Here is a 72,089-nt window from a genome sequence, read left to right as displayed (position 1 = left end):
TCCCTGTGGCCTCGTCCGCGCGCGCACACGTCCGCTGAGCGTGGCCGACCGGCCCCGCGGTCGTCGCCGCGATCAGCGCCGATGCGAATCTCTCCCTCTCTCTCTTGCCGACGCGAATCTCTCCCTCTCTCTCTTCTCTCTCTCTTCCCCTTTTTCTTTTCATTTTTCATTTTCCCTTTTCTTTTTCTATTTTCTTTTTCCTATCCCTCTCCTTCCTCCCTCCCCTCTGCCGCTCTCCCCCGCGCGCTGCTCAGCTCGCCGCCACGCCCTGCTCCCCGCGCGCACGCCCGAGCTCGCCACGCCCGCACAACACCTGCCTCGGCGCCGCCCGCGCATGCGCGCCCCCCCGCTCCCGGCCTCCCCTCTGGCCCGCGCACCCGCCGCGCCAAGCACCGCCGCTGCGCGAGCGCTGCAGCGCGCGCACGCGCACGCGCGTTCTCCACGGGGCCGCGCCGCCCGCCGCGTCGCCTGCCGCCACTCCCCCGCCTAGGAACGCGCGCACGCGAACCGCGTGCCCACGCTGCACGCCGCGCTGCCCGCCGCTGGCGCCCTGCCCTGCCCACATGCGCCAGGCCACTGCTCCCACGTGCGGCGCCCCGCCTTCGCCGCCGCCCGCCCCTGTGCTTGCACAGCGCCACCTGCTGCCGCTCACAACTGCCCGAAGCGTCCCGTCACCTCTGCGCCGCCTTGCCACCCGTGCGCCACTCCACGACGGCCGCAAGCAGCCGGAGCGCCATTAAAGGCACCCTGCGCCGCTCGCCGGCCGCCACCGCCGTGTTCCTCCGCCCCGCCGCCTTGCTCATCCTATAAAAGGGCCCCCGCGCCGCCTCTCCACCACCACGGCCACCCCAGCCTCCGCACGCCCCCTCCTCTCTAACTCCGCAGCGCCGCCACGCCGAGCTCCAGAGCCGCCGCCGCCAGCCACCGCGGAGCCGCCTTCCGCTCCACCTCCGCCCAAGGTGAGGGGCGCAATAGATTCCCCTCGCTCTCCTCCATATTTCCCCCTTTTCCTTGGCTGCCATCAAGCTCCGCAGCGGCGCCACCACGGCTGCCGCCGCTCACCGCCGTCCGCTCTCGTGGCCGGGCCGCCTCGGACCACCCCGGCCCAAGCCACGGCCGGGGATCGGGTCCTCTCTCCTCCCTCTCTCTTTTCCCTCACTCCGGAGCCGCCCTCGCGCCCCGAGCCGCCGGCCCAGGCCGCCGCCGGCATGCGCCACCCCCTCCCCTATTTCTCAGCGGGGGGAAGGAAGAAGACAGGACAAATATGCCCATACCCCCTGCCTTTGTTCCCATTCAAATAAGAACCCTTCCACTCTATGGCTTATTGCAAAATAAACCTTTCCTTTATTATATTTCAAAATAATTCCTTCCCTCATGTAAGTATACTTCTAAACAAACCCCTGACCTCTTTCAAAATAACCCGGGTAATTTCTAAAATACCAACCAAGCCCTGCCTTCCCAAAAATATTTGTAAACAGGTCCCTGACTCCATATTTAACCACTAGACCTTTACTCAACCTATCATTTCATGCGCCAAACAATCTCTGATCGACCCGAAACTTTACCACGCCTTTCATAACATAACTCTGGCCATGCCATTAGAAAACCGCTCAAAAATATTACATCTATCTACATATATTAATTGTTTCCGATTCGATCTCAACAATAAAACTTCTATTTCTTTTTCTTGAGTGTGGGCTTGTTTGTATGCGTTGTAGATCACATTGTGAACGAGGGAGAATCCGTCGACGAGCAGTACTGCGAGCAAGCGAACGAGGACCAGTTCCGCGACCCCAAGCCCGAAGGACAGTACTTCGACCAGGACCTCCCGGAAGGCTTTGAAGATGACAAGTTCAACCCCGCCCTTAGATGCATGTTTTGTCCTAGTTTTTATAAACACAACCTATTGGACTGTTTTATAAAATTACATATGTTTTGCCTACTGAAAACACGGTTGGATAGCCTCCCCTTGTTTTTTTATAACCAATCCTTGACCACCTAGGTTAATGTCTGAATGCGTTTGGACGTTAATCGCTACTAGAACGCTTAGGACCTTAAACTCAATACAATTTGTTTTATAAAAGGCAAATGTGTGAGTGTGTGGGAAGGGAAAATTGTGAAATTTCGAAATATGAGTTTAGACGGGATGGATGGCATTTCTGTGTGATTTGCCGATTGGTGTGCTCGTGCCTGTGTGGCAGAGCAGGGAAGGGAGATATTCATCTTGTCACCACTAAGGACCAAGTTGGTGTGTCGTCTCACCTAACTCACTGTCGTGCAAACCACTCGACCGTTGAATGGGAAACGGCTTAGCATAAGCCCCACTAGTTAGTCTGATAGCCATCAGGAGAGCTGAGAGCAACGGGTGATCAAGGAGAAGGGATCAGCTCGGTGTGACTTAAGCCATGGTTAAAACCTCTGTGATAGGTCAATGACCCCTTGGTGGATCCCATGATGGCTAGTCAGGTCTAGCTAAGGTGGGTAATGGCTTTGTTGGGATCTGCACCGACACTAAGGTGATCGAGTTGCGGTACTGGGCGAGTTAAAATCTATTCGAATAGTCATGCCCACGGTACTGGGCGAGTTACGGTGTGGTCACGCAACTAGTGTTTATTCTAGGAAGGGATGGGTTGGCGTGAGTTGTTTTGGAAAAGTGTCCGGCAGTTGTGCCGTGTGCTACGGCGGATGAGGAGTCCGGTAGCAACTTAAAACTTGGATCCTGTGTGAATCAACACTACGTGTTACTTGGTACAAGAAAACTTGCTTTGAATATCCTTTCTTTTAAATGAACCCCTGCATCGCAAATAAAACCCTAGCCTCATCGTTTATTTACCCTGTGCATTATATTTTGTTTATACCCCCCTCCGTGGGTGTGGTTGGACTTGCTGAGTACGTTTGTACTCACCCCATTCTTAATTTTTACAGAGGAAGATCCAGACTACGTTCCCGAAGATGTCGAGTAGGGTACCGTCCTGCACCCAGCCTTGCATGTGGATAGGGTCACCCGCAGGAAGTTCCGTATGGCGCAAGACTCTGATGACCCCCTCTTCGTAGTTAATATCGTTGTGTGGGTGTTAGTTGTTATCCTCGCGATAGTGGCACTTCACTGCCCACTTTCGCGTAGAGTTGTACGGTGATGTACCATCTGATGTAATAAAAGTGTTATCAGCCTCCTGGAACTGATATTATATCACTTTTAAGTCTTTTCTGATGAGGCGACGCTTCAGACGCGGGGCGCGGGGTCCGCACTACATGGATAGTGGAAAATAGCATTGATTTTATCCCATTGACTAAGGGAAGAATTTCATGAACCTCAATTAGGGGTTGTTCGTTATACATCAAAGATATTGTAATACTCATTGTCAACGCATAAGTATTGTAGGTATCATATTATGAATTCGATACCTGATAATATTTATGTATTTCTATATATTAGATGAGAATTTCATTGAATTCTTGTTATATATAAATATAGATAGTCCGGGAATCATTCCAATGTGGGAATGGTATGTGCCTCGTGGACATTCTTTTTACCACAAACTCTATAATTGGGGAAGCAAAATGTTTCTGGTTCTTATGACAAGAAGACAAAATATTTTTGGCCATCGCTGATGCGATGCAATGATAGTTTAGTTTATTCTACCACTATCATTCTTCCTATGGATATGAGTTAACAATTGCGGATATTTAATTATGTTCTAATTTCACTCATATCTTACCAAATTATAGAGATATCCAAATGTGTTTTCGTTTGCAAACACAAAAAGACAATATTGGATATGGCATATAAGTAATGAGATAAGTCTCATTTTGATTGTATTATGCATACAATCATTCCAGTACAAAATGTTGCGTATAAGATAATTTTTCACACTATTGATGCATTCCAAATTTGGAATGATCAACTTGCCCATTCTATGGGATTAGTTGAAAAATTATTAGCAATTCTATTGGTCATATTTTTCCAAAAGTGTGGTTACGATAAGTGCCACAGTGAAACAGATTTTAAGACCCTCTTATCTTAAAATTATATTTCAATGTCTTAGATTCCTTGATCATATTCAAGAGAATATGTTTTGGGTCCGATACAAACATTGTATGGACAGATCAGGCATTTCATGGTTGTAAAGATTCATCTATAAGATAATCTAGAGTGTGTGAAGTATCCACACTCAACCATGCATTTGGTAAATAATGGCTCAAGTTGTGAGCTCATTATCCTGAACACTACTGAATTTATATACCTTAAAACAATTGTTTTGGCTTTAGAATTCAGTTAGATATCCAAAGGGATAAATGGAATCTATACGAAGGACATCAAAATAATAGAGAACCAGTGTTAGAGAATTGCTATTTGCCAACTTCGTGTTGGGGTCAGGTAGATTTATACACTCCTGACTTATGATTAACTGCATATCCCCTATATGCATTTAGTACATGGGAATCCATGAAGATTTCCTATTTGCGTAAGATTGGATTACGTTGTATACGTACCAGTCTCACCACCACAGTGTACATTGATGGGTATACACATAAAATTTGGGATCAACATAAGATTTCAATCTCCGTCAACCATTAAGTATCTAGAACCTCTCAAGGAGGATCTATTTACGGCCCGTACGCTGGATTTATTTTAATAACGAGCATCTCCAGACATTACGGGGAGATTTGACATACCATATATAATGCCAGGAAAATATTTGGAATGCTTAAGGCATTTCAAGCTTAGGATCACGTACTAAATGAACTGAGTTTGATTTCAAAGAACTGTTGATTTGCAAAATATTGCAAATAAACTGCCAAATGCATTTACAGATTACTAAAATATCTTTTAAACTTGTTAATCCTTTGCGAGTATGTGCCAGAAAGAGTGGATGTACCAAATAAATTCACTCAACTCCCAATTATAAATAAGAGGGGGAGAAGTATGCCCATAAAGCAGAATTATTCATTGCTAGCAATAGAAGGCTTTCCTTCTAAGATAGTAAATGCAGGTCAACCTATGGTTGACAACACATTGTGGGTAAATATTGGTTATTACCCGGTGGAAGAATGTCATCCACAAACCTAGCTCAGAGGTGTACCTAAATACTGATGCTAGGATATCTGAAAGCCATGACTCTCATTTTAGGAAGTCACGATGAGTCGTTAATGGTATTTTTGAATCTTGATAGACTGGAGAATTTTATGAAACAAAGGCTACACGTGTCGACACATATTTCTCTGAATAAATTGTATACAACATTCCAAGTCATCCAATTGATAAGACCATGTCAGAGTGTTTTGAACACTCTTATTGGAACTTGTTGAATGAAGTAGTACATACAGAGATAGTCTTGCTCCCCAAGAAAGAGATGGTTTAACCTATGGAGCTAACATCTCAAGGTATCTTTTCTGTGGGATACATAAGTGTTTTCATCCTAGAATGGATTGAGAACAATATGGTGGTGAGATACAAAGCAAGACTAGTAGCATAAGAGGTTTACACAGAGCCCAGGCACTTAGTTTTAGTGCAAATTATTCTCCTAAATAATTGTTAAAAATTTCCGATACTATCTTTTGATTAGCAGTATAAAAGCATCTATCTTTGCAGTTGATAGTTGATAGATATAGTGATTGCATATATTTATATGATCACTTGGTTTGGTATATTTGTGAAGCTTCCGGGAAGGAATTCACATACCCAACTCTCATTGTCGGTACCCCAGGACTGGGGTACCCCCCTCTTGCTGTGTCTAGGCAAGGATCTTGTAGTTATCCTTAACTACATCCAAACAGCCGGACCCCTGCGGTCCGGAGTCCTGTTCTCCCAGCAACGGCCCGGACCGTTCCACAGTTGGGAAGGGTCCGGAGACACCACGTGTCCCGGAAGAGGCAGGAACTCGTGCGCGAGCAGCCGGGGCTCCGGACCTCCGAAGGAGACCGGACCCCCGCAGGGTCCCGGACCCCTCATGGGGTTCCGGACCCCCTGTATAGTAACCAGACCCCTCACTAAGGGAAGAAATCGGCACCCCGCGTCGGGGTGGTCTGGAGACGCCACGTGTCTGCAAGATATGGCCGTTTGGGTTTCCATACTAACGTTCACCCACCATTGCATTCATTGCGGTAGGTGGACGTCTGCATTGATATGGCAGAAGCTGAGGCGTTTCATTGACCAGGGGACACTATTGATCGCGTATTACCAAGGCAGTGGAGCCACTGGCGCCGCTCATACCGCGTCTGCCAGCCTGCCGCAACAGATGGATACGACGGCTCGGCTCCGCCCATTATGACGCTACATAATAGCCTCAGCAGGCCACGCCGCAAGCTACGCTACTCCAACGGGCACCTCGCTGATGGGACAAGAGAAGACCCCCCTGAGTCAGAGGAGCAGCAGTACGCATATCGGAGGAAAGATTCGCTACCACTGTAGCTACAGTCACGTTGGGCCCACCTGTCGGGGCATCAACGTTCTATGTATCCGCTCCCCCTTGATCTATAAAAGGAGGGGGCGCCGCTAGAAAACCTCAGGCTGGGCAAGAGCCAAGGCCAGCAGAGGATAGGTTCATACACACCACCAAGAACAATACATCTCCCAGTGGACGTAGGGTATTACGCTCCGGCGGCCGGAACCACTCTAAATCGTGTGTTCTTGAGTCCTTGTCTCAGCGTAGATCCAGCCCCATCGCCTAGTACTTCCCCGAGTACTCCCTCACTGGGAATAGTCGGGTGCGTTCCGCCACCCGGCTGTGGGTACCCCTAGAACCCCCACCACACTCATACATAAAACGCAACATATATTGTGTATTGCTTAAGTCGATATATGGTTTAAAGCTGTTAAGTCGAATTTGGTACAATCGACTTTGTGTGTATTCCTTAAACTTAAGGGATACAAGGTTGATTACACGTGGGTGTTCATTTTTTATGTTCTTGATTGGACTTCATAGTCTTATATGGTGGTCAATAAATTTGACACCATTAGTAATGAACACAAATTGATAGTGCGTGATAATCAAAGACGGAGTTTAAAATGGAAGATACAGACTAAACCAATATTTTATTTTGTGTTTATGATCTAATCATCTTCTCTCAAGGTTTTGTATAAAGCTTCTATATCCAGATCATATTGAGCGATTCAATATGAATGTATCCTATGGTTGTTCTATCTCTAGAAGAGAGAAAGGTTATTGTATGCCATAGTGATTGAGATGAGATAATAGGACATATGGTTCATTATCTCTGTGCTATTAATGCGCTAATATATCTTGCAAAAGTTCCCGGCCGGATATTATTTTGCAAAGATTTGCTATCTAGTAGCAGCGCTAGTCACTACTACAGAATTCTATTTTGCGAGGCACTTAAAATAGGCCTCCGAGGCGGGCACATTAAAAAACCGCCTCGGTTAATGCTTGCGATTAACCGAGGTGGTCATATTTTATTAACCGAGGCGGTCAAGAAAACCGCCTCACAAAATAGATTAACTGAGGCGGTCACCATTAGAAAAACCGCGTAGGTTAATAGTTCCATTTTCGGAGGCGGACTTTTTTTAGATGTCCGCCTCGGTTAATAGACAAAGTCCAAACGAGGCCCATATGAGCCCAGTTACTGAAAATGAGTATATAAAAAACAAACCCTAGCTCTCCACTCATTCAACCCCTCCCTTCCGCCGTACTCAACCCTCCCTCTCTCTCACCTCTCTCTCTCTCTCTCTCACACACACACACACACACACACACACACAAATACGACGCCTAGAGCCCCGATGCCCGCCGCCGGCGCCCTCCTCCTCCTTCTCCCTCAGGCCCCCTCCCGGCAGTGGCGGCGGCGCGCCCCCTTCTCTCCCGGTGGCGGCGCACAGGGCTGGACCTCTTCATCCCGGCGGTGGTGCGCGGGGCCTCCCTCCCGGCGGCGGCCTGGCGCGCGGGGTCCAAGCCCCCCTTCCGGTGGCGGAGGTGCGCGGGGCCCAGGCCCCTCCTCCCAGTGGCGGCGCGGGGTCCAAGCCCCCCTCCCGGCGGCGGCGGCGCGCAGGGTCCGAGACCCCCTCCCAACGGCGGATCCGGCGGCGTGGGGCCCGGGCTCCTCCTCTCGGCGGCGACGGCGCAGGGCCCGGGCCACTCCTCCCTGCGGCGACGGCGCTCGTCCCCTCCGGTGCAGCGGATCCAGGCGACATCCGGCGGCAGAGAGGCCGGATCTGGGCGGGGCCTGGTGATGGCGGTGGCGGCGGCGGCAGCGGCGCAGGGCCCAGATCTGGCTACTGGGCTGGATCTGGGCCCTGGATCCTCTTTTTTTATTTTTTTATTTTTTTAACCGAGGCGGGCACGAAACTGCCTCGGTTAATGCCACATTAACCGTGACATCTAATCCGATGCGTTTTCGAAAACCGCCTCGGATAATATGTTTTGCCCGCCTCGATTAAGTGCTTTTGTAGTGGTGAGTCCAACCAAATATTGGTAGATTGGAATTAAGAGTATCTTTTGATATCTCAAATAGCACATGTGATCTTGGTATAATCCATGATCCCATTATATGGATATAATGATTCTGGTTATCTCTAAGATCCCAAAATCCAGACATTGGAAGGCTTAATGTATATATAGAAAGACCATTTTGTTATAGTCTATAATTAGACATTTAATGGTCTATTCCACTAATCATTTTGATATTGTATTACACAAGGCTTCACATGAATGTGTATAGATTGATAGAATGATATATCACATACTGAGGTTATGTGTTGTTGATTCTATTAAATCAATAGTCATTATCTATAAAAGGTAATGCAACTTGTGTTGTGTAGATGAAGACAAGTAACACTTAGTGTAATATTTTTGCACTAAGATGGTTCTGCTCCATAAGTAATATGGACATACGAACACTTGCAAACTAAGTAATGTGATAATCTCGCTGAGATATTCACAGAGTCTACCATACTCCACATTTCTTATGTGTTGAGTGCATTGGTATGAAATTAAGATTTGCAAGTATTAGGGGGAGAGTCACTCTAAATACTAACTTGTTGCAAACATCATCATATTGCACTCTTTTCTTTCTATGAGTTTTATCCTTGGGATTTCTCATATAAAGTTTTTAATGAGGCAATATCAACACAAGGTCATGTCATATCATCTATTTTTCCCCATGGGATTTTTGGTGGATGATACTCGGACATGCATTGCACTCTTTTCTTTATGTGAGTTTTCCGTTTGAGGTTTCTCATATAAAATTTTTGATGAGGCAATGCCAGCACAAAGGTATATGCTACATCATCTATTTTCCTCGTAGGGGTTTTTGGAAGATGATATTTGAAGCATATTGACCATAAGGTCAAGGTGTTATTAGACTAAGACTTTGGGTTTATCTCAAGGGTCTACTAACATTTGATAATTGTATATTATGGTGTTTCTCCTTATTTTTCCGACTGGATTTTAAGGAGTTTAGCCTAGTATACCGGAATTACTTTGGATTTTCCCACAGGATTTTCCAAAGATTCTCCTCACATTTTTTCATAAAGATTTTTGGGGGAGCTGTATATTATATCGCATCTCTTGATTTTTCCCAAAGGGTTTTCAAGGAGTTATTCGATTGATTACAAGACCACAAGAAGATCAAATTGATTACAAGACCACAAGAAGAAGAAAATTGATCAAGGGGGAGTGTTATGAAGAAATAGATTAGTGATCAATTTCTGTAATAGTTTATTAGATTAATTAGGGGTTACCTTTCTGGAAAGGGCCATCTCGAAAGGACCAACTCACGAAAGGGCCAATCCCAAGGGACACCATGCACTTTGGACTTGTATAAATATGTAATCAATCATATCAATGAGAATCCAATCATTCCATTCACTTTTACTCTTAACAAATACAATTACTAATTAGTTAAATTTGGAATTTAAAAAATAAGGTAATTAATAGTTGGCCAACGAGTCCACATCAATTATAAGTAATAAATAGTTAATTTCTGAATTTAAAGATAACAAAATTATAACATGACTGAAGAGTCCATGCTCAATACAATTACTAAATAGTTAAATTTGGAAATAAAAAAATAAGTAAATTAATAGTTGACCAGTATGTCCATATCAAATACAACTAAACAAATAACGGTTTAAAAAACTCAAGAGTCCATATCAAATATAATTAATAAATAGCTTATTTCAAATTTTAAAAATAAAGAAATTAGAATATGATCAAAGAGTTCATGCTAAATATGATTACTAAATAGTTCAATTTAGAATTATAAAAATAAGAAAATTAATAGTTGACAAAAGTCTATATCAAATACAACTAACTAAATAGAAAAAATAAAAAAATAGTAAATTTGTATAGCAAAGAAGCAAATTAGAAAGAAAAATAGCTAAAAATACTATATTCTATGTGTTATATTAGTAAGTGGTTGTTAAAAGAAGCCACCACATTTGTTGAGTAGGTCTAGATATTCTCACGTTAATATAAAAAAAATTATACCATTGGATTTTATGAAGATCTAACGGTCTAGACTTATTCAAAGAATCCAAATCAAGCACGACAAAAAATATATATAAAAAACTTTGTCCAAATAATCATTTAAATTACGAATAAAATACATATATAAGTTTAAAATTTTAAAAATAGAAAAAAATCTAACGAAATAAAAAGCTAAATTTTGAATTAAAATTGAGCTCCATGCAAGCATACAAGAGTCAGTGAAGACATTGGCCGTGGTACTTCAGATGCAAAATCGAGCCAAAACCAATCACCACCACCCATGGTTTGGTGACCATACGAGGAGGTGATAAAATATTAAGCGGTGGTCAACCTTGCATGGTATCTTGCGCTGCATGAGGTCAAGACATCCTTTGCTAGCAACCGAGACAAGATATGTAGGGGAAAGATACGGGATAAGATGCGAGGAGAGGGAGCGAGATTGAGTTGGTGGAGTTCAACGCATTCAAGCTGGTCATATGTGCCGGTCGATGTTCTGTGATAAATGTACTATGCCAATACAAACTGACATGCTAGAACAAGAGATGCACATGACTGCTGCAGCATGTATGGTGCCTGATTGATGGTGATAGCACTCACACTCAGATATTAGTGACATACTTGATCATCGTCAAGCTTGCAACCGCAAACTCAGATGGTTACTTGCTCGGTGCTTTGGGAAGTTAGGACATGAAATTCGGCATCCTAGACATAGGAATGTCCACAAGTAGTTCAAGGATCTGTTTTGGGGCCAGAGCGAGAGCAAGCAACACGAACGATTCATTTGGCATTCCGAGTAGATCAAAGCAGACTTTAAAAGGTCAAGAGCAGATAGATGAATCAGCGTTGTTGGCGTGACAAACTTTTGGTCAAAGGAGTAAGGACAAGAAGAAGAAAAAAGGCTTCTTTGTAACTTTGATTTATTTTCATCTCCCCTTTATGAAGATCTCACAGCAGACCCTGGCAGGTGGCTTGGTGGGTTCATACGAAGTGACAAGGCTCACATACATGCTGCCTACACGCCTATTGGAACATCAGCCGACCAGTAACAACAAAAAAAATAGTGTAGTTGGACAACCGGGGTAGTTACCATGGAAACGGAGTTTATGTAGACTCAGACGCCATATCAATTCATACCACCAGCCACCTAGGAGAATATATGGTGCAAAGATATGCATGAAGGAGTGGCAACAGGGACACAATTGCTGTCCTTCACGCTTCAAAAAGAAACGGCGCATTGGAGGAGAGAGAACACTTTGCTGATCATTATATATGGAGATTGGATGTAGTTCGGCCATAGGGTAAATTAAAGAGGTCATAAGTATAGGATTCGAAAGAAGCAAGACTTTAGACATGGGGTGGTCATTACAATGGAAGCCAACGGCTTATGGACTTGGAATTTCGTTGGCCAGGTTCATCTTTCCTCAATAAGACTGTAAAATTTCAGTTAGTAATTCAAATTGCAACTATTGTATCTTCTATTTATAAATAATTTAATTATTTTCACTAAATACTTTGATATGCCAACCCTCTCAGCAATAAAACATGTAATATAAAAACTGTTAACTCAGTCATATCTTCTTCTTAAGATTAAGACTCTTTAACTAAAACTAAAATTACAAGATGTTTTTTTGTATTCTCTTTTAGCGTAAATTCATATTGCACAACATATGATGTGTTGATAAGAAAAAAAAGACCACACCTCAATCTAGGCAATTTAGACAAAACAACAGCAATAAATCAACAAAATCAAACTATATAATAATAATAATAATATTTTAAAAAATATAAATAATAAAACTAGCTGCCGCGCTATTTGCGCGGGGCACCATGCCAGTATTGTATAATATTAAAGTTGAATAAAGATGCTCAGTTTCTTTTTGTCTTAAAGTAGCTGTAACAAAGGACGGCCTGTGTAATTTGAATAGTAATTAATAGAGGTGGAGACTTAACCGTAGACGATAAGACAGAAATGTCAATCTAATTACCTTCGGTTGTGTTTTCTCGTTCACCACTTTAAATGAAAGGTCAATTTAACTTTTGGTCGTGTTTCTCGGTTCTGCTTGACTCAACCATAAAACTTTGTAACAGACAGGGAGAGCCACGTCACACTTGTCATGTCAGGACGATGGATGCAAAGATCGACAAAGAAGTTCTGCAAGTGGGTACAGGATATATACCTTCGGTTGTGTTTTCTCGTTCACCATTTAAATCAAGGGAACATATCTGGTGCTACCCACAGTCTTCGTAAAAATTCATACAAACTATGACAAAAATGTCATCTAAATATACGGAAAAAAATCATACATGTAGATGATATGATGATACATAATTTTGTAAAATATCATGTCCAAACTCGACTTCGTTTGTGAGATATAAAAATAACAAATTTCAAACTAACAAGCTGTCCAGATGATTTGTTAGAAATTGGTTATTTTTATATCTCACTAACGAAGTCGAGTTTGGACAAAATATTTTATAAGATTATGTATCATTATATTATCTACATGTGTGATTTTTTTGTAAATTTAGATGATTTTTTTGTTGTAATTTGCACGAGTTTTTACGAAGATTTAGTTTCCACAAGAAGATATGTTCCTATTAAATGAAACGTCAATTAACTTTTTGGTTGGTTTTCTCGCTTCTGCTTGACTTAAAGCTTTGTAACAGACAGGGCGAGCCAAGTCACACTTGTCATGTAGGACGATGGATCCAAAGATGAACAAAGAAGTTGTGCAAGTGGGTACAGGATATATACCACACGGAGTTGGTCTGGACGGAAACGCGCCCGTCCTCTTCGGTCTTTTACGCCAGATATCGACTTGGATGAGGACTCCTCACCGCATCCGCATGGAAAATATGTGGGGTGCGGACGGAAAACATGAGAATCTCTCCCTACGAATCCTGACTAATTTTGAGGCCAGGAAAGCAGGTCACGTCGCCGGCTATTCCAGGCCGTCGGATCGGCCAGGTGGACGGCCCATATTGTGCTTTTCCCGATCAATTTACAAAAAAAAAAACCTTCGAACTTAAGAGAAATGAGCCTGCGGTTCAAATTCCTCTCTCAGAAAATTTTGTAAAAAAGCCCTCAACTTTTCTCGAAATCAACCCGCAGTCCAACCGTGCTGGTTGAAGGAAATTTGCAAATAAAATCTTAAGTTTTCATAAAATCAACCCGCCGTCCTTATCCTATCTCAGGTTTTTTTCCAAAAAAACCCTAAGATTTTAATTGAGTCAAACCACAACCCGTTTCATCCATTACTTCCACACGAACAACATTATACGTACAATTTAAACACCAAAATGTGTTGGAATCAAAAGTTACTCAACATAAAATTTAATCAAGAATTCAAAAACTACAACTTCATTATAGAGCAAATTTTAAAATTCAAAATGCTTTCGTAATTCATTTAAACAAACATTTACATGCGACCCGTTGCACCTATAATTTTGACACCAAAATATCTTTAAATAAAAAGTGATCAATACAAAAGTTGTCTAAAAATTCAAAATCTACAACTTCATTGTATAGCAAAGTTTTTTAAATTCAAAGCATTCTCATAATTCATTTAACATAGCATTTTAATTTACTGCAAATATAATATTGTATCACCATTCTTCAATAGCTTCTCATGCTACCTCCATAATAGCATGTCATATTTAGTACAACCACCCCTCCCTTATAAAAAAATGCACTACTAATTGTAATATAATTTCGCAAATACATTAAGTACACAACTAATTGTGCTCCAACCTCCTTAATAAATTATCTAACCCTTCTTTCACCACAATTATTTCCATAATCCATTCAAGATAGCATATTATTTTGTTAAAAAAAATATTGTACTACCGTTTTTTACGGTTCCTCATGCGATCTCCACAATAACGTGATATATTTTAATATATCTACAACTTTCTTAAAAACATCACATCTATTAATTATCACATGATTTCACAAACTATATTAAGTATCTGACTAATTATGCTCCGCGTCACCACCCTCCGTAATAAATTATTTTACCATTTCTTTCACCATAATAAATACAGTAACAAATGTCATATCTCCATTTCGATACCCAAAATATTATAGTACTTAAATATTAACATCGCGACAATTGAATGCTCAAATCATACCAATTGCAACAGGGGGCTGCAGACCATGACATCTATGCAAAAATAATGGAACAGTGGATTCAACTTAACTACATTGCTTTAAAAAATTATATATTTGCCTGTACACAACAACTACATGCATGAACTAAAATCCACATCAAACTACCATACTACAACGCAGGATACAGGTCCACGCGGCAAGGCCGCGTCATTACTACTACAATAGCAACACTATACGTACAATTCTATCACCATTCTTCTATGGCTTCTCATGCTACCTCCACAATAACGCATCATTTTTAAATGTAACCACTACTTCCTAAAAAATGACACCTCTACTAATCGCAATATGTTTTCGCAAATACATTAAGTATCGGACTAATTGTGCTCCGCCCTCCCTAATAAACTATCTTATCCCTTCTTTCACCACAAAAAAAAGCATTTCGATACCCAAAATAATATTCAAAGTTTCATACAATACAAAAAAAGTTAAAAATCATGTCGTTCTCAGATAGTTCCCAATAGTTACATAGCCTTTTAAATTTACAAAACATAGCTTGCACTAATACTATCACACGGCATCCACTAGACCAACTCAAACTGGCGCACCAACGGTGCACCCCAGTTTCTAGTATACTACGGTAGCCGTTAAGTTGTTTTCAGTGTGTAAATACGATTACAGACATGACACTTGCAGCAGCATCCTTAGTTACAGAAAACTCTTATCATCATCTACAAAGACTTAATGCAAACTGTATCACCATCGATCCTGATGACTGTGTCTTAGCCAAGCTGCCCAACTAACTGCTACTATTATACTACTACGTACTAGTACTTGGACTTGATTCACAGTTGGGTCAGAGTCACCGTCGTCGTCAATAATTCTACGGTTTTCCGTAGCATCAAACATCAGCAGCTGACAACAGCGAAAGAGAATCGAAGAACAGACCGATCGAGAGACCGGCGCGCGATGGCGACGATTCCTCCAAAGTCCAACTCGATCCATCGTGGAAGAAATTCTGCCACGGCACCTTGATTTTACCTGCTGCTCGCCGTGGAAGTGACCTTTGCTGCCGGGGGCAGCTGGCCGGCGGCCGTTCGAAGCCGCCGGGGGTTGCAGCATTGACCTGACGGCCGGCCGGCCGGCCTAGCTAAAGCTACCGCACGCAGCAAGCGCCGACGAAGCTACGGTCGCCGTACGTGCGGCGGTGGTGCCGCGTGCCTCGGCGCCCCACCACGCACGGCAACGGCCATCAAGGCGCGCGCGCGCGCGGCACCACCCGGCAGTGGCGTTTTCTGCACGTCCCGGTCGTCGTGGGCTGCAACAGCTACCACTGTTGGCTGTTGCTGTGCAACTTGCGAGTGGTCACGCTCCGCCCGTCGTCCACCCCCCCCCCCCCCCCCACCCCCACCCCACGATCGATACGCAACAAACAGCAGCTGTGCGTGCGGGGCGGAGCGGACCACGGGGTTTTATGGAGTCGTCGTCATCGTTTGACACCCACTAGCTGCTGCCCATGTATCAGGCACTGCAGCACTACTGCGGGATGGAGACCAGAGAGGCAGCCGCACGCACAGCTGCAAAAATAACAACTCGTTAGCATTGAATCTCAATAAATCGAAAGAAAAACAAACACCTACGGTAATAATAAATAGAGATTTCTAAATTTCGTTTTTTTGAAATATTGCAAGATTTCTAAATTTCTCCTTGGCGGAGGGGAAGAGATGTGGATGGAATAAGTGGGGCCGGGCAGTACGATACACGGTCAGTGGGAGTGAAACGATCGGAGGGGTGGACCTGGTGGAGCGTCCGAGCGTCCGGACGGCCGGGACCAAGCATTACAAAAAAAAAAAAGGTACACATGCGTCAAGCGAATAATAGCAAGCATGCATGACCCATCCTGACTAGCTTGGCATGACCGGGTGTAGAAGTGTGGCCGCCGGCTCGCCTTGTGGCTACCGACGGATACGGACGGCGTGCGGCCCAGCCCAAGGAGACGTGTACGGGCTGCGAACAGTGGCGGACTACAGCTCGGATGTCGACAGCAGATCATATTCCATTGCTGGAAAAACAAAAACAGATCAATAATACTAGGACGTGACGCTTAGGTATCAACCGGATCTGCGTGTACTCCCTCCATTCCAAATTCAAATTGTAGGTGGTGGTCTTGATAAATTTAGATATATATAAGTTTTGTTATATATTTAGATAGAAAAAAGTCTAAATTACTCCCCTCAACTATAACCGAAGTCTAGATAACCTCTAAACTATCGTTTGATTCATTTTACCCCCCTCCCTCAAACTATACCATTTGGTTTAGATTACCTCTAAGGCTCTAACATAATTCATTTTTTTCATTTCTCCATGCATAGGTGGAGTTTTAATTTGAAATTTTACAACATAATAGTGCACACCATAACGCATGTTAGAAAAATAAATCATAATTTTTATCATTATTTTGATAGGTTAGAATATTTAATAATAAATTAATCATTGGTGTTCAAAATTATATGAAAACTAATGAGAAAACTTATAATTTTTTTTCTAAATATGCATTGTGATGTTCACTAATACCTTGCAAAAATTGAAATTAAAATTCAACTTATGTATGAAAAAACAAAAAGATAAATTGTAGTATGGGGTAAAATAAACTAAATGGCATATATAGTTTAGGGGTAAATTGAACCAAGTTATAGTTTAGAAGGTTATCCAGACTTTAGCTATAGTTGAGAGGAGTAAATTGAATTTTTTTTCTATTTAGGTATTATAGCGTAGTATATGTAGGTACAACATAGCAAAAGTTATGTATCTATGTACAATCAATAATAGATAGGTATATAATAATTATTATGAATTTCACGCTGCAAACAAAAGGCACTTCTGTCGGGCTCATAGCAGGAAGTACTTGGTGAAATCTGAAACAACATAAGCTAACCCTGTTTAGTTCCCAAAAAATTTTCTACAGTACTTGTCAAATCGAATATTCGGACGTATGCATGGAGCATTAAATATAGTTAAAAAATAACTAATTATATAGTCTAACTGATTAGTACGAAATAAATTTTTTAAGCCTAATTAGTCTATAATTGAATATTATTTATCAAGTAACAATGAAATATGCTATGGTACAAAAATCCAAACTTTTTTGCCAACTAAACGCACCCTATTTGATCTCATAGGGAACTGTACGCTGTATTTTGTTTGGAGCACCTTGTCTCTCCATGCATGCACCACTCTGTGTCACCTGCTGTATGCACAGGCAGGCTCCTGCTTCCCACTGCTGCCGTTGATACTAGTACTGGTGACGACTCCTCTAGTGTGTCATCTGCAGACAACATCCATAGTGAGCACAGCACAACACGAAGCTGCAGCGACTGTTTTATCTGTGGCGCGGCCTGGTCGATCTGACCGCTCCCACGATCCTGGTCCTGCTCTGCCTCTGCTGCCCGGCCGGCGCTTGCACAGAAAAGTGAAAGGCATCCGCCGATCCACGAGCAGCCAGCCAGCACCCAGCACTACCCACTCCTGCACTGCACGTAGCGTTACTGCGTCCACCAAACGACAGGTGCGGCAGGCAGAGGCGCGCATGCAACCGTGCGCGTGGAAATGATGACACAATACGACGATGGGTCCGCCGACTGCCGACTCAGAAGCCAACAAGCCAACAAGGATGGTTCACCACTGCTGCGTGGATCGGATGGAGCTGGCAAAGGTCGATGAATGGATGGCACCGGACTTGTGGAAAAGCTGTAGCAGGGATCTGCAGCGGAGCGGACGGCATGCAGCTTGCAGTTTACTGTGTGGTGCTGCATCCTGTGGACGCTGGGGGAGGTACGGATGCTACCAAAAAGGCCGGGCAGAGAGAGCGAGAGAGAGGTTAGGATATTCGTTCAAAAAAAGAGAGAGAGGTTAGGATAATAGATTGTTAGTAGATCTGTGAGACTGACAGTACTACTACAAAAATGTTGATTTGTCCCGGTTTCTCAACCGGGAACGCCAGTCCGGGACAAAAGAGGTGCCCTTTTGTCCCGTGTCTGGCAACCGGGACAAAAGAGGATCTTTTGTCCCTGTTGGTAACACCAGCCGGGACAAAAGGTGCTGCCCGCGCTCACGTGGCTGGCGCACCCTTTTGTCCCGGTTGGTGGTCCCTTTTTTTCCTATTTTCCTTTTCTCAATTTTTATCTATTCTAATTATACTTTTGCATTTCAATTAAACTTATGTATTGGAATTCAGTGTGTATGATCTCCACTAATATATATATATATATATATATATATATATATATATATATATATGTATAGTTACTTATATAATATTTGTCCTAGATAGTTTTCATATATAAATTAATTCACTTATATATATATATATATATATATATGTATACACATATCTATACATGTGAATTCCTTTACATATGAAAATGTCTAGGACCAATATTATATAAATATATATATATGCACATATATATTATTGGAGTGCTTATATATATAATACATACATACTCATAAATAGAAATTTAATACATGCATACACATATATATTTACATAGGTATATTCGTTCTTAATTTCATATATACGCGTATATTATCATATGTGCTGCGATTGTCAATATTAGATAGTCCATCATAGTAGAATTCGCCTTTTGGATCGATGACTTGCTCAACAATAAATCCGGATAATTGTTCTTAAATCGCCATAATCTTTTCCTCCGGTATGAGTTTATCGCGCATCTCCTCGACCTATGGAAAAAGGGGATAATTAATTTCGACTAATTAAAATACGAGTTCAAATATTTACAAGTTTTTTACTTACTTCCTCCTCCCAATCTGTCCAGCCCTTTGGAGGACCTACCAGACCATGGATGTTCTCGCATACATAGTATGCGCATAAATTAGTGCCTTGTTTCTGCCTCATACACTTTAAGAGAGAAGAAATTATCAGGTATTTACATGAATATATAATAAAACTAATGAATCGTGCAACGAATCATCCAAGTGCGTACCGCAAAATCTGTCTTGATCTTCAATTCCTTGTCAAATTTGTCTGGATGATTTTTAGCGAATTGTTTCCAAATCCTGTGCATGATTAGAACAATTATAATCAAGTAACAAAGTGATTCAAATTATCGGTCACAAACGGAGTAGTGGTAGAATTACTTTTTCATCATGTTAAGAAGATTTTCGTATTGTTCTGGAGGTCTCCTCAATGAGTCCATAGCCACGAGTAGGCTCTTCTCGGGAATTATGACAATTAGGACCCAGTATTCACTGCAAGATTATACGGAGGTAGTTCTTTGTAGTTAAGGTTTAAACAATCCGATTACAGAATAGAAAGAGTTAGACGGAAGGAATCACTCACACAAAGTTGTAAGGAAACAATATCATTTGCTTGTTGTGATGAACGCTTATGTACTTGAACAAGTTTTGGTATAGCTCATCGGCAGTGTCGCGTAGAATTCTCCAATTACAAGTAATTGGGTCGATGAAGCCGAGGTGAGAGGATCCCTTTCTCCTGCAAGTTTGTATCTCCATTCTACATGATACCGAATAAATCAAGAGATCAGTATGTTGAGATCATGCAAAACAATACGTAAAGAGAGTAAAATACTTACAGAACCCACAAGCCGACCATAGAGATGTCGAGGGCCTCCTGATGGAATAGTTGGTAAATTTCTTCCCAGTTTATCCATATAATGGCCTCCCCCCTAAGAAATCGTCATCTTTAATCTTTGTGCCCTGCATGAAGATGCAATCAGCCATCGCACGCATGTAGTGCAGGTGCAGCTTATACATTTGCGTTGGAAGCACGGACACTACTTCGGGGGGTACAAGAGATTTGCCGATCTCATACGTCCATTTGACGACCACATCGGCCTTTGGAATATCTTCTCCCCCTGCAATCTGAGCCGCCGTCAGGTTTGATTCTTTAAAAAATGTAACAAAGTCTTGTTCTTGCGTCGTCTGTCCCACTACGAGAGGCTCTATTGATTGTTTCTTTTGGGCTCCGAGCTGTGGAACGTCGGACGACGACGACTTTGATTGTCTCTTCTTTTTCTCAGTAGTTTTGATAATTGTGCGTTCATAGTCTGAAGGGGGGTCTCTCGGAATGAATTTTCTCTTATTTGCTTCGCACATTCCCTTAAAAAATTTCAAATCTATCGGATTTATCACTTTCTCGGGCTCCGGCTCCGACTTCGGCTTGAAGTGCTCTTTAACTCTTCCTTAAGTTATCCGATCGTATTCTTCAAGGCTCATGTCCCAGGGTTTAATAGGAGCCTCCTTGGTTTTCTTCTCCTTTTCCTTCTTCTTTGGAGGCTCCTTAGCCGGTGCAGCTACCTTCTTTGCCGGCGGCCGTTTTTGCTTCTTTGCTGGCGGCGGAGGGGGTGACCATGGAGGCGACGGTGACGCTTGAGTGTTCATCGGCACATGAGATTATGGTGATGGAGAATGTGCCGGTGAACCTTGCCGACACAGTGCTGCCCTTCGGGAGTTTTGCGGAGATGCCGGCCTTGGAGGGGCATGCTGAGATGCCGGTCTTGGTGTTTGATCATCCGACTTTAGGACAATGTAGCGCTTATCCCATAGGATATAGACATGAATGGCTTCTGCTAGTGTCCTCTCCCCATCGCCTCCAGGAATATCAAGCTCGAGCGTCTCCCAACCCTGGCACACCTGCTCCACGCCAACTCTTGTGTATCCTGGTGGAATTTGCTGCCCATGGTACACGTCGCCTGGTTGGGTTGGCATGGCGGTACCGTACGCAACAGTGAACATTAAGTTCTTAACGGCAGTCTGCAGGTCACAAGGTGTTCGCTGGGTGATCTCATCCACTGGAAATCGTTGCGGGGCCGTCGCTTCAACTGCGGCCTGGATCCCCGTTGGCTCTGCGACAGCGACGTCTGTAGAAGCGCAGCTGCTTTTCCGCTGAGACAGATGATCGGCTGCGACATTAGGCTCTAGAGGCACCGTTTGCGCTTGCTGTTGCTGGCTCATTGCTATGGCCACTTGGCGTTGAACCTCTTCCTCCAGTCTTTGATCGTGTGACATGAGCCGTTCCTCTAGCCTTCGCAAGTGGTCCCGCTCATCATTCTTTCTTCGTTGCTGGCTTCTATATGATTCAATGTAATCCCTGAACCCATACTTCGACGGAACCACGCCTTTGCCTCTTGGCGGCCCGGATGCTCTGGATTCCCAAGGGTGTAAGTCAGCTCGTCCCTCTCTCTATCCGGCTGGAATGTTCCCTCGGCCGCTGCTTGTATGGCCTCCTGTAGTCTCTGGGCTGCTCGCTAGATGTTTGGCCCATAGATGCAGTCACCAGTCAATGGGTCCAAGCTTCCCCCGTGACCATAAAACCAGGTCCTTGACCTTTCAGGCCAATTTATGGTCGCAGGTTGGATGTCTCTGTCAAGCAGATCCTGCTCCATCTTCTCCCATTTGGGTATTGCAAGCTTGTAGCCTCCTTGGCCTAGAGTGTGATGGTACACTTTCTTCGAGGCGTTGTCTTTGGCCTTCTGCACCTTCTGAAGCCCAAGCTCTGAAGACTTGTATTCCACAAATGCATCCCAGTGACCCCTGAGCTTTTCGAGCTCGCCAGTAAATATGGGTGTGGTCCCGGTCTTGATATATTTCTTCGTCAAAATTTTCTTGAATGATTGCAGCTGTTCGGCCATCTTACTCAGGGTCCAGCGCCTGCATATCTCTTCGGATTCAGCTGGAACTGTGAAGTTTTTCTTAAGCTCCCGCCAGCACCATTCTTTTTCTCTTTCGGGTACCGCATCCCGTTCCTCGCTTGGATTGGAAGCTTTCCAGAGCCTGAAGCTGATCGGGATGTGGTCCCTGACAATACATCTGGATTGTCTTATGAATTTTTTGGCGGCAGCTTCTGGAGCGATCGGTTCTCCATCTGGACCAACTTCCGTTATAATGAACCGCCCTTCCAGTTTTTGTGTTGGGCCTCGGTTCGTCTTTTTCTGCTGCGACAATGGTCCAGACGGCTATGAAAAAACATTCATAGTATTCATATAGATTCGGATGAAAATATGATTGTCACTACAAATAAGTATAGTTGTGATATGTACATAAGCACTTTGTTCAGCAGCAGCGTCATCCTGAATAGATGGTGGCTCAATTCCATCACCGGACATATTCAAATATATGTCGGTATTGCTGCCATCATCAGCTTGTTCAGGGATATCTCCTTGACCTTCGCCAATCATATTCAACAGGAATTGTTCGTCTTCCGCGTCTGTGTGTCACGGGTCCATTGTAACTAAAATATGAATACAAATAAAACCCTTAAAAAAATCTCTAAATAATCCACATATTTAGATCAGTAACGATCAGAAACTATCGGAAACGATTCGGTCGGTATCGGTAACGATCGGAAACTATCGGAAACGATTCGGTCGGGATCGGTAACGATCGGAAACGATTCGGTCGAGAAGTAATATAAATGACATAATTAAATAATAAATACATGATAAATTAAAGGCTTCGAATGATATAATTAAATAATAAAAACATGATAAATTAAAGGCTTCGAATGATATAATTAAATAATAAAAACATGATAAATTAAAGGCTTCGAATGACATAATTAAATAATAAATACAAGATAAATTAAAGTCTTTGAATGACATAATTAAATAATGAATATATGATAATTAAAGTCTTTGAATGACATAATTAAATAATAAATACATCATAAAAGAAATTCTCTCTAATTCTCTATTTCCTTCTCTATTTCTCTATAAATTCTCTCTAATTCTCACTATATCTCTATAAATAAAGAAAACACTATATCCATAATTGCATTCTAATAATGTCTTTATAAATCAATTCTACTTAATATATAATAAATAAAACACTATATCCATAATATAATTCTAAAAATATCTATATGCATAATTGAATTCTAGTTAATATAAAACAGAATTACATAAACATAAAATTTGAAAAGAAAAAAGAAAATGTCGGCGGCCACACTACTCACACAGGGCGGGGAAACCTAGGGGCGGCGGCCCTGGACGACGAGGCGGGCAGCTGGAAGCGCGATGGCGCGCAGCGGAGAGGGTGGCGGCGCGGCGGCGTGCAGTGGAGGCCGCCGGGGGCGGCGAAGACGAGGGCGTGCGCGCGGAGTGGAGGCCGGGGCGGCGAAGACGAGGTGGCACGGGGCCGGGGACGGCGGCGCACTGGTGAGCGGCCTGGCGGGGTCGTCGTCCAAGGCAGCCGGGGCGTGGAGGCGGCGGAGCAGAAGGCGCGATGGGCGAGACGACGGCGGCACGGCGCAGATCAGGAAAATGCCCAAGTGTTGGAGAAAGGCGGAGGTTGAGCGACATATACAGGGGCCCCCCTTTTGTCCAGGGTGAAGCCACCACCCGGGACAAAAATCTCTTTTGTCCCGGGTCGTGGCTTCACCCGGTACAAAAGGGGGGGCCTTTTGTCCCGAGTGAATCCACGACCCGGGACAAAAGGGCCTTTTGTCCCGGGTCGTGGCTCCACCCGGGACAAAAGGTGTTTTTGGGCGGGCCGGGAAAATTCCCAGCCCGCGGCCCACCTTTACTCCCGGGTGGATCTACCACCCGGAACAAAAGGGGCCCGTTTTCCCTCGTTCCCGCCAAATCTTATGTTTGTTTTTATTTTTTTTCTTCTCTTTTAAAATTGGCTTTCATTTGTTAATTCAGTTAATAAAATTATGATTCCAAAAATTATGGAACAAAATTTCTTATCTCTATATAAACTTGATACACGCAACAAAAATAATTAATTTTCATTCAAGTGATTGGGTCAACGAAATATCTAACTTTTTTGAAATCATATTTGTTATTTTGACCATGCAAAAAAAATATTAGGTGAACAAATTTTTTCAAACTGTTGCTTTTTGATAGAAAGTGGATTCTATCACGATATTAACATTTAAAAAGTGAATTTTAGATAAAATTAAGCAATTTCATGATATTAATGAGTAGTGTGTGAGTTTGAGAGATAGTGTGTGTGTTAGTGAGATTGTGTGTGTTAGTGAGAGAGTATAGTGTGTTAATGTGAATGTAATTTCATGAAATAAATAAAATTAGTTGAGTAATCCATTATTAAATGAAAATTATAATTGAGTCTGGTAATTAAGTGAAAAATATAAAAAATAATATATATATAACACATAAAGTATAATTGTACAGTACATATATAATAAAAGTATTCGAATTGCGATTACGTTTTTATACAATAATATAAAATGATTCAAGTACATGAAGGATTAGCGGTAACTAGGGTTGAAAATGGGACGGGAAAATCCCGTCCCGATCGGCTCCGTTTACCGTTTAAACCGACCGTAAACCGTTTCCGCGAAAAAAATGGAATATAGGAAAACAAAACGGGAAAACGGGCGGGAACGGGAACGGTTGGGGTGTTTTCCCGACCGTTTTCACGGTTCCCATTTTCAGCCGGGAAAATTCCCGCGGGAATTCCCGTATTTGTCGTAGTCGGCTGTGTTACCTGTGTTGGAAACGTGAATTGTTGTTTGCATGTGTTCCAACGTGAATTGTGAATTCGTGATTCACTGTACCTGTGTTTCTTAGTTATACGAGTCTTGTTTCCATGTTATTTATGCATAGTTGTAATTATTTTATCGAGTTAAATGTTTGAAGTGGTTATATGTATTTTCCCGTTTTAAGTTATCGATTCCCGATCGTAATCGGCATGCTCCAGACCGATTGATTCCGTTCCCGATATCCCGTAATACCGATTTCGTTTTCCCGTCCGATTTTCCGTTCCCGTTTCCGTTCCCGACCAAAAAATACAGTTGCGGGAACGGTTGAGGGGTTTTCCCGACCGTTCCCGACCGTTTTCATCCCTAGCGGTAACAGACTTTCTCTTCACAAATGTCCCTTGTTTATGATCACGGCGCAAGTATAGAGCATCATCATTGGCTAGCAGGATGCATGGATCAGCATTTACTTCGAAAGGTGGAAAGGCAACAAACTTATTATATTCTTCTGACAAGTCTGTCTTGTCCTCCACTCCAACGATGTTTCTCTTTCCTGATAGAACTATGTGTCGCTTAGGCTCATCATTTTGCTTGTTTATCCCCTTCTTTGGCTTGCTGGACATGTCCTTAATGTAGAAAACCTGAGCGACATCCTGGGCTAGGACAAATGGCTCGTCTCTGTACCCAAGATTGTTGAGATCAACTATTTTCATCCCATACTCATCTTTTGTTACCCCTCCTCCAGATAGCTTAACCCATTGGCAACGAAATAGAGGCACATTGAAATTGGGACCGTAATCCAGCTCCCATATCTCTTCAATGTAGCTGTAATATGTGTCCTTTTTTTCATTATTGTCCGTGGCATCCATACGAACACCGTTGTTTTGGTTGGTACTCTTTTTATCTTGGGCTATCGTATAAAATGTGTTTCCATTTATCTCGTACCCTTGGTATGTTAAGATATTCCAAGATGATCCCCTAGCCAATAAGAACAGTTGTTCACTTATATCCATGTTATGCAATAGATGCTTCCGCAACCAGCTGCAGAAAGTGTTCATGTGCTCACGTGTAATCCATGCCTCAGACTTTTTCGGGAAATTGGAGAACATAATTTTCTTGTGTTCATCGATATATGGGTCAACCAAGGATGATTGTTGAAGAACCGTATAATGCGCTTTCTTGAATGAGAAATCATCTGTGCAGACATAAGATTTCTTTCCTAATGTACCCTTTCCAGTTAGTCTCCCCTCATATCGCGATTCAAGGACTCCAATCGGTTTAAGGTCATCAATAAAGTCAACACAAAAGTCAATGACCTCCTCAGTTCCGTAGGCACTGACGATGCTTCCTTCTGGACGAGCTCGATTACGAACACATTTCTTGAGTACCCCCATGAACCTTTCGAATGGGAACATGTTGTGTATAAATACTAGTCCGAGGATATCAATCTCTTTCACAAGGTGCACTAGAAGATCTGTCATGATGTTGAAGAAAGATGGTGGAAATATCAGCTCAAAGCCAACAAGACATTGCACCACATCGTTTTGCAGCTTTATCAAATTCTCCAGGTCAATTATCTTCTGAGAAACTACGTTGAGGAAGGCACATATCTTCACGATGGTTAACCGGACGTTATCAGGCAGAATCCCCGCAGCACAATCGGAAGAAGTTCGGTCATATGCACATGGCAGTCATGGGACTTGAGATTTGTAAATTTCTTCTCTGCCAAATTTAAGATTCCTTTTATATTGGATGAGTATCCAGATGGAACCTTTATAGTGCTCAAGCAGTCAAATATGGTTTCTTTCTCTTCCTTGCTAAGAGTATAGCTGGCAGAACTTAAGTATTGTCGTCCATTATCTCGCTGTTTTGGATGTAAGGCATCTCGTTCTCCCATACATTGCAATTCTTGACGTGATTCTACTGTATCTTTTGTCTTTCCGTACACTCCCAAGAATGCTATCAGGTTGACACAAAAATTCTTCGTGAGGTGCATCACATCAATTGTATGACGAACATCTAAGACTTCCCAATATGGTAGCTCCCAAAATATAGATTCTTCTTCCACATGGGTGCCATTCCGTTTTCATTTGGAACATGTTGGCTACCAGATCCCTTTCCAAAAATAACTTCTAGATCTTTTACCATGTTGAAGACGTCTTTACCACTACGGTGCATCGGTTTTGTTCGGTGGTCCACTTGGCCTTTGAAATGCTTGCCCTTCTTTCGTACCACATGCCTGATGGGAAGAAACCGACGATGACCCATGTATACAACCTTCTTACAGTGAGTCAACCATATATTATCGGTATCATCTAAACAGTGTGTGCATGCTTTGTATCCCTTGTTCGAATGTCCTGACAAGTTACTAAGAGCAGGCCAGTCATTGATCATTACGAACAGCAATGCTCGTAGGTTGAAGTTTTCCTGTTTGTATTCAACCCACATCCGTACACCTTCATCGCCCAAGAGCAATAAGAGTTCTTCGACCAATGGTCTTAGGTACACATCAATGTCATTTCCGGGCTGCTTTGGACCCGGGATAAGCACTGGCATCATGATGAACTTTCGTTTCATGCAGAGCCATGGTGGAAGATTGTACATACAAAGAGTCACAGGCCAAGTGCTATGACCACTATTCATCTCACCAAAAGGATTCATGCCATCCGTACTCAAACCGAACCTTATGTTTCTCGCATCCAAATCAAATTCAGGGTACGTTTTATCTATTTTTCTCCACTGCGACCCATCAGCGTGGTGTCTCAACATCGAGTCTTTCTTGCGTTCCTCTTTGTGCCATCGCATCAACTTAGCATTATCTTTATTTCTAAACAGACGCTTCAAACATGGTATTATAAGCGAATACCACATGACCTTCGCAGGAACTCTCTTCCGGGTAGGCTCTCCCTCGACATCTACAAGATCATCTTTTCTAATCTTGTAACGCAATGCATTGCATACGGGACATGCATCCAAATTCTCGTACTCGCCTCGGTAGAGGATGCAGTCATTGGGGCATGCATGTATCTTTTGCACTTCCAATCCTAAAGGGCAAACAAGTTGTTTGGCTTCATATGTTGTGGCAGGCAATTCGTTGTCCTTAGGAAGCATTTTTTTAACAAGTTTGAGTAATTCACCAAATCTCTTGTCGGATACACCATTTGTCGCCTTCCATTGCAGGAACTCCAAGGTGGTGCCAAGTTTCTTCAATCCATTTTGACAATCTGGGTACAACAATTTACGGTGGTCCTCTAACAACTTATGGAACTTCAACCTCTCCGTTTCACTCTCACAGTCTGCCTACACATTGTGCAATGCCTGCCCCAGATCGTCGCTGGGATCATTTTCTGCTACATCTACTTCGGGCTCTTCCATGGGAATATCGTCATCGAATGCACCGATTCCAGCATTCCCGGGAAAGTGGTCGTCAAAATCTTCTTCTTCATTGTCTTCCATGGTAACCCACTATTCTCCGTGCTTCGTCCAACAAACATACTTCTCCATGAAACCATTTGCGAAAATGTGGCTGTGTAGGACTCTTGAAGATGAGTAATCCTTGTTATTGTTGCAATGAACACACGGGCAGCACATAAAACCATTCTGCTTGTTTGCCTCAGCCACAGAAAAAAAATAATGCAGGCCATCAATGAATTCTTTCGAACATCGGTCAGCATTGTGAATCCATTGCCGGTCCATCTGCATTTTAAATAAATTGATTTGAATTCTTTACACGTATCGAATAAATAAAATATATCAAATCTAAATTAAACTAAATGTAACATAACATGAATAATTAAAAGATATGTAATATCCATCATACATCTTGATTAATTAAAAGGAGTACTTAATCCATTACAGAACTTAATAAAGGAGTACTATACATGAAACTTAAAAACTCGGACAACAACACATTGGTTTTCAACCGTCCTTGCATTGGAACGCAGAATACTCTAACGGATTTCTTGCTGGCGCAAAAGAAGATGGCAGAGCTGAAACCTCCGAGTTTGGTGGTGACGAACCGTAACGTCGCAATAAATCCTCAAGATCAAACGGAGGTTCCTCGCCCCTTGCCATGCATTCTCTATATTCTTTTTCCAAATAACGGAGCGCTGCCCTATGAAAAGCACTAGGTTTTTTGGACCGACGACCTACTTGAGTTGTGCCCTTCTCTCCAGAAGGACAACGATCACCCCCACCGGCGCCACTCCCTCCAGCTGCTGAAGCCATATTTTATTGAAAAATACCTTTATTTTCCACAAAATTATAAATTCTTACCATTACAATGCAAATATTATTTACTATTACAATTACAATGATCAGATTAATAACTCTTGCAAATAAAAATGAAATCATATAAAAAAGACGAAATGTATCATTAATCCTCAAGAAATCTCTAATTAATTGAAAGAAATCTCTATAACTTCTAATTACTTTGACACCCTTCAGTTCCAGGAGTACACTCTTTTCAATATCCAGAAACCCTCTAGAAGAAAAATAAACCTTTATTTCTGAAAATGTATATGTCAGTAACCTCAACCCTGCGGTGATGACACTGTCTTTCGGGGGACACGGTGCAGTACAAGGATGTCACCAATCGGCCAGTCGCAGCACCAACATTTACGATTAATAGGCACAGCACTTGGCACAGGTAGCGTGCTCGTTGATATGCTCTCAGTACAACAACGGCCATGCTGACTGCGTCAAATGTTGTCTTCTTATCAGTCGGAAGTGCTGGTGATGCGACCAACCGATTCGCGACGTCTTTATAGCGCATCGTGTATCCCCGAAAGGTAGTGCCATCACCGTTGGATGGAGACTAACGACGTGTACCTGTTTCGAAATAAAGATTTTTTTAACTTCTAGATGGTTTCAATGTGAGCCTGAATAAATACATTACTTGAGTGTCAAAATAATCCATTCATAATACAAAAAATTCTAATATACTCATTTCATTAATTCATTCATGAATACAAAAATCAACTATCCACAATATGGTCATATATACAAGTACATCACATGAAGTGTCTACACTCATTCTAAAAATTTCTACTATCCACATACTCATCTAAATCTAAAAGAAAATCACACCTACATATGCAATCTAGCTAAATGTCCAAGAAATAAGCTAGCTACACATTTTCTCTATTTCTAAAGCATGAAATGAGCTATACAAGCCAAGGAAGAAGAGAAAAATAAGCCCCAAACCTTTAGCGCCGATGGATGGACGGGGAATCAAAGATCTTCACAAATGTGGTGAAGAAATGAGCAAGAACTCCTCTCTCCCGAGCCAAGAACAGCAAGAAACAAGTGAGCTGAATGGCTCGGGCGGGGGGAGAGGGAAGGGGATAAGAGGGGCCAAGGCTTGTTGTCCCGGAATTTGTCCCGGTTCGTGTCTCAAACCGGACAAAAGGCCACCCTTTTGTCCCGGTTGGTGCCGGGCCAGTGGGGGGGGGGGGGACAGGGGCCTTTTGTCCCGGTTGGTGCCTCCAACCGGGACAAAATGCCCCTGTCCCCCGCTAGCCCGGCTAGCCGTTGGACCCGGGACAAAAGCCACATATTGTCCCGGACCCAAAGACTGTCGGGACAAATGGCCTGGAACAAAGGCCTATTCTGTAGTAGAAAAATAAATCATATTTTTTTATCATTATTTTGATAGGTTAGAATATTTAATAATAAATTAATCATTGGTGTTCAAAATTATATGAAAACTAATGAGAAAACTTATAATTTTTTTTTCTAAATATGCATTGTGATGTTCACTAATACCCTGCAAAATTTGAAATTAAAATTCAACTTATGTATGAAAAAACAAAAAGACAAATTGTATTATGGGGTAAAATAAACTAAATGGCATATATAGTTTAGGGGTAAATTGAACCAAGTTATAGTTTAGAAGGTTATCCAGACTTTAGCTATAGTTGAGAGGAGTAAATTGAATTTTTTTCTATTTAGGTATTATAGCGTAGTATATGTAGGTACAACATAGCAAAAGTTATGTATCTATGTACAATCAAGAATAGATAGGTATATAATAATTATTATGAATTTCACGCTGCAAAAAAAAGGCACTTCTGTCGGGCTCATAGCAGGAAGTACTTGGTGAAATCTGAAACAACATAAGCTAACATAAGCTAACCCTGTTTAGTTCTCAAAAAAATTTCTACAGTACCTGTCAAATCGAATATTCGGACGTATGTATGGAGCATTAAATATAATTAAAAAATAACTAATTATATAGTCTAACTGATTAGTACGAGATAAATTTTTTAAGTCTAATTAGTCTATAATTGAATATTATTTATCAAGTAACAACGAAATATGCTATGGTACAAAAATCCAAACTTTTTTTGCCAACTAAACGCACCCTGATTTGATCTCATAGGGAACTGTACGCTGTATTTTGTTTGAAGCACCTTGTCTCTCCATGCATGCACCACTCTGTGTCACCTGCTGTATGCACAGGCAGGCTCCTGCTTCCCACTGCTGCCGTTGATACTAGTACGAGACGACTCCTCTAGTGTGTCATCTGCAGACAACATCCATAGTGAGCACAGCACAACACGAAGCTGCAGCGACTGTTTTATCTGTGGCGCGGCCTGGTCGATCTGACCGCTCCCACGATCCTGGTCCTCTGGCTCTGCTGCCCGGCCGGCGCTTGAACAGAAAAGTGAAAGGCATCCGCCGATCCACGAGCAGCCAGCCAGCACCCAGCACTACCCACTCCTGCACTGCACGTAGCGTTACTGCGTCCACCAAACGACAGGTGCGGCAGGCAGAGGCGCGCATGCAACCGTGCGCGTGGAAATGATGACACAATACGACGATGGGTCCGCCGAGTGCCGACTCAGAAGCCAACAAGCCAACAAGGATGGTTCACCACTGCTGCGTGGATCGGGTGGAGCTGGCAAAGGTCGATGAATGGATGGCACCGGACTCGTGGAAAAGCTGTAGCAGGGATCTGCAGCGGAGCGGACGGCATGCAGCTTGCAGTTTACTGTGTGGTGCTGCAGCCTGTGGACGCTGGGGGAGGTACGGATGCTACCGAAAAGGCCGGGCAGAGAGAGCGAGAGAGAGGTTAGGATGTTCGTTAAAAAAAAAGAGAGAGGTTAGGATAATAGATTGTTAGTAGATCTGTGAGACTGACAGTCTGACACTTGGCATCATTAGGGAGGCAAACATGGAAACAGATATCCGAGATATCTGAATTCGTTTCCATATCCGTTTACACTCTAAAGAATGGAAAACCGGAAGGAGATGATAAGATAGATATTTGAGATATACGAATCCGTTTCCATACACGTGTTCGATCCGTTTCCATCGGTGGCCATCACCTGCGTAGGCAGCGTGGCTGTCAATCTTACATTAGGCCTGACTGACCATCGCCCGAGTGGACGAAGCACCGGCCGGCAAGCGGGAGCCCGGGACGAGCACCGCAGCGTGTCCTGGCCATGCAACACTACACTACTGCCCTAGCCAGGCCAGGATTGGAACGGACGGGCAGGCCCCGTCGCTGTGCGCCTGTGCCTTCAGGCTTTAGCCGTGCAGAGAGCTGTGTAGTAGTACTCCCTCCATCCTAAAATATAAGCATTTATCGACTTCCGTGATTCACATTTGACCATTCGTCTTATTAAAAAAATTTGTGAAAATATTATTTATTTTGTTGTGACATGTTTTATCATCGTTTATATTTTAAGTATATCATAATTATTTTTATATTTTCATAAATTTTTTAAATAAGACGAATGGTCAAATGTGATCAGCAAAAGTCAACAAATGTTTATATTTTGGAATGGAGGGAGTAATAATAATTGGCGACTGGCACGTCGCGTGATTTCCTGTGCGCGCGTCTGCGCCAGCCCCATGGTCCCCGGCGGCGGCCGTCGCTGCCGCATGGCCGTCGGTTGCGTTGCAGCCGGGACGCATGGGCGGCGGCGTTGGTGCTAGTGCCACCGGCCGGACACCAGTGGCAAATCCAGCCCGAAAATATAGAGGGGGATCATGTCCACACTCTTATTCTTCCTCCACTTCTTTTCTTCTTCCTCCCCTCTTCCTCTTCATTGTTTCGTCCAAAAATCAAGGGGGCTTAGGGGGATATCCATGGGTATTAGGGAGGTAGGGGGCTTAATCCCCCCTAGCCCCCCATGTGGATCCGCCCCTGGCAGACACGATAGATGATCCTTATTGATCGCATCGGCTAGCTGTAGGAGTGTAGGTTAGTACAGTACTAGTGCTACTGTCTGTCACGCACCGCGCCGCGGAGAGCGGAGCAGGCCGGGGGCCATTCAGATTCAATACGGGGCGTGTCAACCCGGCCAATGCATGGCAATGGCTCGTCAGTCTATTGCTGCTACCTGCTGTCCTGGCCTGGTGCTCGTGCTGTTGGCTGGTGGCAAAATTAATCAAGGTGCGTCCCGTGCATGAACACGCATGTGATGTGATCCGGCCGACGACGACGAGTAGTGTACATGTTGGAGTCAATTCCCTCTGTGCCATTGAAAAATTGAGGTGATCCCTTATATGCCATTGGAAATTAACTCATCCCTTATATGCCATCGTTTATAATTTTTCATCCCCTACATGCCATTGACATGCCATTGCCGTTAAGTTTCCTAACAGACCGATGCCGCGCGCCGCAGCGCAGCGCTCTACCACCGCAGCGCTGCGCAGCCGCTCGAGCCCTACCGAGCGCGCGCCGCTGCCGAGCCGCTCCGGCCCGCCGTTGCCGTTGCCGCTCCGCGCCGCTGTTGCCGAGCTACTCCGCCCCGCCGTTGCCGAGCTACGCTCGCCCGGCCCTGCTCGCCGCGGCCGGCGCAAGCGGATGGAGCAAGGGCCGAGGCCGCCACGCGCGCCCGGCCCTGCTCGCCGCGGCTGGCGCGAGCGGAGAGTGGCCGGCCTGGGAGGGAGGCCCGCCGCCGCCTCGACTCCTCCGCCATGGCCGCCGCACGCGAATCCTGCCGGCGGGGCACTGCCGCGCCATGGCCTCCGCCGCGCGGGCGGGCCTCCACCGCCACGCCATGGCCTCCGTGAGAGAGGGAGAGAGAAAGGAGGAGGGAGGAAGGCGATGGGGACGGGATGGGCCTCCACCGCCGCGCCATGGCCGGGGCAAGGACGGGCACACGGAGCTCCGCCGCGAGCTCCACCAGGGAGGCTCCGCCGCGGGGGGGGGGGTAGGGGCAGGTGCCGGCCCGCGCGTGCGCGGCCGCCGGGCAAGGACGGCCGGCCGCCCGCGCGCATGAAGCGGCCGCCGGGCAGGGACGGGAGCAAGGGCCGCGGCCGTCACGCGCGCTCGGCCCTGCTCGCCGCGGCCGGTGCGAGCGGAGGGTGGCCGGCCGGGGAGGGAGGCCCGCCGTAGCCTCGACTCCTCCGCCTTGGCCGCCGCGCGCGAATCTGCCAGCGGCGCAGAGCAGCTGGCGGGGCACCGCCGCGCCATGGCCTCTGCTGCGCGGGCGGGCCTCCACCACCGCGCCATGGCCTCTGCTGCGCGGGCGGGCCTCCACCGCCGCGCCATGGCCTTCGTGAGAGAGAGGAAGGCGATGGGGACGGGATGGGCCTCCACCACCGCGCCATGGCTGGGGCAGGGACGGGCTGCGCACGGAGCTCCGCCGCGAGCTCCACCAGGGAGGCTCCGCCGCCGAGGGGCAGGGGCAGGCGCTGGCCCGCGCGTGCGCGGCCGCCGGGGCATGGACGGCCGGTTGGCCGCGCGCACGGTGCTGCCGCCGGGGCAGGGACAGGAGCAGGGGGCGAGCGTCTCGCGAGATCCGACGGCTCTGTTAGGAAACTTAACGGCAATGGCATGTAGGGTATGAAAAATTATAAACGATGGCATACAAGGGATGGATTAATTTCCAATGGCACATAAGGGATCACCTCAATTTCTCAATGGCATACAGGGAATTGACTCTACATGTTGTGCACGGTATGGGAAGGGAGAGCTTAGATTATTGGTGCGGTGCCTTGCATGCGCAGGAAAAAGGAATGCAGGCAGGATCCTGTGCGCGATTCAGGCATTCAGCAATGGGCTCGCTCGGGGGACGCGTCGATCCGATCCGGCGATCCGTGATGGAGCGCAACCGTGCGATGGTCGCAGCACAGTACGCAGTGGATCGAGACACCGATAGATCTATCGATCAATCTGGCATGCTCTGGCGCACGCAGAGCGCGAGCACTCGTCTATGCTGTGCCTGCCGTGGCGGCTGGCGCAGACCGCGGATCGATGAGGTTAGTTGTCCACGCTAGCTAGGTTCGCCGTCGGCGGCTGTTCAGTGCATTCGTCGAAGGTCGATCGATCTAGCGCTGCAGCGCGCAGCGGAGGCCGGCCGGCGCTCACCGCTGCTCAGCCAGCGGCCGGATCGCGCTGCCCCTGCTGGCACAGCATCCAGCCGCCTTTTTTTTTTTTGCTTTTTAGTCTTTTGTGCGAAAGAAATTCATAAATAGACCTCTAACGAAATGTTTTCCGTTTCTGTACCTAGGGGGTCGGCGCCACAGCCCCTAGCGCCGAGTTTGGTGCCAACATGTCATGAGCTTTGACGTGGTTGCGGCGGATCGCCTTCTTTGTTCTCGATGGCGGCGTTTCCACGACCGGATCCATCGGATCGTGTTTTTCTGCTGCCTGACCATATGAGAGTACTAGAGTTAGAACACGGACCCAACCAGGACTCTTAGCACGGGCGCTGGAGCAATAATGCACGACATTACCCAGCTTTCGGGACCTTTTCTCTCGACCTCAAACCTCAATCATAATCCTTAAGCCAGTCTCAATGCGGGTTTCATGAAAGGTATGCCTCTCAAGGTTCTTTTTAATCATAATAACATCACCTGAACAAAAATAATCATGGTTCCATTGCACGAAACATTTTTCGCTTATGTTAGTCACCAAACCACCAGAGACAAATTAGCGCTAATCCTGAGTTATCCAAACACTAATCATCGCCACCACTCGCCAACTGCACTAGCCCACCACCTAAACAACCTAGACGGTGTGAAGCGTCGGCTACCGGCTACCCACCCCTGTCCCTCCTGCCGGACCACCACCACCCATCAGGCGTCACGTTCAAACCGCGAAACCACACCCATTGGCGGCACACGAATTAAAAGGTCGTCGTTGCATCGTGGACGGACGGCAGGCAAGTCCATTCGCCGCGGCAACCGGTGCGTCCGGACCGACGCCCGTTGCCTTTCCACCCCCAGCCCCACACGCCCCGGGCGGCCCCCGCGCCGTGCCCGCCTTCCCCACCCACAGGCCCGAGTCATGGTCGCCGCCGCCGCCGTCGTGGTTTAATTTCCCGATCGAGCCATGGCCCCATATATAACCTCTCTCCCTCACTCCAAGGCCTGCTGCCTTCGTGTAAACCAACCAACCAACCAACCCATCATCCACTTCGCGCCTCCTACCCGACGCCCACTTCCCTTCGCTTCGCGCTGGCGCCATACATGGCCGTGCGGGCGCGCCACCTCTCCCACGCCTCCTTCTTCCCCCACGACCTCCACTCCTTCAGGTAACACTAGTCTCTTGCCCGGTTGCCTTCCTTCCTCGATCGGCTGCGCGATCGTTGTCCCGGGACCAGTCTCTGATCGTGCACGCTCCGCCCGCAGGGCTATGGAGGACGCGGCAGCGCCGGCGGCCGGCACGGCGTTCTTCAACGAGTGCGGCTGGAGCGCGCCGGCGGCAGGGATCGGCAGCGCGACTGTGCCCGCCAGCGACTTCCCGCGCGGCGAGGTGGCGTGCGGCTACGGCTTCGGGCCGAGGAAACGGCCGCGCGTGGAGGCGGCGGCGGGTTTCTTGGAGGATCGCAGCGCGGTCCTCCTGCCCCCGACGGCGGCGGGGGCGCAGGAGCTTGTGCCGGTGACAGCAGCGGGCAACGGGCAGGGAAGGGCGGCGGGCTCCGGCGCGGCGTCCACGTGCGGGAGCGTGGCCAATGGCGCCGGCGTCTCGCCGTCGCCGGGACTCCTGCCGAGGCTGCGCCGCCACCAGGACGCCGAGCTCGACGCGCTCGTAACACTCGAGGTACGTGCGTGCCGGGACTTCCGTATCGACAATTTCGACTCCGGCGATCGATCGGGGACCGTCGAGCTGTTGATCTGGTGGGGATTGTTTTGATCGGGGTCGCATTCATGTTCCGCAGAGCGAGAGGATGCGCGCGGCGCTGGAGGAGGCCCGGCGCAGGCACGCCCAGGCGCTGCTGGCGGCCGTGGAGCGCGCCGCGTCGGGGCGGCTGCGCGCGGCGCAGGCGGAGCTGGCGCGCGCGCTCCTCCGCAACGCGGAGCTGGAGGAGGAGGCCCGGCAGGCGGGGGCCGAGTGCCAGGCGTGGGCGGGCGCCGCCCGGAGCCACGAGGCCGTCGCCGCCGGCCTCCGCGGCGCGCTGGAGCAGCTCCTCCAGTCCCCCCGCGCGGCCGCGGCCGCGTCCGTGGGCGAGGCCGAGGACGCGCGGTCGTGCTGCTTCGAGGCGCCGCCACCGGCCGCGTCCAGGCGCGAGAAAGCGGCGCCGTGGTGCAGGTCGTGCGGCGGCGGCGAGGCGCGCGTGCTGCTGCTCCCGTGCCGGCACCTGTGCCTGTGCCGGGCGTGCGAGGCCGGGGTGGACGCGTGCCCCGTCTGCGCCGCCGCCAAGAACGCCTCGCTCCATGTCCTGCTGTCGTGAAGCCCCCAGCAGCAGCAGCTGCATCCAGCACACATGGCGAACGCGTCGCTCAATTTTCTAGCTTGATCAGACAGGATGCCAATGATCAGGATTGCAGCCTGGAAACTGCGAAAGAGTGGCGTAAGAGCGATAGCGAATCAGCTTACACTGAGAGACTGGAATTGTTCTTGCAACACCGTCTTCAAGATGCCTGAACCTGTGCAACAGAGCGAATGGAGTTTGGCATCCAAGAGAAATGGAATCGTGACTGGAGGCTTTCGTTCAGTTTCAGTGAAGTCCGATAGCAATTTCCGAGCCGTCGGAATCAACTGTTCTGACGAGATGGATCTGGCCTCCAAATTGCAGCACCAAACTCTGCTTGATAAAGTTGCTATGTGTAGCGAGCGAACATCAGTGTTCCGAGGAGTTCAGATGACTGCAGCGATCAAGCCGTTTGCACACGAAACGCAGCACAGATTTCTGAACGGCATAAGGGCCAAAACTGCTGCAGAAATTGAGGCCGGCAAAGAGCCACAGAGTATACAGGCAGAAAGCTCTGCAACGCTGTTACTGCATATTTCTACTCAAGATCCAGCGTGTACCGCTGCTTCAAGTTCCTGGCATGCGCACATGAGGCAGCGTGATCACGGCCGGAGCCGGCACGCGACGAAACACTGCTGGAGACGTTCCGATTTCTTTGGCATTGCGCTCAGAATCTCAGATTCAGAAAGGGGGCCTTGATTAGGGGCTTTTGTCTCGGAACTGTTTCCTGGCCATATGTGGCCTTTGGCAGCATGGCGATTGCTCATGGTTAAGACTCGGAGCGTTGGACATTTGTGACGCATCTAGGCTTTCCATGCATGTTCCTATGTGTCGTCCTCATCATGTGTTCCTTCGTCGGCAACGACGTCTTTCCCCCCTTGTGAAACATGGATGAACATTCTGGTAGTGGTCATGAATGATGCTCATCCATCATTTTAAATGGATGCAAGATCGTCTGGATTTGATCAGAACAAATTGGGTGTGCATGCCATCCAAATAGGTGCATCATATGTAATGTGTCCACTATTTGCAAGATTATTTTTGTACTTTTCGTTTAACCTTAGTAGATGAAGTTGAGAGTTGTGAAAATTGTGGAGACAGCTTGTCATTGACTGACTATCTCTGTTGATTACTTAGGGTCTTGTTTGAAACCTTCTTTATCGTCTCTGGCATATTTTTTTTGTTTTGCGAAGCTGTCTAGCATATTTGCCTATCTGAACTGGATTAGATGGCACAAATCAAATCACTAACAGATGGCTCAAACCAAATCACTAACAGAATCTAGCTCACAGATTATCTGTGTGGTCTAAACAGTCCTATATCGATTTATAAGCAAATGGTATGTTTATCTGAATCGGACCTCACTGAAACGGAAAAAGTCTCTCTGAGGTGCTCCATACGAGTTTCAAGAAAAAGTCTCTCTTTTGAATCGGAGGGGTTCCGTCACAGTTTCGAGAAGCTCTCTTCCAGGCTACATTATTGAGCTTTATTGGGATGCGAATAAGCGATGAGCTCTAGACTTCTTTAGGTGCTGGTTGATCGGATCGATCACGTGCACCAAGATCCATAAGTAAAAGAGCGAGGTGTGCGTCCTTGAAGTTTCTTACCCGAGTTGGTGTGTGCTTCTTGGATCCATCTCCTCGTTCATCGAACGCGGCAGTAGTGCCCACCCACAGCCATGACCCCAGTGCCAACAGCCCGTGCCAGTGCGCAGTGACAGACTGCATGCATGCCACCCATTGACTGGCACGGCCAGGACAACGCGCCGGGAGCCCTGCTTCCTCTCCCGGTCTCCACAACGGCCGCGTATCCTCCGCGTGCCCCCACGCAAGGCGGGGCGCTACCTCGGAGGCGCGGTCGCCGGCCGCGGCGCCCAGGCTGCCAGGCGCCAGCTCGCCCCGGCTGAACCCGCTCCGCGCCGGGGTCGCCACCCCTACGCGCGGGCGCACGGACCCGTCGCGCTTCAACGACCTATGGTCAAGTCGCGCGGGACCTGCACCTGCCGTCGCCGGCCACCCACCGCGCGCCCGCGCCGGGACACCAGAGTCCGCCCGGAGAAGCGCGTGGCTGACCGTGGAATCCGAGCGAAAAAGGCCGCTCTTCCCACGTCCTCCCGTGACGCGGACTCCATGTCTGCATGTACGGGACTCTGCAGAGCTCTGTGCGTCCAAGTCCATCGGTTGGCATTGTATGGAACCGAGATCACTGCAGAGCTGGTCGTGATCGAGCTGAGAGATCGGACAGAGATAAATGTGGCGCCGCACGGTGCTGGCGAAGGACCGTTTGAACGGGATTTTCTGACTGCAGATCAGGAACCAACTGTGTGCATCTCCTACGTTTTGAACATGACGCGGGGAGTTGTTGGCGACTGGACCTGGACGGGGCCGGAGTTGCTGACTGCCTCCAGCTTGTAATTCGCTGTTAAGAAATCGACAGTAACTGCTCACTGCGTCACTCGAAGGAAGCGCTGCATCATGAAACTACTGTCCATGGTGCAGAGGCGCAGGGGCGGGGGACGGCGCTGGAAGTGAACAGGGGAGATGTTGAAGACGATGCTGCTGCCGCCGCCGCCGCGCCTTTTCGTACGTGGTGATGATTGACCACCGCATAGCATAGCACTCCTCCCCACCTCGTCTAGAGCGCGTCCAGTGAAAAGCTCAACAAGACGCCTCGCGGTAATTATCAGCTACTATGCCATGCATTACACGAGGACATGCGAGTGGTGAACTTTTTCACCCAACCACCGAACCACGGCAATGTGCCAGAAATTGGCCAGGGTCCAGGGCGCGTTTTCAAGACAAATGTTCAGCAGATGTCATAAGAAAATAACAGTGACTTCATAATAATAAAAAAAAGAACTTACAGGACGAAATCTCATGTGGTTTTGTATACTCTTCCACTATCAACCCAAAAAAATCTAACTCTGCCTTAGCCGGAGTACGATTAGCCTCTAGATTTGAAATCACTGTTTGTATACATGGTGTTGGCCACAATTTACAAGAATATTATTTAGCACTAGTAAGAGAAACGAACAAAGAAACTCTTCCATGAAAACAAAAAAAGGGATATTGTAATATTTAAGTTTACAAAACAGCTTAGTTGTATAGTTCATAGTTAACAACTTGCATGTATTTCCAACATCATAAAAGTCTAAACACAAAGCCAAAGCTTCAATGAGAACACCCGTTGTCACAACAACATTTTTTTTTTTTGAAAACTGTCACAACAACATTTCAACCCATGATAAGCATTAGAACCAGTCAGTCAGGTAGGCTGTTCACTGCTTGGTAGGCTATTACATCCAAGACATCAGAACTGATACCATATTCAGGCATAGAAGCCAGCCATGCACCATAAAACGTATCACCAAAAAGGCAAATGTTTATAAAATGAAGTGAATAATGAACTGATGAATAGCACCAATGTGTAGCTGTATAAAGAATAAAACAACGAACAAATACGCAAAAGTATACAATCAACCTGTTTGTTGGTACAGGGTGTATCTTCCCCTTCAAAAAGTACGTGTATTTATATTCACAAGGCTCAGGTCAGCATTGTAACTGTAACTGTATCTGCTGCTGTATGCATGTTTGATGCTGTCCCAAGGAGCAGGCGACATGGATTGTTCACTCAGAGCTATAGGGGATAAATCCACATAAGGGTTGTCCCCAGGATGCCACCAGCCAACAATGGTGTCATAGCGAAGTATATGGACCCACATGTATGGAGCAAAATCCCTCGTTATCAAAACAATAACCAGTGCTTCTTTCTAGGCTTGTACTTGCTAGGTATATCTGCACAGTGATACGTAATTGCTTTTCTTAAAAGATGGGCATATATAGCAAGATGCAACCACAGTAATGTACATATATCTAGAATTGATACAAGCAAGTTACAATAAGTATATTGTGCTTTTTACCTCGAGCATCATACAGTGAGTTGTAGTGAACTTCTGACCAGAAACTTAGCCATATCTCTGAAAAATCATAATGATTTTGGATGTGAGTAATCATAGCTAGCTAATTTTCTTCAATCGATTCGTATCTACCTATCTTTTGCATAACAGTGCAGTAACGGTACATGTGTGAGGTCTTCCAACAGATCTAAATATTAACTAATAATGATGGTAAAACAGCACATTGTCAAAGAGACAATTGAAAATCCTAATAAGTAGTAATCGAAAAGAACCTTACCCCTCTGTGGTGTTTGATATTGTGGAACAATTTCAACAAAACATGTATCTCTGAATGATGTTAGAAGACAGATCTTCGCAGCAAACTGCAAAAAGAAAAAAGAAAAAAAAGAAGGAAAACATTAGACTCTTTGCTCCCCAGGGAAACACATTTGTATACTACAGTAAATATGCAAAAGCCTTCCCTTACAGAGTATAAACCCAAGAGCATGTTTTTGCCTCCTAAGTATGGTTCTTTTAGTGAAGCACAAAGAAAATATGAAATGATGTATGATGAATCCAAATACATTACAACAAAACCTGCGTCAATGTAAGGCGCATGAAGATTTAATTTTACCAGAATATGCCTTATATTGATGGATGATGGGAGTACGAATTATAAGAGTTAAGTCTTTTATTCCTAGTCATGCCATCGAAAACATATGTTATCTATTGTTTTGTATTTCAGTAAGATACAAAAATAATAGTGGTTATTTGCATACTAGTGTAACTAGGTGATACCCCACGCGTTGCTGCGGGATTTCTTAAACAAAATTTCAAAGTGAAATTTGAAAGTTTACACTAAGGTGATTGCATGGCAACATTCTTTTGCAGAAAATCGGTGGAAGACATAAATAGATGGTCCTAGTGGATGGGTGACGCCTAATATAGTGGGTTCCTATATGACGTGGATAGCTTGCATGTTGAGAGAAATAGAGTTAATGATTCTAGTGGGTGCCATCTATATAGTATATATAGATGGTTAGAAATCTTGCAGTCCCACGGTAAGTTGTGTGAAGAAGCTAAGCAAATGATGGTGGAATTATAGCAGGGTAAAAGAATATTAACCTTGTCAGCAGCTGCTTGAAGTGTGACATGGTCACCCCATTCACCAGATCTGGAAAAGATGGTAGTCAATGACACTATAGTTACAAAAACAAGTCCACAAACTTTTACTATTTGAGCAGCAAACCTAATAGTAAGAAAATACATACTTCTTCATTTTCTTGCAATACTGTTTATATTTCATTGGAACATAACCTTCGTACAAGGAGTTACATTCCTTGAGCTGCACAAGGAGAAAAACAGCACATGTAATGTAAGCATGCAGGTTTCGCAGAAAAAGAGATCAACAATGAGAAAAAAAAAGTTCTTAATACTCACAAGACAATAGACATACTAATACAGTTAAGCAAAGAGCAACAAATAACAAAGGGGAAAAATATGTGTTGCAGCATACAAGAACTTGAAGTTCAGCCATATGAGCTTGTTAACGTAGATTTGAAAAGTGGTACTTCCAATATGGCCAGGAGACTGTCATACCTGCTTTACAATCTCCTTTCGAACATGCCTGTGATAATCAGGTGAACGGTACAGCTGGTCTGAGAGTGCACGAAACTGCATAAACAAAAAAAGACATGGACATATAAGACTGTAACAGGATTATCTACTTTCATCAAATGAATGGGCACAAGAAGTTGGTATACCTGACAATTTCCATCACCAGCTACTCGCACTTCAAACAAGCCATATGCATTTAGCCTACAAAAGACTCTTACATTGTGAACACATCTTTATAGTCTGTGTATAACTGAAACAGGCACAGTATATAGATAGAATTTCCAATCTATAATGTGCACAAAGCAAACATATGGCTAAATATTTTATGAAAATGCAGAATACTCTCTGAACAAAACAATTCAGAAAGAAAATGTGAACAAAACAATTCAGAAAGAAAAAGCATGCAATTTATGTTTTAAGAGTTGGAGATGCATGTCAGGAAACATATCCTTTGTTGAATCTCGCACAATTTGCATGTCGATTCACAGTTTTCTTCAATTCCTTTCAAAAATCCCAGGTGCAATCCCAAATTTCAAAACTCAATATAAGCCTTTAACTCAACAGCTACGCATTTGTATGAAAAAGACAAGTCTTACTCTCCTCAAGGACAGGGATCTCCAAATGTTTACCAAAAAATTGATAGGATGGAATCACTAATGTCAGCCATGCAGAAAGTTAATGCTTGCAAAATAAGGCAAAATGTTGAAACACCTTTGTGAAAAATGATGCCATACTTAAATGTGAATGCTTGGGAAGATTAAATGCAACCAAAGTTCATGAAAAAGTTACCTATCAAGAAGGCGATAGTGGTCCATAGTGGCATCACTATATGTCGGGAAGTATGTGTTAATCCGGGGAACATGCTACATGCATACATATAAAAATGAGTATCAGGTAAGAAGCCAGTGATTTTAGCTTCATTTAATCACTTGATCTACCAGAAAGGAAGGGATTATGCCTATGAAACAAACACCGATAGAACTGTCCAGGGAAGAAAGAAGCAAAGGAACACAAATGACATAGAAGTCATGAGACATCTTACAGGAATCGATGTTAAATTTGTAAGACGCTTGGCCATAGCACCATCTAACTTGGCATATTCTTCGGAGAGAACCATTGCAATCATCCGATCATCATCCGTCTCACTCCTCTGGCTGCTCATAGAGGTTGAGCTAGATGAGGCACCATCCCTTGGAAACATGTGTGTCATCTCCAACCTAGAGAATGTCAGGATAGAAAATATATTAAAAAAATGATGAAGCGTTAAATGTGTTGGAAAAGATCCTGAAGAGCTCAAGAAATTGAAATATCTAATAAGAAGGGAAAATCAGATATCCAATTTACATGTACAATTACTAAGTCAAGGAAACAGAAAATTTATATCTTTAATGGAGACGCACAAAAAAAGCAAAAAAAAAAAAATGAGAGAGGCTTATCCGAAAAAAGTTTACTGTAAAGGTGCACATACTGAAATTGTGTTCTTTTTGTTGAAAGAGAACAATGATTTGCATATAAACTTACAGAAATGTGCATGTATCCACAGAACTATCAGGTTTGAGATGCCTGTGATGGAATCCCAAAAACCCAATCTGCATCCATTCCCTAAGTCCTTAAGGATGAATTTAACACATATTGTGTAATTAGTTATCCATATGGACTAACAGTGACATCCCATGTAATACTTAATTCTGCATGTGTGGCTGACAATGACTTCCGAGAGGTATAACTATGTATGTGTACTACAGGCATCAATATTGCACTTGAAGCACAAGGAGCCAGGAAGAATTCATGTATAGTTGGATACTAAATAACTAAAACTTGTCTTAAAATGATTCTCTCTCCTCTAGTCCAAGTGTGTTAAGTTTCTCGGCTAGCTTCTTACAAGGCTATGAAAGACTAGATCTCAGTCCGAAAATAACAGGAGGACTAGTACCCATTCTGAAGAATGGAATTGCGCTACAAGTCAAGCACCAATTGTCCACGATAAGGTTACTAGAAATCGAACAGTTGTCAGGAGCCTAATCTGAATGGTATCCAGTATGTACCCACTTTTTTCACGGAACCCTGCCTACCTGTACCCTGGGGCAAGATCCCAACGGACTTCGCTTTCCAGTATCGACTAACCATATATCTCCCCCCTCCAATCAAGCACCGAAAAAGTTCATCTACAGTTCGCCGTTCATCACCGTAGCTCCCCACCAAAATAGCAAACGAGTTCGGAACAGCCCAGCTATCCGAATACTCTGGGCGGGCACTCCTGAATCAATCTCAACCTCCTAGCGGCACGGAGACGGCAAAAGATAACTACCGTACGTGTCAAGCCAAGCCCGCAGAGGGGATTCGCACGTGCCGCGGAACTCCCTCCGTGAGCCAATCTCGATCGGCTCGACTCGGTCCACCACCAGGAGAAGATTTCCCCAACAACCCAGATTGGGTTCAACAGCAATCGACCCCGTGCGCGTGCGCCCGCCGATCAGAACCCCGGAACCCCACACGCCACCGTCGCACGTAGGAACGCCAGAAATCATACTCCCCGGCAAATGAAACGAACAACGGTTCCCCCGAATCGAGAAGAGAGGAGCCATACCAGCACCGGCGGCGGCGGCGGACAGCAGGTACGGGGAGAGCGCCGGCGAGCTCGCGGCAGTCCGGTCCCGAATCGCGCGCGGCCGCGGCGGGGGAGCAGAGGGAAGGGGAGGGCCCGGCGCCGGAGGCCTCGGCGGGGCGCGGTGGCGGAACGGGGACGAGGCGACGACGCGCTCGCCTTCCTCCTCTCGGTTTGAGGGGAGAAGAAGCGGGCGCCGCGGCTGGCTTTGATTGCTTCCTTTCGATCGGTCGGTTGGGTTGCGGCTTTTTCTTGCGCTAGGCATGGGGCTGGGCAGCTGGCTGCCGCGGTTTCTTCGGGGACGTCTATATGTAGCGCGAGCGAATTTGCGCTGATGCATCGCAGAAGCATCGGGCAGCCCAGGCGGACCTCACGGGCCGAAACTCGAGGCCCATTATTGATTCACCAAGTCTCCCACTAGTAAAATGATCTGATCGTATATTCATCTTCAATAGGCCAACGAGCGCATGAGGCATGATCAACAATCTGAACATAGGGACGAACGGAAATTTAAATTCATTTGAAAAATATTAATATTATATTTTACATAAAATATAGCCCGGATCCATTTCAAATCATTTGAAAGATTTATAAATGTTCCAAAATATTCAAAAAAAATATATAACAATTTCAGAATGTTTCGATCACTATCCAAAAAATGTTGTAGTCTTAAAAAAGTTCTGAACCTATTTCAAAATGTTTAAAATATTTCTAAATGTTCCAAAATATTCAAAAGAGTTGTTTAGCATTCTAGATTGTTTTAAACATATATAAATAGGCTCATAACATTTATAAATGTTTCAAACATTTTAGAATGTTTCAAACTGTTCAAAAAAGTTGTAAATCCATTTCAAAATGTTTGAAACATTCAGTCGAAAAAAATGCTTGAAAATTCATAAACATCAGTATATTTAAATACTTCTTTAGTTGGAATAATTTGTTGGTGAAGCGGAAACTACTATAACTCTAAGAGGAACAAATGTTACAAATTCAAGCTATTGTTTCGAAACAAATGAAAATGTTCAGCAAAAGATATTCTAAAAAGCAAATAGAAAACACTTTGTTCTGAAATATTCTAACTAGTTCAGTAGATTGTCCTGTTTTTAGAATGTTCTAGAACTTTCAGTTTATTCCGAAACATTTAGCATTCTGGGAACATTTCAAAAATGTTCTGGGCAATTTTCAAGATTGTTCTGAAATGTTCAAATTTGTTTTCGGGACGTTACAAAAGTGTTCCAAAATATTAAGACATTTTCAAAAGTGTTCCAAAACATTCTGACTTGTTTAGTAGATTGTTCTATTTTTGGAATGTTCTGATACTTTTAGTTTATTCCGAAACATTCAGATTTGTTCTGGGAATATTTCAAAAATGTTGCGGAACATTATGACGTTTTTAAAATGTTCCGAAACTTTCAGTTTACTCCGAAACATTCAAATTTGTTCTGGGGACAATTCAAGATTGTACTAGAAAATGTTCTGAAAAATTTTCAAGATTGTTCAAAAAATGTTCAGATTTGTTTCTGGGACATTTCAAAAGTGTTTCGAAATATTTAGACGTTTTCAAAAGTGTTCCGAAACATTTTGACTTGCTTAGTAGATTGTCCTATTTTCATAATGTTCCGAAACTTTCAGTTTATTACGAAACATTAAGATTGGTTCTGGGAACATTCAGATTTATTTTTAAAACATTTCAAAAAATGTTTTAAAATATTAAAACATTTTCAAAAGTGTTCTGAAACATTCTGACTAGTTTAGTAGATTGTCCTATTATCAGAATGTTCCGAAACTTTCAGTTTATGCCGAAAACATTCAGATTTGTTCTGGGAACATTTCAAAATTGTTCTAGACAAATTTCAAGATTGTTCCCAAATGTTCCCATTTTTAAGTCATTTTTTAGTTATTTGGAACAATTTGATGATGAAACTAGAACAATTTCATTATCCTTAAAAACATAAATTATTTTGAATCAAATGGAAAAAAGTTCCACATAAAAAATTAATCCGAATGTATTCTATCAACAATAGAACTTGTTCTGAGAACAAAATAAAATGTTCAGAGAACAAGATAAAATGTTTTGGACAAATAAATTGTTCTGGAATGAATAAACATATTTTAGAAAAATATCATTGAAGTATAGCAGAATAAATTTGACAGCAACTTTGGACAAAGTTGGTTGCTAGCGCAGGAAACCAAAGAAGAAAAAAGAAATCGGCCAATGAAAAAATAGCTGAAGGTACATGGGCGTGATCCGTGGCTCTCCCTCCAGTCCCCTTGTGCGACAGCTCGGCCCCTGATAGCATATGCGATGAATAGAATTGCCCGTTTCTTCCGCGTACGGCCTACTGCCCAACAACAACCTCCCGGGGCCGAACTGGTTTGACCGCCTGACAGGTGGGACATAAACCCCCCGGGAGTCGCATCAACGGCAGCCGTTGCAAAAGTAAATCCAGAGCAGCGGGTGGCTTCGACTGACTAACCTTGTTTAGGGCTTTAATTTAATTAATAGGCGCACGCCGCAGCGGTATTCCAGGAGTTAGCCTATTTTTAATTTTTAATTTTTGGCCTCATGGTGGTTTCATTTTTTTTTCAAAAGTGAAATATTGTACACCCAGCTTCTTTTTGCAAACTATACAAAGAGAGAAACAAATTCAAACATGAAGACGATATGCTCCATTTCGACTTTTTTATAAGTCGGTACGCTCAGTTTAGTCTTTTATACTCTTCCTATAATAGCATCTACATATTAATTAGGGATGAAATGTGAATGTGGATATCCAAAATATCCAACATCTGTATCCGCTTAAATATCAATATGGATATCCGTATCTGTATTCGAATTTAATGCGATAATAAAGTGGATACACTCATACACCCGAATCCGATTTTGATTGATTTTCTCTATCCGATTCCGCATCCGTATTCGACGATATCCAACATTATCCGTATCCATTTTGATTCGAAAACTGTATAAAAGTTCTATTCATTTCCCATAACCCATATTATTAATTTTTATAATAAATATATAAGAAGATCAAATTTTTACTTTTAAATATTCTTGTTTTATGTTAAAATTACTTTTATATATTAGTTAAAATTATTCATATATTTTTTAAATATATTTTATTTTTAATATTATTTTTATGTATTTATTTACTAAATATTTATTGATAAATAAACTATGTTTAAGTAGCTACCTTTATTGTATTGTTATACTTTAGTTTTTACAAGTATAACGATTTTGTATTCTGAAACTACTAATAAAAAATAGCTAAACATTATCTTATTATTGAGTAAATATCCGAATTCAAATCTAAATCAGAATTTGAGGTATCCATTTTGCATTCTTATCCGAGAATATCTAAATCTATATCCATTTCGATTTAAAATGTGGTAAAAGATGCTATCCAAATCTGATTCCATGCGGATCCGATCCGCTTGCATCCTGTTATGAGGACCATATAAGTTCTTTTAACAATGAAAGCATCTATGTATCGAGGAGAGTGAATTCAAAGATATAGCCTCCCGTGATGTAATATAATTCACTACTAAAAAAATAATTTATAGCAACGTGAACGTACATCACGGGACTCTAGAAAACACTCAAATCAATACAAATTTTTTTTTTCTGCAAACGTGCCTGAGCACGTATTTCATTAAGAGGAAAGCAATACGACCATTACAACTCTTAATAGACAGAGGCTATTAAGGTAGAAACAGAGCGCCGCCAAGCAGATGGCAGGCAACCCAAACAACAGAAAAGATACAGCAAGAACAACGGAGGGGGAGACACACCCGAACCTACCGACCGAGCCACGACCAACAACTGAACCTGCTAAAAAATACTACAACATCAAGGGTGCAAAAGGCCTACAATACAGCAAGGTGGCAAAGCATCCACCGAGATGACCAACCACGGCGGCAAAGCATCCGTCCGAAACGATCTTCAACCAACACGACAATGGCGGCAAAGCATCCGCCAGAACAGAACGACAGCAAAGTATCCGCCAGCGACAAGAGGGGCGGCAAAGCATCCGCCAGTCGACGACCAAATCAACCCAGACGATGCAGCTGAAATATAACGAAGGCAGGCCCAAAAGCAGAAGCGTCCCTAAGAGAGCATCCTAAGAGAGCATGAGGCCACCACCAGCAGAGTTTCCAAAACGATGCCTCTAGGAAGGTAGCGACGCTAATGGCGCCGTCATTGTCTGACCACATGGTCAAGGTTTTCACTCGAAAAGCTCACCAGAGAGGAAGGAATAGGGGGAAAACGACGCCTTCGACAAGGTAAACGGCGCCCGAAGGCGTCGCCGTCATCAGTCCGCAGTCAGACCAAGGCTTTTGCCTCCCCCATTCCCAACCCAGAGCGCGACCCAAGGCTAGCGGCGGAGGTCACGGTCCCCGCCCTAGCCCCCAAGCTGCACGCAGCCACAGGGCCGCCCTGGCACAACGACGTCGCCGCCAGACTGCCGAGGCACGGACCACCCCGCAGCAGCAGGCACCCAGCATGGGCCGCAGGCACAGATGCAGCCGCCGGCGCAGCTGCAGCCAGGGTTCACCAAACCGTCGGTAACCGGTCCGGTTTGACCGGTTACCGGTCAAACCGGTCCGGCCCGGTTCCGGTTTGGTCCGGTATGAAACCGGTCCAAATTCAAAATTTAAATTTGAATTCAAAAAAATGAAAAATTCCCAAAAAATTTCTAAAAATACTTCAAGGTGCGACGAATCTAATGGTGTCAAATTTTCTCAAAAATTCGTTCATTTAGTATAGTTTGCGGGGATTTGAAGTTAAACAAAAAAACGTACATACAAAAGTATTAAAATATAATGTAAAAGTAGTACAAAAGAGGGTTGGAGGGTTCATTTAGACTAAAATATGTTATACAAACATTTATTTAGTATACTTTGCGGGCATTTGAATTTAAACCAAAAAAGAAAAAAAATTGAATTTGACCGGTTACCAGTCAAACCGACCGGTAAACCGGTCAAACCGGCCGGTATACCGGTACGAACTGGTTGAACTACGCCATTTGAATTCAAAATTGAATTTGACCGGTTCCGACCGGTAACCGGTCAAACCGGTCCGGTAAACCGGAACCAGAGGCCGGCGGTTACCGCTAACCGGTCGGGAAATAAAACCCTAGCTGCAGCGCGGCGGACGGCAGAGGCCGCCGCAGCCGGAGCAACAGTAGCCCCAGGCTGCAGGCGGACTAGAACCGCGGGAGAGGGGCGTCGCCAGCAGCCAGGAGCGCCCGGAGGGGCGCAAGCGCCACAAGCGACGAGCGACGACGGATCTGGCGCAGGGGACCGCGGATCCAGTCCCGGCAGCCGGCGGCGGTGAAGGAGCGGCGAGGTCATAAGGCCGGGAGGAGGAATAAGACGGGATGGAAGAGAGATGGCGCGGGGGGAACGAGCAGAGCCGACTTCGGCTCAGCCGCGGGCCGCCGCCACCGCCCGGACAGTGGCGGCCACCGGGAGGCGGCTTACGGAGGGACGGACGAGCGTCGCCCCCCGTGTCGCCTGGGAGAGCGACGCGTTGGGGGGGGGGGCAATCAATACAAATTCAAAGATACAATCTGAGGCGAGTAATAGGTAAACATGGAGTAGTGATCGAGGATGCATGGCCCGGACTCCAGAAAACTTTGTGGATCAGCAAGCAAGCAAAACACAAGGCATAGTAGAACAAGACTTTCAATTCTGCTACATCGGCCATCGCTTCGCTGGAATTGAAAGGACTCCGGGGGTGTTTGTTTCCGCTTATAATCCGATTTTGGATGAAAATAATCTATAATCCCACCCAAACGGTCTGATTAATTTTCGATTGTCTCGGTCGCCGCTCACTACAGAAGCTCCGAAATAACGTGCGGGCCGATTCCCCTGTAAGCGTCGCCAGACTCGCGTATCGGATAAGCGAAAGGATTTTCCACCACCTGCCCCTCTCCCTGGTACCCTCCGACCCATCTCCCCGGCGCCCCTCCCCCGACGCCCCTCCTCCTGCGACCCACCACCTCCCCTGCACCCCGTTCCCCGCCGCCCCTCCTGCGCCTCGTCACCGGCCGCCCCTCCTCGGCCCAGATCTGTGCTGTGCGCCGCCGCTGACCCCATTCAGGTGCGCCGCCGCCCCCAAGAAGGTGCGCCGCCGCCGCCCCTTTGTTTCGCCGATTGGAGTAGCGCCACCGGCCGAACTGACGCCTGCCACAGCCCTGCAGTGTGCTGTGTGCTGCCGCCACCCCCAAGGTGGGCCGCCCCTGCTTGACGCCGGATCTACGCCGCCTACCCCTGCAGTGCGCGGCCACCACCCGTGCCGTGTGCTCCCGCCGCCCCCAAGGTAAGCTGCCGCCTCTTGTTGCTGGATTGATGCGTATTCTTCTAATTTCAGATTTGTTGGCCATGCCAGGATGTATTTCTAATTTCAGATTTGTACCATTTGAGCATGAGGAATTATAGTTGCTTGTATGGCACTTCACAATTTCATTAGGGAATGTGACTTAGAAGATCCGCATTTTGAAGAAGACGTTGAAGATGATTGTCCTCATCCAACTTATGATAACACAGATGATGGTGGTACTGGAGATGATGTCGACATGAATGCATTTCGTGATGCAATCGCTACCGCTACGATTTCATGATTTAGTTTACAAATTAGTTGTATCTATTATTTATGTACTCAATGTTTAGAAATTAGTGCCGGTATATCTCTTGTTATAATTGTGATATTAATCTATTTGATCTAATAGTAATATAATTATGTAGTCAAGGTTGTCAAAAAATATAAGAATTATTAAATTCTGCTCGTATTCAGCAAAAAATGAGATATCATCAGCCTCAAGGGTATTTCAGACATTTTACCACTCAGCTCAGAGAATCGACTCAAAATAATCAGAATTGTCAAACATCCAGTTTATCCAGACAGCCGATTCTCCAGACAGCTGGCTTATCCCAGAATCCTGATTCTCAGAAAAGCGAGGTCCAGAAAAGCGGAAACAAACAGCCCTCTATAGGCCGCGCCGAAGTCCGGTTGGCAGTTAGTTACCCGCACCATAGCCCAACCCTACAAATTGGCGGACACCACTGCGCCGTCAACGGAAAGGGATCCGCTGTAGTTCGGCAGCCTGCAGTTGGCCCACTGACAGGTGGGCCTGCATGTGTGGGGCCCACGTGTCAGGGACACCACTGCAGGGCACTCAACTGCAGCGGATCTCGTTCCGCCGTCAACACGACAACACCCCCTCCCCCCGTCTCTCGCTTCGCGCTGTGCGATCGCTCGCCGCCTCCATCGTCCCTCCAAAACCCTCGCTTCGTGCCTCCGTCAACGTTCCTCTCGTGTCAAGGTACGTTAGCTTTTGTTTCTTCCGCGTGTATCCCGTGGAGATCTCCGGGTGTTGCTGTTTAGATCAGATTGAACATGAAACTTAAACATGGCGGCGAAACGGGCGGGCGAGCGAGCTAGCAACTAGTTTCTGTATCTATGTAGGCACCCTTCAAGTACTCGCTGCCGGCGAGAGCTTTGAATTACTGATCGGTTTCCAGTGAAATCATGTTGATATCATGCACATGTTTTTCCTTCTTGCTGTGAAAATAAACTAATAGATCGCCCCTACACCGAGGGCAAGCTCGGTCTGCAATCTATATTTTATTGATCGATCGGCCAGTTGCAGGAATTATTGCTTCTTCAGCCATGGCAGCGTAGGGCTGGATTAATGGGAAGGTCAAGGCCGTGCCTTCTGGCGACACCCTGGTCATCTTGGGGAGGGCAAAAGCGGATATGCTCCCACCACAGAAGTCGATCACCTTGTCGTCTATCATCGCTCCAAGGCTGGTAAGTTCGTGTGCACGTCTGCAACGTCTGCCCAATATACAGCTTTGCAGATCTTGTTCTCGTTGCCCTTAGTATTGATTTGAGAGTTCCTCTTTGACGTAGGCATTGCGTTATGGAACAGATGAGCCGTTCGCCTGGGATAGTAGGGAATTTCCGAGAAAGCTTTGCATTGGACAGGTCTCCATCTGATTTCTGTATACTCATAATAATACACACTCTCATATCGTAGTTCTCCCTTTTTAGAGTAGCATCCAGCATCGTTCACAACTAACATGAGCTAATTGGACGAAGCAGGATGTTAAGTTCAAAGTGGACTACATAATTCCTGCTTCTGGCCGTGAATTTGGCAGGGTTTGTCTTGCTGGAGATCAGAACATTGCGGGCCTCGTTGTCGCCCAGGGGTTCGCCAAGGTGAGATGATCGGTTACTCTATTGCTTTGGTGAGCTTGCCATGTTTTGCTATATGTGTCGTATATATTAATTTTAAATGTTATTTGGCTGGTTGACCAGGTAAAAAAAGCAACGTCAGAAGGGTGACACTAGTCCATATGTTACAGAGTTACTAAGATTGGAGGAGATTGCTAGAGATCAAGGTTTAGGTTGTTGGAGTAAGGTTAGTATTCATCTCCGAGGTTTCCAAAACTCCAAGCTGTGTGTATTATTAGCAGAAATTTGTTGGTTGTGATTATAATGTATCTCTTGTTCATTATTTATCTAGGAACCTGGTGCTGTGGAGGCTTCAGTAAGAATCCTTCCATCATCAACCATTGGAGAAGCCAACTCTTGTCACACCCGGTTTTAAGAACAAAACCGAATACATAACTATATGTTATGTATGCCAGGATCAAGTTTCATACATGTAGAGACATCATAAGTGAATAATCAGTAACAGTATCACGAAAAGAGAACTAAAACAAATAAAAGACTATCAGAGTTATACAGCTTATCCTGGAAACGAGGGCTCCAAACTTCACAGGCAATCGACTGGGGGGTTGCGCATGCCTAGAACCCAGCATCATCTTCAAAATACTTCTCACACCTTCTCCTTCTAAGCAGCAGTAAGCAAGGGTGAGTACACTTATGGTTGGTACTCAGCAAGGCCACAAGAAATAACCAGAATGTGATTTATATCCATCTTTAAGTTTATTAATCATGTGAGGGTCCAAGCCGCTCCTGACCGTGAGCACGGCTAACCGGTTAGTTTTAACTCTGGAGAGGTTGTACACTTTCACCACAATTCGCGTAAAAGTTCCGAAGAACTTTGAACCCAACCACGCAATGTGCTAGCTAGGCACAATACCACACTTCCGAGGTGTGATTGCATAGGGACGCTACGAGGCCTTTACAAAGATTCCCTAACCTATGATAATCCGCTAAGGTTTCAAGTCAAAGCGGTCATAACACTGTCCTAATGAGGTGGTACCTTGCCAAAGGACAATTAAACAATGCCAATTGCCCCAAGAGGACCGAGCTATACCCCGTCGATGCATCCCCTCTTGCCCTTTCGGTAAGACTGTCACAAGTTAGAGTCTCTAATTAATTAGCCAAGACTAGAGCCATATAGTATTGTGGTTGTACTGTTTTCTTGGGTGGTTCTCCATGTTCCAATTAAATCATATAATCTTATAAATAAAGCATAGACAGAAGTATGGTTAGGGTCACTTGCCTTTCTCCAACGAAAAGCTACTCTTACTGCTCTTTAGTTTTTGCTCACTTGAAATTCTTGATCTTCAATATTCGAACAACGATCTTCTACTCGGAGCAATCATCGGGCAAACATACAAAACAAACAACAAGTACAACTAAGAACAATACACCAGAACAAAAGAAAGGCTTTTAAAGGGCGTACTAAAGAATAGAGCTCGCTGCTACGGTTACGAGAGCGCAAGAAACACGAAAAACGGAACTAAAACGGCGATTCTATGAGATAAACGATGCTTCAAGGATCTAGTCGCGATTAACTATAGAGTTAAGAGCTAACAGAAAAGATTTGTAAGACACAACAAAGTATGCTCACAGAGGATAAAAAGATTATAAAGCTATTGCACACGTCACAAAGATCACGTGAGCGCGAGAATCGATGAAAACGGAGTTAAAACGAAAAAGTTATGGCTAAAACAAGATCCTAGGGGCTTATTTGCAAACAAACAGAGCTTCCAGGGGCTAGATTTGAAGAAACCAGGGGCTAAAACCTAATTAACCATAGACTTCAAGGGCTAGCACGTAAAAACACCTAAGCAGGACTACGGGTTCTATTTTGGAAAAATAGAGGGGTTAAACCATAAAAGAAAGGACTGGTTTGTAAATTCTTTTCACCTAGCATGGACCGCGGGTTGATTTGCATGAAACCGAGGGTCTCTTTTGCAAAGTGTACTAGGGTTGACCGGTATTCAGCTCAGTTGACTTGGGTTAGATCGGATCTGGATCGTCGGATTCGGATCCGACGGCTCTGAGCGTCTCGGGCGGTTCGGCGGCGGCGCACGGCGGTGAGCGGCGGCGGGGTCACCGGCGTCAGCCGAAAACGGCCTCCAGGGCACGGATTCGAGCGCGGGTTGGCCTGGGAGCGAGAGCGCGCGACGGGGAACTCAGCTACGGATCTTGGGAGGCGGTTTGGAGACCGTGCATAGGGGCGCGGCGGCGAGAGGCGGCTCGGGTGGTCGGAGCTCCCTCCGATGAGCTTTCTGCGTGCGAACGAAGGGGAAAACAGAGAGAAAATGGGGGCCGGCGTGATCCTCACCACGGTGCGGAGTTCCGGGGGCGCTCTAGGTCGATGGGAAGGCGACGGAGCGGGAGATCAGCGGCGGCGGCTCCGAGCTCCAGAGCCCCAATGGCGGCGGCGATTAGGGTTTCCAGCGTTGCGAGGGTGTCGGCTACGGGTTCGTGGGGTTTGGGGCCGCGGGCGCTGCCCTTTATAGGGGTGAGGGGGAGATCCTTGGCGTGCGCGCCACGAAGGCCGCGGCGAGGCGGGACGCAGTCGGACTCGGGCTCTGCTCGAGTCCCGGTCGGGGCCAAGGAGGAGGACGGCCCCGACAGGCAGGGCCCACCCGTCGGTGAGAGCGGGAGAGAGGGCGGGGAGGCGGACTGGACCGGGAGAGGAGAATGGGCCGACGGGGTCCCATGGGCCGCGGGAGGAAGGAAAAAGAAAGAAAAGAGAGAGAGATAGAGGGATGGGCTGGAAACCAAGAGAGTGAGAGGGAAAAGCTTTCCTTTTTTTCCAAAAGAAAAACAAACACATTCAAATTTAAATTTGAACACAAGGATTCAAATTCAAACTGAACAACAAACAATAAAACAATGCATTGCGGCATGAATGCAACACAAACAAAACAACCTTGTTTAATTTAGAAGACAACCAATTATTTTTTATACTAAATTCCCTGTAAAGAAAATAAATGTTGGCAAAATTTTAAAATCTTTGGGAAAATTATTGTTTTATTTTTAATTTTAATCATATCCTGAAATTTAAAAATTTCAGGGTGTGACAAAACTACCCCCCTTAAAAGGAATCTCGTCCCGAGATTCACAAGGCTAGCAAGAGACAAAGGTTTAGGTGGGTAGCATCCGACACATATTAACTTCCTTCTCAGTTATTCCTTCTTGCAATGTATTCTTCTTAATTCCTGGTAACTCATACAAAACGCTTCACGGGTACTCAGTCTAATTCCTCCTTTAACTTCCATTCTTTCCACAGCTTCGTTAGCACATCTTTCGAAGAACATCCTTCGTACCTTGATAAAGTGATTTGAATAGAGCTTGATTGTTTCTTTCTGGTTTGGAGTCTTGTATCACCTCTCAAGTCTTCATGTACTTCTGTCATGGAGTTAATTATCATTTTCTTTTTCACACCAACTGGCAAGGTGTCCATCTTCTCCACACTTGAGGTAGTATAATCCAAGGTCACGGGATCTAGTCATCTTACGCTTTGTTGGACATCCATTGGCATAGTGCCCTTCTTTACTACATACAGAACACATTCTTTTGGCATACCCATCCTGGCTTCATCGCTTCGTGGAACATCTGTTGGCATAGTGGCCCTTTTCACCACATTTAAAGCACACTACTCTTTTAACACGTCCATCCCGACTTTCTTTCTGCTCCATCTCCACTCTTGGTGGAATGGCTTGTGCGTCAGGATTCTTCTCGATAGAGTTGTCATATGGAGGTTGAACCACTTCAGGCTGTAGTTGGTTGGAACTGGGTTGAACACTTCTATCTGCCAACGGTTGTGGTAACTCCACCTTCTCTTGACTTGCTTTACTAATTTGTTTCTTAGGCTGCTTTCTTCTTTTAGGCTGAAACTCTTTGAAAGAGATACTCCAATCCTCGAGGTTTATAGTCTGAGTACGGTCTTCATCTTGGGCGGCTCCTTCTAGGACTGGATCTTGGGCAGATAACTTTCTGTTGATCTCTGAATGGTAACGTTGTCTTGCTTCTGCTGTCATTAAGCTATCTTCTTGAAGACATAGACGACCATAATGCTCACAGCATTGACATGTTCCTGGAGTCTTACTAATCTCATGTTGTTCTTTTTGGAGTGGCTTTGGTGCTTCATAGTTTCTTTTACGCTTTTCATTATTCCATGCTTCAGCAACTTTCATTTATTGACAACCATTGCAGATGCTTGGAGGTTGCTAGTATTGCTGTTAGCGTCGCCATAAACTTCCTTCTTGACATCCTCGAAAGGATTAGGTAGAAAGACGGAGGATAACAAGGAGGGGGAGGTATAAAAGAAGAACCCATCTAGGCAACTGATGTCATTGTAGGTAGAAGACCCACAGTACACCAACAATCATTACAAAGATACGAATCAGACAAGGCCATAAAGTCAAGCATCATCATGCAAACACTGAATTTCACCAATCAACATAGTCAAAGACGATGCTAAACGTTGTTAGAGTTAGAAGGGGTTCTCCTAAGCATGGTTTTATCTTCCAGCTTCTCGTTGTTGACGACACGTGTATCCTTCAGCTTGTCTAGTGTTGACTCTACCTTCGTGATTGTAGTGGTAGTGAGAGTGTCATAACCTAGCTCAAGCTTGATTCTTTGGTGGTGCTCTAAATCCTTCATCTAACTCGAGTAGGAATGTTGGCAAGTGGTCCAATTGCTTCGACTTGACTCTCATGATGAACTAGTAGCTCCGTTCTTCAGATGACTTGGACAGGCATTAGGATACATGGTACGGATAATCTAATTATTTTTGAATCCGAAGAGATACTTTGGAATCAAAAGTCAAGGGATAGATCCAAAGTGACATTTATTTGGAAAGAAAGGAGAGGGTAACGAGAATCATAAAAAGGGGTGATTGACCAAGGGTCAAACATTAATAAGGATTTTTAAAGGAGAGAGTAGGTCAAAATACGAAGATTGTGGATTTTATTTTACATTTGCAATTAAGAAAGTGCAAATGAAAAGAAGATCAGGTGAAAAATAAAGTGAGTTATCAAGGCTTATGAGAGAAAAAAAATAGTTAAGGAGTGAGAATATTCAATGGAGAGGGTCAAAGAACAAGCAGGAATAGATTTGAAATCAAAAGAGACCTTAGAACACGGCCATTGCTATCTAGGCTTACGTCCTACAGTCGATACTGCTCTGATACCACTTCTGTCACATCCGGTTTTAAGAACAAAACCGAATGCATAACTATATGTATGCCAGGATCAAGTTTCATACATATAGATACATCATAAGTGAATAATCAGTAACAGTATCACGAAAAGAGAACTAAAACAAATAAAAGACTATCAGAGTTATACAGCTTATCCTGGAAACGAGGGCTCCAAACTTCACAGGCAATCGACTAGGGGGTTGCGCATGCCTAGAACCCAGCATCATCTTCAAAATACTTCTCACACCTTCTCCTTCTAAGCAGCGGTAAGCAAGGGTGAGTACACTTATGGTTGGTACTCAGCAAGGCCACAAGAAATAATCAGAATGTGATTTATATCCATCTTTAAGTTTATTAATCATGTGAGGGTCCAAGCCGCTCCTGACCGTGAGCACAGCTAACCGGTTAGTTTTAACTCTGGAGAGGTTGTACACTTTCACCACAATTCGCGTAAAAGTTCCGAAGAACTTTGAACCCAACCACGCAATGTGCTAGCTAGGCACAATACCACACTTTCGAGGTGTGATTGCATAGGGACGCTACGAGGCCTTTACAAAGATTCCCTAACCTATGACAATCCGCTAAGGTTTCAAGGCAAAGCGGTCATAATACTGTCCTAATGAGATGGTACCTTGCCAAAGGACCATTAAACAATGCCAATTGCCACAAGAGGACCGAGCTATACCCCGTCGATGCATCTCTTCTTGCCCTTTCGGTAAGACTGTCACAAGTTAGAGTCTCTAATTAATTAGCCAAGACCAGAGCCATATAGTATTATGGTTGTACTGTTTTCTTGGGTGGTTCTCCATGTTCCAATTAAATCATATAATCTTATAAATAAAGCATAGACAGAAGTATGGTTAGGGTCACTTGCCTTTCTCCAACGAAAAGCTACTCTTACTGCTCTTTAGTTTTTGCTCACTTGAAATTCTTGATCTTCAATATTCGAACAACGATCTTCTACTCGGAGCAATCATCGGGCAAACATACAAAACAAACAACAAGTACAACTAAGAACAATACACCAGAACAAAAGAAAGGCTTTTAAAGGGCGTACTAAAGAATAGAGCTCGCTGCTACGGTTACGAGAGCGCAAGAAACACGAAAAACGGAACTAAAACGGCGATTCTAAGAGATAAACGATGCTTCAAGGATCTAGTCGCGATTAACTATAGAGTTAAGAGCTAACAGAAAAGATTTGTAAGACACAACAAAGTATGCTCACAGAGGATAAAATGATTATAAAGCTATTGCACACGTCACAAGGATCACGTGAGCGCGAGAATCGATGAAAACGGAGTTAAAACGAAAAAGTTATGGCTAAAACAAGATCCTAGGGGCTTATTTGCAAAGAAACAGAGCTTCCAGGGGCTAGATTTGAAGAAACCAGGGGCTAAAACCTAATTAACCATAGACTTCAAGGGCTAGCACGTAAAAACACCTAAGCAGGACTGCGGGTTCTATTTTGGAAAAATAGAGGGGTTAAACCATAAAAGAAAGGACTGGTTTGTAAATTCTTTTCACCTAGCATGGACCGCGGGTTGATTTGCATGAAACCGATGGTCTCTTTTGCAAAGTGTACTAGGGTTGACCGGTATTCAGCTCGGTTGACTTGGGTTAGATCGGATCTGGATCGTCGGATTCGGATCCGACGGCTCTGAGCGGATCGGGCGGTTCGGCGGCGGCGCTGGCGATGGCTGGCGGCGGCGCACGGCGGTGAGCGGCGGCGGGGTCGCCGGCGTCAGCCGAAAACGGCCTCCAGGGCACGGATTCGAGCGCGGGTTGGCCTGGGAGCGAGAGCGCGCGACGGGGAACTCAGCTACGGATCTTGGGAGGCGGTTTGGAGACCGTGCATAGGGGCGCGGCGGCGAGAGGCGGCTCGGGTGGTCGGAGCTCGCTCCGATGAGCTTTCTGCGCGCGAACGAAGTGGAAAACAGAGAGAAAAGGGGGGCCGGCGTGATCCTCACCACGGTGCGGAGTTCCGGGGGCGCTCTAGGTCGATGGGAAGGCGACGGAGCGGGAGATCAGCGGCGGCGGCTCTGAGCTCCAGAGCCCCAATGGCGGCGGTGGTTAGGGTTTCCAGCGGGGCGAGGGCGTCGGCTACGGGTTCGTGGGGTTTGGGGCCGCGGGCGCTGCCCTTTATAGGGGTGAGGGGGAGATCCATGGCGTGCGCGCCACGAAGGCCGCGGCGAGGCGGGACGCGGTCTGGCGCGAGGAGGAGGACGGCCCTGACAGGCGGGGCCCACCTGTCAGTGAGAGCGGGAGAGAGGGCGGGGAGGCAGACTGGACCGGGAGAGGAGAATGGGCCGACGGGGCCCCATGGGCCGCGGGAGGAAGGAAAAAGAAAGAAAAGAGAGAGAGATGGAGGGATGGGCTGGAAACCAAGAGAGTGAGAGGGAAAAGCTTTCCTTTTTTTCCAAAAGAAAAACAAACACATTCAAATTTAAATTTGAACACAAGGATTCAAATTCAAACTGAACAACAAACAATAAAACAATGCATTGCGGTATGAATGCAACACAAACAAAACAACCTTGTTTAATTTAGAAGACAACCAATTATTTTTTATACTAAATGCCCTATAAAGAAAATAAATATTGGCAAAATTTTAAAATCTATGAGAAAATTATTGTTTTATTTTTAATTTTAATCACATCCTGAAATTTAAAAATTTCAGGGTGTGACAACTCTTCTGGTACAAAGGGTTTTGTTGCTGAGATGAAAGGGAAGGCTTTGGAGGCCATTGTTGAGCAAGTGCGTGATGGTAGCGCTATTCGTGTCTACTTGATCCCTAGCTTTAGTTTTGTCCAGGTTTACGTTGCCGGTGTTCAGGTAATAATATGTACCCCTTCTCTGTTGTCCTTTTAACTCTTTCCTTTTCCTTGTTTGTATGGCAAATATTGATTGGACTCAAATCATAGGCTCCATCCATGGGAAGACGACTTCCAAGTGTGGTTGCTAAAAAAGAAGTAACTAACAATGTTGATGCCAATGGGAAAGCATCTCGAGGAGTTCAAGAACCACCAATATTGGGGACATTGCAGAAGCCCGTAGCATCTGCAGTTACTTATTCTGAAATTCCACCAGATAGATTTGGTAAGGAGGCAAAGCACTTCACCGAGACAAAAGTTCTCAACAGAGAAGTAAGTTTCTTATATTTACATTGAGTTATTATTAGAAATGATATGATTTACATTGTTTAGTAATATATTTATAATTTTATTGCAATTTTTGTAGGTGCGTATTATACTGGAGGGAACAGACAGTTTTGATAACATGTTTGCTTCAGTGTATTATTCTGATGGAAATACAACTAAGGACTTAGCACTTGAGCTTGCAGAAAATGTACAGATAACATATCGTTTCATCAATTAAATAATCCATAGCAGTCATTTATGAATTTTTACTCACGGGCACTTCTTGTCATCTTACATATAGGGATTTGCAAAGTATATGGAATGGAGTGCAAACATGCTTGGAGCTGAGACCAAAAGAAAGCTTAAGAATGCCGAACTTCAGGCTAAGAAGGAACAGCTAAGGATATGGACGGGATTTCAGCCACCTGTCACAAATACAACACCGATACACAACCAGAAATTCACAGGAAAAGTTAGTTCTTTTCACCATGTTTTAATAAAAAATAGTATTATTATATTCACTTCTTTTTTGAATTTTTAATGAAAGGTAGCATTAATATATTTGCATCAGAAGTGGAAACATGCATGGGATCCGTACAAGGTTTATGCACTTAGAAACAAGAATACCATCCATCAGTTGTACAAATAAATTGAAGATTTGTTAATATTATCAACAATTGAGCTAACATATTATATAATCTTTTTTGGTAAAACTCATGTGAGCTGTTATATATATCTGTTTAGTTGGCCATGCAGTACAACTGTGCATATCATTTATACTAACATGGTTCCATTTGATATCATTTCAGGTCATAGAGGTGGTGAATGGGTACTGTATAATTGTTGCTGATGATATTTTACCAGTTGGAAGTCCTTTGGCACAGCGGCGTGTAAATCTTTCTAGCATCAGACCCCATAAATTGGTTGATTCATTTGGAGAAAGCAAAACTATTGAACATTTTGCTCATGCAGCCAAGGAATTTTTGCGCACACGGCTAATTGGCAAAGAGGTATCTTTAGTCGATTATTAATTTATTATACTAGTCATTGTTCATAAACATATAAATTCTCTTTAAAATTGATCTTAGCATTTGATTGTTTTACAATGTTCAGGTTCATGTCTCAATGGAGTATTCTAGGAGAATTAACATTTCAAATGGACAAGTTGCTGCAGACAAAACCAACGTAGTTGACGCCAGAATTTTGGATTATGGATCTGTTTTTCTACCCTCCCAGGCTGGTAGCTCTGGCAACCTACTTGGAGCCAATGTCGCTGAGCTCTTGCTTTCACGAGGATTTAATGATATCACAAGACACCGGGACTACAAGGAGAGGTGACACCACTATGATTCACTCTTGGCAGCCTATTCGCGTGCTGAAAAAGCGAAGAAAGGATATCATGCCAAAAAGGATTATCCTGTGACTCATATGAATGATTTGACAATAGTTAGAATTTCTTCTCACTCAAGAAATCATTTGCTTTAATCATTGTTTTTCCTCTATCTAGTTGTTTATTTCAACCTATCATATTCTTAGATTCCTGCAAAGAAGGCGAGAGATTTTTTCCACTTGTTACAGAGAAATAGAAGGTACTCTGCTGTGGTTGAGTACATTTTCAGTGGGCATCGCTTCAAACTAACAATACCTAATGAGACATGCACCATTGCCTTTTCATTCTCACGTGTTCGGTGCCCTGGTAAAAATGAGCCCTACTCAAATGATGCCATTGCTCTAATGAGGAGAACAATACTCCAACGTGATGTCGAGGTATGCATTTCTACCACTTTTCAATTTTGTTAGCTCTTTATAGTTTCCTAAAGGATGTTAAGTGCCTATGTAGATTGAGACTGAAGCTGTGGATAGGACTGGAACATTCTTAGGTTCCTTATGGGAGTCCAAGAACAATATAGCTTATGTTCTTCTTGAAGCCGGCCTAGCCAAGCTTAGTTCTTTTGGACTTGACAGAATCTCAGATGCCCAAAACCTCATAAGGGCAGAGAAGTATGCACAACAGAAGAAATTGAAGGTGATGTTATTTTCTTTTATAGTACAAAACATTAGAAAATGTTAAGAAATTATAATAGTTATGTTTTCTAGGTGTGGGAGAATTACAATGAAGCAGAAGTGATTCCCCAAAGATCGTTGGCTGGACAAAATGGAAAAGAAACTTTCAAGGTTTGTTTACTCTAGAAAAATTTTGTTGTTGAACTCGGATACATATGCACTACAACATGTTCTAATTAATTTGCTCCACTTTTAAGGTTATTGTAACTGAAGTCATGGGTGGTGGAAAGTTCTACGCCCAGATAGTTGGCGACCGTCGTTTGGACATCATTCAACAAGAGCTGGCTTCTATGAAATTTAATGATGTATCAGACACTTCTGATATATATCCGTCGCTTGAATGCATATCAGATGCCTTGAAAGTTCAAGATCAACCAAAGCTTACTCCATCGGATACATCAGAAGTTGGAGTTGAGCCAAAGAATCATGTGGTTCCTCTTCGTTCTACTTCTAAGTGGTCTAGTTTGTTTAAAGATAAAGTAGATACTTTGAAAGATGAAATTCCAGTGGGCACTTCGGAAGCTGAAGATTTGTCAGTTGTTCCATCTGATGTTGTTCCATTTAATCCAACTAAGGGCGATGTGGTGCTAGCCCAATTCACTCTTGATAATTCTTGGAAAAGAGCCATGGTAATGAGTGAAACCAACTTTTTACATATACAGAAAAAGTAGTTCTCTGTATGCTTGTTCGCATCCTTTTGTTTTACATATATATAGCAACAAAAAAAACTAAATTTGTGTTGTTTTTTTTTGTTCCCCTAATATGAACTCATCTTTTCTTGTTCTGCAGATTTTGAGTGAACATCAAGGACCCACGGAGAGGGAGTTTGAAGTATTTTACATTGACTATGGAAACCAAGAAATAGTTGCTTACAGTTGCTTGAGGCCTGCACCTGCAAATCAATCTACTTCCTTGATTCCTCCACTAGCCAAGTTATTCCGTCTCGCATTCATCACAGTTCCTAACCTGACGGATGACCTTGGTGAGCAAGCTGCAAGGTATCTAACCATGGTGTTGACAGTCAAAATTGTCACCAATCGGTCTGACCGAGCGGTCTGACCGGTCGAGGCACTGTGGCCTGTCCGGCAGAGACCGACCGGTTTGACCGGTCCAGATAGAGTCCGAGTACAACTAGGGTTTTTCATAGATTTAGATCTTGTAATAGGATTTCTTGCGGGACAAGTCCATCCACCCTATAAATATAAAGGGTCACGGCCGATTGAGACATCCAATCGATCAAAATACATCAATATATTATTTTTCTTTATGTTTATTGCCTTTACTTTTGTCTCTAAACCCTAACTCCTTCCAACCCTTTTCTGCTGTTCTTCCTTCGTCTCCGCGGCGTCTGAAGGCGTTCTAGGTGGCCTACCGATCCTAGAACAACCCTACGCGCGTTTGCCCTAACGGGGTCCCTCCCGGGCGAGCGTTCGTCGGATTTCGCCGTTCTGCACCGGCGAACCGGTCTGACCGGTTACCCCGACCTGTCTGAGCATCGGCGCTGCAAATTGTGCCGTCGCTCGCTGCGCGATCAAGCGCGTTCGTGTGTTGGCCCTAGATTGGCGCCAACATATTTTGGCGACTCCGCTGGGGAAGAAAGATCTTGGTTGTAAAACCGATCTAATCTACTCCATCTAGTACCATGGTGAAGCTGTCGAATCCTGGTGAGATCGATCCCGATAACATCAGCAGACCGTCTGTTGATGAATTGCCGCCCGAGGATCGTCAAGCTTATGAAGCCTTCATAAAGGAGTGTGAAGAGGAGAACAAGCGGCGCAAGGAAAAAGAACTTGAAGAAAAGCGTTGGTGGTTCTTGTCTCACTTCTCCAAGAATCGGAAGGGTGATATCTCTAAAGACAAGGAGGTGGTCATTCTTTCGGATGAAGATGGTTAATGGTCAAGTGCTACTGTAAGTGCTACAACACCGCATATTTTAGAGCAAATTACTCAATTGGTGGTTAATGGTCAAGAAAAGATTCTTGCTACTGTTCAAAATATGATTGATAAATCATTAGGCAAGCAACCTTTGATTGATGATAGTGGTACTCCTAGACCTAATATTGATGGCACTTTTTATCATAATACTATGCATCTTGAATCATCGGCAGCACATGTACCCCAATACGGCATGCCGATGAATTTTTATGGTCAGAAAACTCCAGAGCAGTATCACGCGCATGGAGCGGTCGGACCGGTCTCTCAGACCGGTCAGACCGGTCATGGAGCAGTCGGACCGGTCTCGCAGACCGGTCATGGAGGACCGGTTCCAATCGGTCCGACCGGTTCTGGAGCTTTAGTTGCATATCCATCGTCTCCTGAACCAATTACTAGTGCACCTTATGTTTCGATTGGCTTTAGCCAAATGAATAATTCGTACACTATGCCTCCTCAGGGTTCAGGTTATTCATATGGTACAATGCCAAATAATGGACATTTGCAGCAAATACCATATATACAACCGAATCATATACCGCATGTGCCGAATAGCCCTAATACCAATGTTCAAAGGCCAAATGATTCTTATTTTAATCAAATACTTGAGAAGCATAAGAAAGATTTGACTGTTATGTTTAAAGAAACTTTCGGCGTAGAATTGAAGGACAAAACTCTAGTCTGTCAAAAGCCTTATCCTGAGTGTTTTGATTCCATACCATATCCTCAGAATTTCAAGGTGCCTGAATTTATTAAATTCACTGGGGAGGATAGTAGAACTACATGGGAGCATATTAGTCAGTTTAATGCACAAATAGGAATTTATGGGAGTCTTGATCATTTGAAAATTAGAATGTTCCCTTTGTCTTTATCTGGCACTGTTTTTTCATGGTTTTCGGCATTAGCACCTAATTCTGTGCAAACTTGGTCTCAATTAGAGCGTAAATTCCATGATTATTTTTATAATGGTGAAAATGAGTTGAGGCTATGTCATTTAACATCGGTTAAGCAAAAGCATGATGAGTCTGTTGCTGAATTTATTAGAAGATTTAGAGATACAAAAAACCGATGTTATAGCTTGGTTATTTCTGAAAAGGAAGCCGAATTAGCTCTTAATGGTTTGAGATCTCATATTAAAGAAAAATTAGAAGGATATGAGTTTCTAACTGTTAATCAAGTGTTGCAGAGGGCTTTGGCTCAAGAAAGCCGAAGCAAAGAGTCTAAGTTTAAACCCGATCGTCTTAGTATGCATATGCTACAAGGAGAATCTTCAGACGATGAGGGTAATGAAGTATATGCTGCTGAATTTGTATGGTCATCTAGTGATAAGCCCAGCACTTGTACTTCTTTAAAGCCGATTTCTAAAAATCGGCAAGATGAGATTAAATTCACCTTTGATGTGACAAAGTGTGATAGAATTTTTGATGAATTGGCAAAGCTTGGGAAGATTAAGTTCTCTCACACTATTCCATCAGCAGAAGAATTGAAGCGGCGTGCATATTGTAAGTTACACAATACTTTTTCTCATGCCACTAATGATTGCAATGTTCTTCGTAGACAAATACAATCGGCTATAAATGAAGGACGATTGGTTGTTTCTGCGATGCAAATTGATCAAAATCCTTTTCCCGTTCATACACTTGAGTTGTCAAATCCAAAAGTATTGATTCGGCCGCATCAAACCGAATCGACTAAAGGGAAAAATGTGGTGGTTGGTGAGGAAAGGCATGAGAAAAAAGTGCTGCAGAGCAAGACTCCTCGAGTTGCAACAGAGGCTTCAACACTCGGGGGGCAGGACAAGGAAAGAGGGGCCGATTGCGAGTCCACCGGTCTGACCGGTTCAAAAGGCGGTCTGACCGGTCCGACCAGTCTGACCGGTTCTAGAACCGGTCTGACCGGTGCGCCCAGTCTGACCGGTTCTAGAACCGGTCTGACCGGTGCGCCCCGTAAATCTGGGAACTCCTCCAAAATCAAGACAAGGCCGAGTTTTAAGGAACTCTTGGCCAAATATGAGATGAAAGGGAGTGCTCAGAGACAGAAGGGGCGACCAAGCAAAGTTAAGGATACGGGATCATCGTCAAGACATCAAGAGCAACGAGTCGAGGTAATTATACTTCATCTAGTGGACCGATTGCTCCATGGTATTGCTGGTATCCTTACTTTTATACACCTATGGATTATAGTAGGATGCATATGCAATCATATTATATTCAATATCCTCCTATGTATCCAAATCATGCATTATTACAAAGACCGATTGTTGCTAGCAATAATCCGATCAAACAAGATGTTGATTGCAGCAAAGAAAATGAAAAGAGCAAGGAGCAAGATTCAAAGTATTTACAGCCGAGGTGGTGTCCCTCAGGCTTGTCTCATACTCAGAAGCGAAGGCTGCAACGTATGCGCAAGAAGGAGTCGATGGAACAGCAAGTGGAGGCCGTGCCGAAGACGTCAGCGATAATAAAGAAGGTGTGGCAGCCCAAACAAGCTGTTTCATCATCGATTTGAGCAAAAAATGGCCGATAACTGTTTATCGCCTTTAGTACAAAAAATGGCCGATATAGTGTTAATTATCGCCCTTAGACAATTTTGGCTCAGAAGAATGTTTTTTGGCAAGCAAGCTTTACCAAAAAACAGGGGGGCATATGTTGACAGGCAAAATTGGCACCAACCGGTCTGACCGAGCGGTCTGACCGGTCGAGGCACTGGGGCCTGTCCGGCAGGGACCGACCGGTCTGACCGGTAGGTCCCACCGGTCTGACCGGTCCAGGTAGAGTCCGAGTACAACTAGGGTTTTTCATAGATTTAGATCTTGTAATAGGATTTCTTGCGGGACAAGTCCATCCACCCTATAAATATAAAGGGTCACGACCGAGTGAGACATCCAATCGATCAAAATACATCAATACATCATTTTTCTTTATGTTTATTGCCTTTACTTTTGTCTCTAAACCCTAGCTCCTTCCAACCCTTTTCTGCTATTCTTCATTCGTCTCCGCGATGTCTGAAGGCGTTCTAGGTGGCCTGCCGATCCTAGAACAACCCTACGCCCGTTTGTCCTGACGGGGTCCCTCCTGGGCGAGCGTTCGTCGGATTTCGCCGTTCTGCACCGGCGAACCGGTCTGACCGGTTACCCCGACCGGTCTGAGCATCGGCGCTGCAAATTGTGCCGTCGCTCGCTTCGCGATCAAGCGCGTTCGTGTGTTGGCCCTAGATTGGCGCCAACACATGGTCTTGCTTGATAACGAGAAAGAGTTCAAAGCAACAGTTGAAGAGCGCGGCAATGTGGGAGCTAGGCAAGAAGGACAAGGGACCGGAGAAGTGCTTATCGTGACTTTGCTCGATGAGGATGCAGAAAGCAGCGTCAATGCTGCATTGCTGGAGGTATCACATTCTCCTCTCTCAATTAGTTCTCTCCATGTATAATAATGCATTTACATCAACACTAATATGGTGTAGTGGCCGATGCAGTTCCTCACTGAAACTGATTGTTAATGTTGGCTTGTCTACAGAATGGCTTGGCTGAGATCGAGAGAAGGTCGAACTCGTGGGACAGGAGGGGTTCCGTGAAAAATTTGGAAAAGTTCCAGGCGCACGCGAAGAAGGAGCGTCGCGGCATTTGGCGTGTTCGGGGCACGGATGTGCCAGATGAATCTGCAAGAGAAGGTGAGGCATGCGACGCCAATGACGACGACGACCTGCTACCACCAGCTCACTTCCAAGACCACCTGTTATGACCGGGCGGGTCTATCAGCGTCGCGCCAAGAAGAAGAGGGCGCAGGATGTCACGCGGCGTGGCTAGGAGCAGCGGGCGATCAGGAAGATAGGCAGGCGATTTGATTTAGTTTTGCTCAGGGTTGTTAGTTCGGTTTCCTTTAATAGAGATATTCATATATATAGTTGGACTCTTTGTATTTTGGAAATTAAGCAATGACAATTATCTAGTTTCCCATCTGCTATCGGCGACGCTCCGACGGCGCCAAAACGCACCAGCCACGATTACAAGTTACAACCTGCGCCACATCCCTAGCTCCAACCTAGCCCCCTCCATCCACGCACATAACAACTTGGTATCAGCTTGCTCGGGTTCTAGCAACGCCATAGAAGGCCTCCAACAATCGGTGGATGAACTCAAGACCCTCATCGAGCAGATGAACACCACGGCGACTGCCCTTGCGCCGCTGGTCCCTAACGTCGCTTCCCTGGTGGCCATGGCCAATTCGGAGAAGGGCAAGAACAAGGAAGATGATGGTCTGTTGGGTCCTCCTGACAAGCCGCCGCCGCCGCCGCCACCTGTCACTCAACCACCGGTGCATCCGCGGTACCCGGACCACTGGCCGGAACAGCAGGAAGACGATCACTCGTTCCCTCAGACCCACGATGGTGTTTCCATCGTTCGATGGCACCAGTGATCCACTCCCATGGATCAACCGTTGTGACCTGTATTTTCGCGGCCACAACACGCCGGCCCACAAGAAAGTTTGGATGTCGTCGCTACACATGACTGACGCTGCCCAACTTTGGTACTACCGCCTCGAGACGATTCAAGGTGAACCAGATTGGCGCCGCTTCTGCCAGTTGGTGAACCGCCGCTTTGGTCCGGCCATCACGGAGTCACCTCTGGGCGAACTAAGGTTTTAAAAAACGCTAGACGCTAGGTGAACGCTAGCCTATAGTTTAGAATTTTTGTGATTAAACATAGATTAAACATCTTTTGTGATTAAACGACACTGTGATTAAACACAACGCTAGGCCAAAGTTTAGAGTTTAATCAAGATTAAATATAGTTTTAAAATGTTTTTTTAAAACAGGGGGGCGAACCCACCCAGCCGCGCAGAATGGGCACGGTGGAGGAATATGCCAAATAGTTCGTCTCCCTCGCTTGTCGCGAGGTGGAGCTCTCGGAACGCCAGCAGGTCCAAATTTTCATCGCTGGCCTCACCAACCCATTACGGACAGACGTGGCTATCCAATCTCCGGCGACTCTTGACGATGCCATTCATCACGCTCGCGCCTACAAGCAACGGTTGGCTCTCGAACCGGCACCGCAGCGGCCAGGTGGTTGTGCGCCGTTTCGCCCAGGAGGCCAGCAGGGCACGCAATCAGCTGCGATACAGGGTGCACAGCTGGCCGGCGTGTACGCAGGGCCAACCACAGGGCCTCAGCCTGTTGCAACTCGCCCAACAGGGGCAACGCGCACCACGCCGCTGCCCAGACGGCAGCTCACGGCCACGGAGATGGCCCAAAGCCGTGCAGAGGGGCTGTGTTTCAACTGCCCTGAGAAGTACTTCGCCGGGCACCGCTGCAAACAGCTGACGGTCATTGAGATCGTGCCGGACGATGCCGAGGAGGAGGAACCACCGAATGAGCTTCCCAGTACCAAGACCTCCAATACCCAGTAGAGATAGATCATGTCGTGGGCGATAATATCATTCATGTAATGTAAGACTACAATAGGATGTTCGAGAATTTATCTAATCCATGGACAGGTCTCTGGTGCCGGTTAGTACCAGGGCCCGGCTGGCAGTGCTCGCGGGCACAAGTTGTTCATGTCTGCCGGCGGGCACAAGTTCAGACTTGCGAAGGACAGTCATTGCCCGGAGTCAGTACAACACCGATGTAATCGGAGTTGAGGAAGGGAAACACCGGCAAGGATTTGTGTTGATGATTAGTCCTTCTGATAATCTATCTGGATGCATCCACAATTAGTTGTCTATATATTG

The 72,089-nt window shown here is 45.1% G+C and overlaps 2 protein-coding genes and 1 pseudogene across 3 annotated transcripts; 2 read left to right on the top strand and 1 right to left on the bottom strand.

The window, feature by feature from the left end:
* Positions 1–36,315: 36,315 nt before the first annotated feature.
* LOC120640846 (probable BOI-related E3 ubiquitin-protein ligase 2) lies at positions 36,316–38,851 on the top strand. Of its 2 annotated transcripts, XM_039916767.1 has the most exons (3): positions 36,323–36,534; positions 36,632–37,043; positions 37,162–38,851. In XM_039916767.1, the coding sequence occupies exons 1-3, from the start codon at positions 36,470–36,472 to the stop codon at positions 37,672–37,674; spliced, it is 990 nt and encodes a 329-aa protein (XP_039772701.1). In that variant the 5' UTR covers positions 36,323–36,469; the 3' UTR covers positions 37,675–38,851. The 2 variants fall into 2 exon arrangements, with proteins under 2 accessions (XP_039772700.1, XP_039772701.1); XM_039916766.1 differs by having other exon boundaries at positions 36,316–37,043.
* Positions 38,852–41,004: 2,153 nt separating this feature from the next.
* Positions 41,005–46,049, bottom strand: LOC120640845 (OVARIAN TUMOR DOMAIN-containing deubiquitinating enzyme 12-like). Its single transcript, XM_039916765.1, has 10 exons — positions 45,795–46,049; positions 44,250–44,424; positions 43,997–44,070; positions 43,354–43,408; positions 43,190–43,264; positions 42,862–42,935; positions 42,716–42,764; positions 41,889–41,973; positions 41,615–41,671; positions 41,005–41,489 (listed from the first exon to the last, which is right to left on the bottom strand). Exons 2-10 carry the CDS (start codon positions 44,415–44,417, stop codon positions 41,440–41,442), a joined length of 687 nt encoding a protein of 228 aa, XP_039772699.1. The 5' UTR covers positions 44,418–44,424; positions 45,795–46,049; the 3' UTR covers positions 41,005–41,439.
* A 6,215-nt stretch (positions 46,050–52,264) lies between these two features.
* On the top strand, positions 52,265–70,778 carry LOC120640098 (annotated as a pseudogene).
* Positions 70,779–72,089: the final 1,311 nt, after the last annotated feature.

Source organism: Panicum virgatum, chromosome 7K (genome assembly GCF_016808335.1).
Source record: "Panicum virgatum strain AP13 chromosome 7K, P.virgatum_v5, whole genome shotgun sequence".
Taxonomy (NCBI): Eukaryota; Viridiplantae; Streptophyta; class Magnoliopsida; order Poales; family Poaceae; genus Panicum; species Panicum virgatum.
Note: the sequence above shows the minus strand (reverse complement) of the source record. Positions and strands in the feature narration are given on the sequence as shown.

Excerpts from the sequence above, each read along its gene's own strand:
- LOC120640845 (XM_039916765.1), bottom strand. The coding sequence starts at position 44,417 with ATGACACACATGTTTCCAAGGGATGGTGCCTCATCTAGCTCAACCTCT. Across the intron at positions 41,974-42,715 it reads TTCAAGCAGCTGCTGACAAG|TTTGCTGCGAAGATCTGTCT; the intron begins GTTAATATTCTT and ends TTCTTTTTGCAG. Across the intron at positions 41,672-41,888 it reads ATATCAAACACCACAGAGGG|AGATATGGCTAAGTTTCTGG; the intron begins GTAAGGTTCTTT and ends ATGATTTTTCAG.
- LOC120640846 (XM_039916766.1), top strand. The coding sequence starts at position 36,333 with ATGGCCCCATATATAACCTCTCTCCCTCACTCCAAGGCCTGCTGCCTT. Across the intron at positions 37,044-37,161 it reads ACGCGCTCGTAACACTCGAG|AGCGAGAGGATGCGCGCGGC; the intron begins GTACGTGCGTGC and ends CATGTTCCGCAG.